General features: G+C 46.3%; 1 protein-coding gene and 1 long non-coding RNA gene across 2 annotated transcripts; both read right to left on the bottom strand.

Moving 5' to 3' along the window:
* Positions 1-16,511: 16,511 nt before the first annotated feature.
* On the bottom strand, positions 16,512-51,216 carry LOC140395258 (scavenger receptor cysteine-rich domain-containing protein DMBT1-like). Its single transcript, XM_072482824.1, has 14 exons — positions 50,546-51,216; positions 50,126-50,383; positions 47,275-47,589; positions 39,674-39,985; positions 35,387-35,698; positions 33,498-33,803; positions 33,358-33,414; positions 32,954-33,271; positions 32,492-32,608; positions 30,774-30,881; positions 24,563-24,673; positions 18,780-18,908; positions 17,692-17,849; positions 16,512-16,704 (listed from the first exon to the last, which is right to left on the bottom strand). The coding sequence occupies exons 2-14, from the start codon at positions 50,244-50,246 to the stop codon at positions 16,675-16,677; spliced, it is 2,394 nt and encodes a 797-aa protein (XP_072338925.1). The 5' UTR covers positions 50,247-50,383; positions 50,546-51,216; the 3' UTR covers positions 16,512-16,674.
* A 559-nt stretch (positions 51,217-51,775) lies between these two features.
* On the bottom strand, positions 51,776-60,343 carry LOC140395262 (uncharacterized). Its single transcript, XR_011936144.1, has 3 exons — positions 60,232-60,343; positions 53,675-53,707; positions 51,776-52,048 (listed from the first exon to the last, which is right to left on the bottom strand). It is a non-coding gene; the product is annotated as an uncharacterized lncRNA (long non-coding RNA).
* Between the last annotated feature and the right edge of the window lie 11,746 nt (positions 60,344-72,089).

Raw genomic sequence — 72,089 nt, 5'->3', positions numbered from 1 at the left:
TTGTTTGTATTGTTTTGAAGATCTACAATTTATAATAATTCCAAGTTTCATGTCATCTGCAAACTTTGAAATTTTCCCATACACACCAAGGTTTAGCTCATTTATGTATCAGGAAAGCAAATGCCCAATACAGGCTCTACAACAAACCTTCCTCCAATCCAACAAATATCCAGTGACCATTACTCTCTGCTGTGTTTTAGGTGGTTTGATAATGTCTTATTGCTCTTGTTGTTTCTTTATTTTTAACTGGGTATCTCTATAACTGAATGGTTTCATTCAGTTTTTAAATGTGTCTTCAACATTTGAGGAGCTGACAACAAACTGTTCCTGATCTCTGGAGCTTATTTCCATATTGAACACAGCTGGCCGCACACAACCCAATCCATTTGCTGGTTGTGCCTTGGTTCTTAATTGTCCCATTATTATATTCGGATAGGTTATCCAGAAATATCACTCGCTTCTGTGTCAAACTGAATGCAGCCTCAGAATCATATCTAACTAATAATTTGAGACAGAAAATGTATTCCAGATTTTGTACCAGTATGGACTATAGATTTATTTTTTATTTTATCGAAAACATGAAGATGTTAAAGAAACCCAAATACCTTCACAATCCATGCATACTTTATTACTATCCATTAGCATTAACAAATTAAATTATTTGATTACTATAAGATGTTGCAACATCGGTTTACATCCTCTTCACCAAGATTTTCCCTTTAGATTCGTTGTTTATTTAAAAAATCTATTGGAATAAAGTCTAAAAGGACAAGACATCAAACAGGTGCAATTTTTGTGTTTTTTCTTACTGAATTAATACAAGTTATTATTGGGCAGGTAATGCAGAAAAGAGGAAAAGTTTGTGCAAATTCCCAAAATATGGTCATTGAAGAATGAAGGATTATTAACCAATTGTCTGAATCCTGGGTTTATAAAATCCAAGAACTGCATCACTTCTCCACTGTTTCTCCACTCAGAACTACATTTCAATATTTCAATACCATTTTTAAGATGGAACGTTTCAAAGGTATAATTTCTCCACTGTTAACCTTCAAACGAGGATGAATATTAAGATTGTATTTCATCTCTGCAATCTTTTAAAAGGCAATACTGGAACATTGAAGCACTTTTTTTCAGAAACATGGCAAATGGTGATGTGAAGCACGAAGCAAATTACATGCATATTATAGATGTGGCAATGAAACATCTATTCAAACGTCGAAGAAGAATTTGTAATCTGAGGAACTACTTCAGTTACATGGGCAGTCTGTCAAAACTAAAGAATAAACAAAGGGAATAAGATCGAGCAAGCAGCCTGAAACACAGCCGTGATGATTTGAGCAGCTCCATCTTTGTTCCTGGCCATTGCCGACTCAGACTGGAACAGCAAAACGGTTCAACTCTTAAACATTATATTATATCACTTCCAGATAATTCAAAATATATTATTGCAGCTAATTTTGTATTTTGGGAACGATAATAGTTTGTGATATTTATTACGCTGACTTATGAGCAAAGAAAATACAATATCCTAATGTTTCTACAACAGTTGATTTCATTTCCAATTGCCGGCCAGGATTGGATTTGTCCTTTGATGGTGGATGTCAAGATGAACCACATTTGACTGGGATGAAGTTGTCTTTATTAGAATTAGAAACTGGTGAGATTCCTCAAGGGGTGGAGGGAGTGGCCATTGGGAATTCTGATTCTCAGAACTGGAGCCCAGTGTTTGTCCCTCTGAATTGTTGCTGAAGTTGCAGCTGGTCAGCGCGCCGCCATCTGGCTGCACAAAGTCCTTTCTCCAGAATCAAACATGGGAAATAGTTTTAATCGGACACATAGAACATAGAACATAGAAAAATACAGCACAGAACAGGCCCTTTGGCCCACGATGTTGTGCCGAACCTTTGTCCTAGATTAATCATAGATTATCATAGAATTTACAGTGTAGAAGGAGGCCATTCGGTCCATTGAGTCTGCACCGGCTCTTGGAAAGAGCACCCCACCCAAGGTCAACACCTCAACCCAACACTAAGGGCAATTTTGGACACTAAGGGCAATTTATCATGGCCAATATACCTAACCTGCACATCTTTGGACTGTGGGAGGAAACCAGAGCACCCGGTGGAAACCCACGAACACACGGGGAGGATGTGCAGACTCCGCACAGACAGTGACCAAAGCCAGAATCGAACCTGGGACCCTGGAGCAGTGAAGCAATTGTGCTATCCACAATGCTACCGTGCTGCCCGTAAGAACAAATTAATCTACACTATATCATTCTACCGTAATCCATGTACCCATCCAATAGCTGCTTGAAGGTCCCTAATGTTTCCGACTCAACTACTTCCACAGGCAGTGCATTCCATGCCCCCACTACTCTCTGGGTAAAGAACCTACCTCTGACATCCCCCCTATATCTTAAATTCACCTTAAATGTATGTCCCCTTGTAATGGTTTGTTCCACCTGGGGAAAAAGTCTCTGACTGTCTACTCTATCTATTCCCCTGATCATCTTATAAACCTCTATCAAGTCGCCCCTCATCCTCTCCGTTCTAATGAGAAAAGGCCGAGCACCCTCACCCTTTCCTCGTAAGACCTACTCTCCATTCCAGGCAACATCCTGGTAAATCTCCTTTGCACCTTTTCCAAAGCTTCCACATCCTTTCTAAAATGAGGCGACCAGAACTGATCACAGTACTCCAACTGTGTCCTTACCAAAGTTATGTACAGCTGCATCATCACCTCACGGCTCTTAAATTCAATCCCTCTGTTAATGAATGTTAGCACACAATAAGCTTTCTTCACAGCTCTGTCAACTTGAATGGCAACTTTCAAAGATGTATGAACATAGACCCCAAGATCTCTCTGCTCCTCCACATTGCCAAGAACTCTACCGTTAACCCTGTATTCCGCATTTATATTTGTCCTTCCAAAATGGACAACCTCACACTTTTCAGGGTTAAACTCCATCTGCCACTTCTCAGCCCAGCTCTGCATCCTATCTATGTCTCTTTGCAGCCGACAACAGCCCTCCTCACTATCCACAACTCCACCAATCTTCGTATCGTCTGCAAATTTACTGACCCACCCTTCAACTCCCTCATCCAAGTCATTCATGAAAATCACAAACAGCAGAGGACCCAGAACTGATCCCTGCGGTACACCACCGGTAACTGGGCTCCAGGCTGAATATTTGCCATCCACCACCACTCTCTGACTTCTATCGGTTAGCCAGTTCGTTATCCAACTGGCCAAATTTCCCACTATCCCATGCCTCCTTACTTTCTGCATGAGCCTACAATGGGGAACCTCATCAAATGCCTTACTAAAATCCATGTACACTACATCCACTGCTTTACCTTCATCCACATGCTTGGTGACCTCCTCAAAGAATTCAATAAGACTTGTAACCAAGACCTACCCCTCACAAATCCGTGCTGACTATCCCTAATCAAGCAGTGTCTTTCCAGATGCTCAGAAATCCTATCCTTCAGTACCCTTTCCATTACTTTGCCTACCACCGAAGTAAGACTAACTGGCCTGTAATTCCCAGGGTTATCCCTAGTCCCTTTTTTGAACAGGGCCATGACATTCGCCACTCTCCAATCCCCTGGTACCACCCCTGTTGACAGTGAGGACGAAAAGATCATTGCCAATGGCCCTGCAATTTCATCTCTTGCTTCCAATAGAATCCTTGGATATATCCCGTAAGGGCCGGGGGACTTGTCTATCCTCAAGTTTTTCAAAATGCCCAACACATCTTCCTTCCTAACAAGTATTTCCTCGAGCTTACCAGTCTGTTTCACACTGTCCTCTCCAACAATATGGCCCCTCTCATTTGTAAATACTGAAGAAAAGTACTCGTTCAAGACCTCTCCTATCTCTTCAGACTCAATACACAATCTCCCGCTACTGTCCTTGATCGGACCTAGCCTCGCTCTAGTCATTCTCATATTTCTCACATATGTGTAAAAGGCCTTGGGGTTTTCCTTGATCCTACCCGCCAAAGATTGTTCATGCCCTCTCTTAGCTCTCCTAATCCCTTTCTTCAGTTCCCTCCTGGCTATCTTGTATCCCTCCAGTGCCCTGTCTGAACCTTGTTTCCTCAGCCTTACATAAGTCTCTTTTTTCCTCTTAACAAGACATTCAACCTCTCTTGTCAACCATGGTCCCCTCACTCGACACGGTTGAAGTTTTCTTTTTGCTGGAACTTGAAACTCTATTTCCTTTGTGATTTTAGTTGTGATAAATCAGATGAGCAAATTAGAAATGATCACTGGATGCAATAAAAAACAAAATATCAAATGCTAGTACTTTGTCTCTTGCAAGGAATTCAACCACATTAAAACAATCAGAATTTTGTTGATAAAAATAAGGTGAAACGGCAAAATTCTGTTGATAAATATGCGGTGCAGCTTGTAAATGTAGTGTGCATTAATGAGAAAATTACACTTGAGTCTTTAAGTTTTGGCTATGGCTCTAATTTAAACCTGATTGAGAATGATGAGAATGTATCAATCTGGTTGCTGACAATTGTCTGTCTCTCTCTCCAATCAGCAATGGTGTGGGGATGGTGATGTCAGTGCCGCATACGCAGAGGTACTGGCGGACTGGGCTCTGGGGAGTGAGGTCAGTCAATGTCCACGGCAACGCATGCGCTGACCTTCCTGCTGACCTCTGTCCCACGATCTTGTGTTGGCGGGAGACACGTGATGAAATTGAATTACACAGAGACAGAAATTTACACTTAATCATTGAATAAATGGGCTTTTATTAACGAACATTGTCCATCATCACTGATACTATTTTTAAAAATATATATTTTATTACAAACATGTATCAAAACAGGGTAGAGCGAATAAACACTCCGGGAAACATACTTCCCGGCAATCAACTATACTGTCTGGCCAGAATTTTCCCCTTTTTCACCCTCCTCCCCTTTCCCCCCCGCCCCACTCCCCCCCCCCCCCTCCGCCCCGCCCCCCCACCCCTTCAACGAACTGTCCCTCAAACACGGTCACAAACATCCCCCATCTTTCCTCAAACCCCACTGAAGAGCCCCTTACCTCATACTTGATCTTCTCTAACCACAGGAAGTCGTACAGGTCACCCAACTTAGCCACTGCCCCTGGTGGCGATGCCGACCACCACTCCAGCAAAATCCACCGGCGTGCAATCAGAGAGGCCACGACATCGGCCTTCCTCCTCTTCATGTGCTCAGGCTTCTCTGAAACCCCAAATATCGCCACCAAAGGGTCCTGGTCCACCTCCTCCTCCACGATCCTGGCGTAGACCATAAACACTACCGCCCAGAATCTTCCCAATTTTCCGCACCCCAAAAACATGTGTGCGTAATTCACTGGCCCACGCCCACACCTCTCACATTCATCTGCTACCCCTTAAAAGAACGCACTCATTCTTGCCCGAGTCATATGCACCTTGTACCCCACCTTAAACTGCATCAGGCTCAACCTGTTTATCCTACGCAGTGCCTCACTCCATATTCCCCAATTGATCTCCATTCCCAACACGGCTTCCCATTTCTGCTTGATCTTCACCACCAGCTCGCCTCCCTGCTCCCCCAGCCACTTGTATATATCCCCAATTCTTCCCTCCCCTTCCACATATGAAAGCAGCAGAAGCTCCAGCAGGGTGTATCCCACCAACCTCGGGAACCCCTTCCAGACCTTCCGCGCAAAGTCCCTCACCTGCAGATTTCTGAACTCACTCCCCCTCAACCGCTCTACCCTCTCCCTCAGCTCCTCCAGACTGGCGAACCCTTCCTCCAAATACAGTTCTCTCACCTTGAACAGCCCCACTTCCCTCCACCTCCTGATAAACTATCCATCCCTCCCCCACCCCCGGCTCAAACCCATGATTCTCACACAGCGGCGTTAGCACCAACATTCCTTCCACCCTAAAATGCCTCCTCAACTGTTTCTATATCTTCACCGTGGACTGCACCACCGGGCTCCCTGAATACTTATTCGGAGTCATTGGCAATGCTGCTGTCACCATAGCCCTCAAACTAGACCCCTTACAAGATTCCTCCTCCATCCTAACCCACTCTACCCCCTCTCCTTGCCACGATCACCGCACCTTGTCCACATTTGCCGCCTAATAATAATGAAGCAACTTCGGCAACACCAACCCCCCCCTGCTGCCTCTGCCTCTGGAGCAGAGTCCTCCCCACCCTCTGCACCTTCCCCGCCCATACAAAGTTCGAAATGATTATGTCCACTTTCTGAAAAAAGGACTTTGGTATAAACAACGGCAGAGCCTGAAAGATAAACAAGTACCTCGGCAGAATATTTGTTTCCACCACTTGGACCCTCCGCGCCAACACTAATTGCAGTGCATCCCACCTCTAAGATCCTCCCTGGCCTCCTCCACCAGCTTTGTTAAGTTCCAATTATGGAGTCCTATCCATTCCCTCGCTTCCTGAATGCCTCTATGTCCAGCGCAAACAGCAGAGGCGACAGCGGGCACTCCTGCCTCGTACCCCTCTTTAAGTCAAAGCTTCATGAGCTCATATCATTCATCCCCACACTCGCCCTTGGTGCCACATACAGCAACCGCATCCATGCCACAAATCTCAGCCCAAACCTTCCCAAAACCTTGAACAAGTATCGCCACTCCACCCGATCAAATGTCTTCTCCGCATCCATGGACACCACCACCAGAGCCCCCGACGGATTCATCACTACATTCAACAGCCGTCTTATATTACTCACGAGCTGCCTGCCCTTCATGAAACCTGTTTGATCTTCTGCAACCACCCCCGGGAAATAATCTTCCATCCTCCCCACCAACAACTTAGCCAATACTTTCACGTCCGTGTTCAATAGTGATGTGGGCCTATATGACCCACATTCCAGCGGGTCATTCTCCTTTTTTGGGATTAGTGTGAATACTGCCTGCTTCATCGTCTCCGGCAACTCCCCCTTCTCCAGTGCTTCATTAAACGCCCCCAACAGATGTGGTGCCAGGTCCGCCGCAAATTTCTTATAACATTCTGCCAGGTACGCATCCGGCCCAGGGGCCTTCCCCGACTTCATACCCCTGATACTATCCAGCACCTCCCTCAGCCCCAGGGGCTCCTCCAACGCCTGACTCTTTGCTTCCTCCACCTGGGGAAATTCCAGCTCATCCAGAAACCACCCCATGTCCCCCTCCTCTCCTTCTGGGTCTGCCTCGTAAAGTCCCTGGTAGTACTCACTGAGTGCCTTGTTTATCTTCCCTGGGTCTGACACCACATCCTCAGCCCTAGTCCGTATCTTCAATATTTCCATGGACGCAGCCTGCATCTGTAACTGCTCGCTTTCTCCCCATATTCATAATGCCCCCTCTTGCCCTACACAGTTGCCCTGCCGCCCTCCCCATTGTCAGCCTGTCAAACTGCCCCTGCAACTTTGTCCTCCTCGCCAATCTCTCCACGGTGGGCACCCTCGAATATTCCCTGTCCACCTCCACTATCTCTCTCACGAGATGGTCATGTTCCTCCCTCCTTTCCCTATCCGCATGATCCTTAAACAAAATAATTTCCACCCGGACCACTGCCTTCAGTGCTTCCCAAAAAATGGCCATGGACACCTCCACATTCTGATTCAACTCCACATACTCCTTGCCATTCATACCCTATCCATCGACCTGAAGCTCGACCTATCCACCCTCAACTCTCGGACACAGTGAAAATCTCTTCCCATGACCAACTGGTGCAGGGCCAAATCCAGGATCGCTGCCAGCAACCCCCTCATAAAACCCACATCATCTCAATTTGGAGCATACATATTTACCAACACCACCAGTGCCCCTTCCAATACCCCACTCACAATCACATATCTCCCACCCGGATCCCTCACCTCCTTCACATTCGCAAATCCCATGTTTTTGCTCATTAAAATCACCACTCCCCTTGATTTTGAACCAAACCCTGAGTGATAAACCTGCCCAACCCACTGCTTCCTTAACCTAACCTGGAACTTCACATGGAGGTGCGTCTCCTGCAGAAAGACCACCCCCGCTTTCAAACTCCTGAGGTGCACAAACACCCGCGACCTTTAAACCGGCCCATTCAGTCTCCGGACATTCCATGTTACCAGCCGTACTGGAGGCTTATGCCTCCAAACCCCTCTACCATCCGTCATCTTCCCCACTTAACTGCCGCTCCTTTAATTCCACCCTATACCTAGCACATCCCAGATGGCCCCTTTCTCCAGCGCTGACTGTGTCATCTCTCACCCCCTGCCACGTCGCAACAACCTTGATAAGGTGCCTCACGGGAGACTGCTGAGTAAAATAAGGGCCCATGGTATTCGAGGCAAGGTACTAACATGGATTGACGATTGGCTGTCAGGCAGAAGGCAGAGAGTTGAGATAAAAGGTTGTTTTTTGGAATGGCAACCGGTGACGAGTGGTGTCCCGCAGGGTTCAGTGTTGGGGCCACAGCTGTTCTCTTTATATATTAACGATCTAGATGACGGGACTGGGGACATTCTGGCTAAGTTTGCCGATGATACAAAGATAGGTGGAGGGGCAGGTAGTATGGATGAGGTGGGGAGGCTGCAAACAGATTCAGACAGTTTAGGAGAGTGGTCCAAGAAATAGCTGATGAAATTCAACGTGGGCAAGTGCGAGGTCTTGCACTTTGGTTAAATGAATAGAGGCATGGACTATTTTCTAAACGGTGACAAAATTCATAATGCTGAAGTGCAAAGGGACTTGGGAGTCCTAGTCCAGGATTCTCTAAAGGTAAACTTGCAGGTTGAGTCCGTAATTAAGAAAGCAAATGCAATGTTGTCATTTATCTCAAGAGGCTTGGAATATAAAAGCAGGGATGTACTTCTGAAGCTTTATAAAACATTAGTTAGGCCCCATTTAGAATACTGTGAGCAATTTTGGGCCCCACACCTCAGGAAGGACATACTGGCACTGGAGCGGGTCCAGCGGAGATTCACACGGATGATCCCAGGAATGGTAGGCCTAACATACGATGAACGTCTGAGGATCCTGTGATTATATTCATTGGAGTTTAGGAGGTTGAGGGGAGATCTAATAGAAACTTACAAGATAATGAATGGCTTAGATAGGGTGGACATAGGGAAGTTGTTTCTATTAGCAGGGGAGACTAGGACCCGGGAGCACAGCCTTAGAATAAAAGGGAGTCACTTTAGAACAGAGATGAGGAGAAATTTCTTCAGCCAGAGAGAGGTGGGTCTGTGGAATTCGTTGCCACAGAGGGTGGTGGAGGCTGGGACGTTGAGTGTCTTTAAGACAGAAGTTGATAAATTAATGATTTTTCGAGGAATTAAGGGCTATGGAGAGAGAGCAGGTAAATGGAGTTGAAATCAGCCATGATTGAATGGTGGAGTGGACTCGATGGGCCGAATAGCCTTACTTCCGCTCCTATGTCTTATGGTCTAACAACCTCCCCCCCACCCCGCCCACGGCCACCCCTCTCGGCCTTCTCCTTCATCACCTCAGTTCCGTTCACCAGCATTAGCTGCTAGCATGGCAGCCCCTGCCCAAAGACACCTCCCAATGACCTCCTCTATCCCCCCCCCCCACTCTTCAGCTCAAGACGGAAGGCTCCCTTTTGACCTTCCCTCCCCCACCCAAACAAGGACTTCTCCTGAACTCCAGGCAGCCTTGTCCAAAAGCAAACAGACAAATGTTATACATAAAGTTTCCACCCCTTACAATCCCAACAGTAAACAGCGAAACCCTCCCCCCCCAAAAAAAGCAAATATCTCCCAATCCCTACCCCCACTTAAAACATGCTCCCAACCAGTACATAGTGCCAGCACCCCGGTTCCCAAGCATTGTCCACTCAGTTCTTCCACAGTTTATGCTCCTTAATGAAGTCTTCGGCCCTTTCTATGGTCTCCAAATAAAACTCCCGGCATCCGAAAGTCACCCATAATTATGCCGGTAGAGCACCCCAAACCTGATTTGCCGCTGGTACAGCACCGCCTTGACCTTGTTGAAGCTGCCCGGCGCTTTGCCAACTCGGCTCCGATGTCCTGCTAAATTCGGACCATATTCCCGTCCCAGACACAGGTATGCTTCTCCCTGGTCCATCGCAGAATCTGCTATTTCTCCACCAATTTGTGGGGTCTCACGATCACCACCCACAGCAGCTCCCCAGCTCTAGGCTTCTCCCTCAGGGACCTATGTGCTCGGTCCACTTCAGGCACCTTATCTAGCACCCCTTCTGCCACCAGCCCCGCCAGCATCTTCGACACGTACCTCGTGGCGCTCACACCTTCCACTCCTTCAGGCAGGCCCACTATTCGCAGGTTCTGCCTTCTCGAGGTATTCTCCTTTGCCTTGAATGTTTTACAGAGGTCTCCGAGGAGCCCCACCACCGCCTCCAGAGTCACTATACGATCACTGTGGTCCAAGATCACTCCTTTGATCTCCTGAATCTGTGAACCCTGCACCTCCAAACACTTCTCAACCTGTTCCAAAGAACTGTTCAGGGATGCCACCGCTCCTTCGATGGTCTTTGCGATCCTCCCGCATTTCATTCCTCTGCTGCCAGAAGTCCGCCTTAATAAAAGCAATCAGTTGCTCCATGTGGGGCCTTCTAGCTTACATCAGCCCTGCCCCCTCCTGTATGTTTACAGTAGCTGCTGCAGCAGCACAAACCTGCTCCAACTCTTCAGCCAAATCTCTCACTGTATTCCGCCGGGTTTCATAACCAGCAGACATACCACTCTGAGGGAAACTACTCCTCCAACATTCACCTACCCCTTTTCATTAAAATTCCACCCAGTATCGGGTAAAAAGAGCTCTTTTGTGCCTACAAGTAGGAGACGCCCTGAGTGTGGCCACACACTCCATGGCCAACACCGGAAGTCATCACTGACATTATTAATGAGCAGCAATGTCTGCACATTGAGTAGAGGGAAGGAGCTGTTATAACAAATCACGATAGGACAAGCAGACAAATGGATTGATTGCAAAAGGAGGCCATTTGTCCCATCGAGTCTGTACCGATCTTCTGAAAGAGCGCTCTACCTGTGCCCAATCCCCGACCCTATCCCTGCAATCTCATAACGTGACCTACTGCACATCTTTTGGGAGCCAAGGGGAAATTTAGCATGGCTAATCCACCTAACCTGCACACCTTTGGACTGTGGGAGGAATCCGAAGCACCAGGAGGAAACCCACGCAGACACGGGGAGAACGTGCAGACTCCACACAGTCATCAAAGCCAAAATTGAATCTGTGTCCCTGGCTCTGTGAAGTAAGCACTACTATGCCACTGTGGGGTTTGTTTTGGTAGTTGTGAAGGCTTGTGGCTGAGCATCTGTGTGTGAAGATAATTTAATGTAGCTTGGGACAGCGGGCCTTTAGCGTTAAAGAATTTAAGGGGGTCTAGGTGTGAAAGGCAGGAAATTGGAGTAAATATAACCAAGTTTGAATCTTCTATAAGTGAATAAAACAGGAGTAGAAATTAGCATCAGGAGATAAAGAAGATTTGCTTTGTTCAGTTGTTGAATTACAAAGGAGGGCAATGGGGTTTACAGCTTGGAGAATGGCATAAATAAAGAAGGCAAATTTATTAACGTTTATTTTCCCTAACGTGGTGGCAATCTGGAAAACAAAAGTATTTTAGATTCTGGGAAAGGTATATTTCAAGGAAGGAGAAGAACAATGGAATCAATATGAAAGAAGGTGCAAAGTAATGAAGGAGAGTGACTTTGAGTTTACAGGCTGGCTTGAAGGATGTCCTGAGGTGTGATCAGTGCTCGAAGAGAACTGCGAGAAAGCAAATTGAAACAGCTTCAGCCAACTCCGAAAAATGTTTGCTATTTCAGAAAGTAAGGATTTGTTTTAAAGTTTCTTGAACTGCCACAGCAGGGATGGAGGGAGATAGAAGCCCGGTGACATACCTCTCTGAGGGCAATAAATGTTTGACTTGTGTTAATATTTCTGATAGGGTCTGTTGCCTCAAGTGATATATATATGTGTGTCTAAATAGATAAGAAATTATTTTGGGGGATTGTTCTGCACTGGGCAGAGTCGGGGCACAGTGGTATCACAGTGCCAGGGACTCCGGTACACTTCCAGCCTTGGGTGACTGTCTCTGGAGATTGCACATTCTCCTCATGTCTGTGTGGGTTTCCTCTGGGTTCTCTAGTTGCTTCCCACAGTCCAAAGATGTGCAGGTTAGATGGATGCTACGATTGCCCCTTAGTGTCGAGGGATTTGCAGGTTAGTTGCAGTTGAGGGGATAGGGTCGGGGAATGGGCCAATCTAGGGTGCTTTTTCAGAGGGTCAGTGCAGACTCAATGGGCTGAATGGGTTCCTTCTGCACTGTAGGGATACTATGGTCTTACGACCAATGTTAACTGTAAATGTAATCTTGTATGTTTAACATTTCTTTTGTTGATAAATGTTTGAGTTTAATATTTACAGTCTCCAAAGTGTTGCTACACTATGTGGATTCTGACTTTATTACACATAACTTCTTGTAGTCAATATACAAAGGAAAGGTGTTGTGATAGCTTGCCAGGTGTTACTTTGTGATTTGGTTCGCCCGGTATTAATACAGGCACTGAAATGATCTGAAATAAATACTGTTTTCAATTAAGGTTGCAGGAGTCGCACCTTAGAGTAACGGACCAGGTTAGACTGAGGAAAGGCTGGGTCAGTCAGGTCTTTCACTCGGGACTACATTCAAAGACGAGAGGGGTTGCGATCCTGATCAATAAGCGGGTGGTGTTTGAGGTGGGTAGAATAGTCTCACGACGTGGGAGGTTGGGACATTATGGTCAGTGGGAAGCTAGAGGAGGTGCAAGTGGTATTAGTAAATGTGTATGTGCCAAATTGGGATGATGTGGAGTTTATAAAGAGGATGCTGGGGGAGATACCGGACGTGGACTCGCACAGGTTGGTCATGGGAGGGGACTTCAACACAGTTATGAACCCTAGTTTGGACCGGTCAAGCTCGAAAATAGTCGGGTGCCAGCAATGCCAAAGGAACTGAAAGGGTTCATGGAGCTGTTGGGGGGGTGGGGGTGGATCCATGGAGATTTGGGCAGCCGCGGGTGAAGGAGTTCCCCTTCTACTCACACGTGCATAAAGTGTACTCGCGGATCGATTCCTTCATTTTGAGCAGGGCCTTACTGATGGGGGTGGTGGACATGGGGTACTCGGCGATCACAATCTCAGACCATGCTCCGCACTGTGTTGACCTGCAGGTTAGTAAAGACAGTAACCAGCGCCCGCACTGGAGGTTGGATGTGGGACTTTTGACGGATGAAGGGGTGTGCGAGCGGCTGAGGAAATGTATTCAAAGCTACCTGCAGGTCAATGACACGGGGGAAATTTCAGCAGCGATGGTGTGGGAAGCACTGAAGGCGGTGGTCAGGGGGAGCTGATCTCAATCCGGGCCCATTGGGAGAAGGGGGACAGGGCAGAGACGGACCGACTGTTACAGGAGATACTACAGATCGACAGGAGGTATGCAGAGAACCCAGAGGCAGGGCTTTTAAGGGAACGGCAGAGGTTAAAGGCGGAGTTTAGCTTGCTGACCACAGGGAGGGCGGTGGAGCAGCTGAGAAAGGCGAGGGGGACGATCTATGAACATGGAGAGAAGGTCAGCAGAATGCTTGCACAGCAGCTTAGGAAGAGGGAGGCAGCTAGGGAGATAGGGAAAGTAAAGGGTGGAGATGGGAACGTGGTTGGTGATTCAGTAGGGGTGAATAAGGCGTTTAGGGATTTCTACAGCAGGGTGTACAGGTCGGAACCCCCTACGGGGCCGGAGGGGATGAGGCCCTTCTTGGAGGGGCTGAATTTCCCAAAGGTGGATGGGGAGCGGGTAGAAGGGCTGGGGGCTCCGATCGGGTTGGAAGAGACAGTGGAGGGTCTGAAGGCCATGCAGTCGGGTAAAGCCTCGGGGCAGGACGGGTACCCAGTGGAGTTCTATAAAAGGTTCTCTGGGATATTGGGGCCGGTGTTCATGAGAATGTTCAATGAGGCAAGGGAAAGAGGGGTGTTGCCCCCGACGATGTCACAGGCAATGATTTAGCTGATTCTTAAGCCGGACAAGAACCTGGAGCTGTGTGGGTCCTACAGGCCGATCTCCCTGTTGAATGTAGATGCCAAGCTGCTGGCCAAAATCTTGTCCTCCAGGATGGAGGATTGTGTTCCGGACGTTACTGGGAGGACTAGACGGGGTTTGTTAAGGGCACGCAGTTGGTGGCCAATGTAAGCAGGCTGTTAAATGTGATCATGATGCCCCCGGAAGGTAGGGAGGTGGAGGTAGTGATTGCAATGGATGCAGAAAAAGCTTTTGATTGGGTAGAATGGGACTATCTGTGGGAGATACTGGGACGGTTCGGATTTGGGCGGGGCTTTATTGACTGGGTCAGGATACTGTATCATGCTCCTGTGGCAAGCGTACGGATGAATAACACAACATCGGACTATTTTAGACTGCACCGGGGTACGAGACAGGGATGCCCCCTGTCCCCACTGTTGTTTGCACTGGCTAGAGAGCCATTGGCAATTGCTCTGAGAGCCTCGAGGGGCTGGAGAGAACTGGTCTGGGGGGGGGGGGGGGGGGGGGGAAGGGGGGGGTCGTGTGGAACACAGGGTTTCGCTCTATGTGGATGACCTGCTTCTGTACGTTTCGGACCCAATAGAGGGGATGGAAGAAATCATGAGGGTTCTCAGGGAACTTGGCCTGTTTTCAGGGTATAAGCTTAATATGGGAAAGAGTGAGATGTTTGTGGTCCAGGCGAGGGGATGGGTGAGGCAACTGGGAGAGCTGCGGTTTAGGTTAGTAGAGGGAAGCTTTTGGTACCTAGGCATTCAAGTGGCGTGGGAATGGGACCAGCTGCATAAATTAAATCTGGCCCGGCTGGCGGACAAAATGAAGGATGATTTTCGGAGATGGGACGCGCTTCCGTTGTCTCTGGCTGGGAGGGTGCAAACGGTCAAGATGATGGTCTTCCCGAGATTCCTATTTGTATTTCAGTGTCTCCCCATCTTTATTCTGCAGTCCTTTTTTAAGCGGGTCAATAGAGTGATCACGGGCTTCGCTTGGGTGGGCAACACCCTGCGAGTAAGGAAGGTAATGCTTGAGCAGAGTCGGGGAGAGGACGGGCTGCCGCTGCCAAATTTTAGCAACTATTACTGGGCGGCTAATATAGCCATGATCAGGAAGTGGGTGGTGGGGCAGGGGTCAGCATGGAAGGGCACCAATTTGGGGGCATTGGTAACTGCCGTATCTGCCATTCCCGCCAGCACGGTACTCCACCAGTCCAGTGGTGGTGGCAGCCCTAAGAGTCTGGGGCCAGTGGAGGCGGCATGTGGGAGCAGTGGGAGCATCGGTCTGGGCCCAAATCTGTGATAATCACCGGTTTGCCCTGGGGAGTATGGACCGGGGGCGGGGCGGAGGGGGAGTTCCGGTTATGGCAGAGAGCGGGGATTGAGAGGATGGGGGATATGTTCATAGAGGGGAGCTTTCCGAGTATGAGGGCATTGGAGGAAAAGTTTGGTTGGCGAGGGGAAACAAATTCAGGTATCTGCTGGTGCGGGACTTCCTTCGTAAACAGGAAGTCCTTCCCGCTCCTACCACTAAGGGGGATTCAGGACAGGGTAGTTTCCAGAGGGTGGATAGGGGAAGGGAGCATCTCGGACATTTATAAGGAGCTTATGAGGTCGGAGGAGACGCAGACCGAAGAGCTGAAGCATAAGTGGGAGGAGGTGCTAGGAGGTGAGATCGAGGATGGTCTATGGGCAGACGCGTTGAGTAGAGTCAACGCATCCCCACCATGTGCCAGGCTCAGCCTGATACAATTTAAGGTTGTTCACCGGGCTCACATGACAGTGGCCCGGATGAGCAGATTCTTTCGGGTGGAGGACAGGTGCGCAAAATGTGCGGGAGGACCGGCGAACCATGTCCACATGTTTTGGACATGTCCAAAGCTTAGGGGATTTTGGCAGGGGTTTGCAGATGTCATGTCCACGGTGTTATAAACAAGGGTGGCGCTGAGTCCAGAGGTGGCGATTTTCGGGGTGTCAGAAGACCCGGGAATCCAGGAGGAGAAAGAGGCAGAGATTCTGGCCTTTGCTTCCCTGGTGGCCTGGAGACGGATACTATTAGCATGGAGGGACTCAAAGTCCCCGAAGTCGGAGACCTGGCTAACTGACATGGCTAGCTTTCTCTGTTTGGAGAAAATCAAGTTCGCCTTGAGAGGGTCACTGTTAGGGTTCACCCGGCAACCGTTCTTTGACTTCTTTGCGGGAAATTAATCGTCAGCAGACTGGGGGGGGGGGGGGGGGTGGTTTAGATTAGAGTAGGGGGTCAATAAGGGACGGACCTGTATGAGAGGTAAATGGCTTTTGCATGATGTTCATGGTTTATGTATATTGTGTATTTTGTTGTTGCTCCTATACCAAAAATACCTCAATAAAATGTTTATTAAAAAAAATACTATTTTCAATGTTTTATTCAATAGATCAATGAAATATTTTCATATAAATGGTGGAGTAAATGACTGTCTAGTTATTTCAACACAAATAAACATGGTGATTAATGTAAATAAATTGAAGTTTATATCGAGAAACACATATTCAGCTTGTCCACACAGGAGATTTTAATGGATATTTTCTCAGAATATTTCCTGCAGATCTGTGGCACTCCTCAGGGTATCACATTGTGGTTTTGGGGCTGAATTTTACCTGAAAAGAAAATATATGAATTGTGAGTGTGAGGGAAATGTTCGCTGTGGCTCAGATTGTAGCACAATCCCCTCTCATTATCGAGGTTCAACTCCCAGCCCGAGAACTGAGTAAAATGATCAAGACTGGCACTCCAGTGTAGTACTGATGAAGTGCTACATTGCCAAAAGTGCCGAATGAGTCAAACTCTCACTGCTAGGCTGTAAATTTCCCCATGGGACTATTTAGAAAAACAAATAAGGTCTCAGAGAGCTCCTCCCGGTGTTTTAGACGATAGAGCGATTGTACTCAAACACCCTTCACTCAAGCATCCTGTAAACGGCACGTGGCACAATGGTTAGCGCGACTGCCTCACAGCGCCAGGGACTCGGGACAATTGCGGCCGTGGCTGACTCTTTGGAGTTCGTACTCCCTGTGTCTGTGTGAGTTTCCTCCAGGGTTCCGATTTCCTCCCAAAGTCCAAAAATGTGCAGATCAGGTGGGGTGACTGGAATAGGCTGGGCGAGTGGTCCAAGTAGGGTGCTTTTTCCGAAGGTCGTTACAGACTCGGTGGACCGAATGGCCTCCTTCTGCACTGTAGGAATCCTATGTTAAGCGAAAAATCTATTCAATTAGCACCTCCCTGCTCAGCGATTTGCTCTGAAAATATCGGATGGCCCGTGTCCTTAATGGGAACAGTGACCTCATTACAAACAGTAAGTTAATGTTTACAAGGTGTCTTCAGGCGTAAGAGTCGTAAATTGCAGCAAAATACAAGTCTTTGTTGTGTTTCCTTTTGGTTAAAACAATTCTAATAGTCACACAGACAAATCAAAGGGAATCCTATTTCCATTACCCATAATGTTCCCATCTCAAATAACCATTTAACTCAAGAGTAAAAAGCACATGTTTTCTGTGTTAAACTTCACAAACTGTAAAACACGTGTACTGCTCACTCTAATCCCGGCATCACAAACATTGCAAAGGTGAATAAAACATTGCTCTTACCGGGTTGCCGTGAATGTTGTCAGAGTTTGAGCCATAATCACTGCCCATCGGTAGCAGAAGCTCAGAGGCTGTGAATGTGTCTCGGTGAACTTCCTCATTGTTCCCCGGCTCGGAAGGTAAAGGTAAACTGGGATCAGTGCGAGTCTGGGAGCTGTATTCTGCCGGGGGTAACAGATTATAGTTTAATGTTGGGAATGAAATAATAACAAAATTTGCATTTCCTTAGAACTTTGCAAGTAATAAAAATGTTCCAAGTTTTCACGAGAGGGCTTTGCAGCAAACTTTGACATGGAGCCATATGAGGTGATATTCGGGCAGCTCACCGGCAGCTTGGTCAAAAAGACAAGTTTGAAACTATGTGATAAAGGTGGAAAGGAATTAGGGAAGGAATTCCAGAGTTAGGACCTTGACAGCTGAAGTCACAGCCATCAATCATGGAGCAATACAACTCAGGATGTTGAATAGGGCAGAATTAGAGAGAATGTGGGACTGATTGACCAGCCGGAAGCACGTTGGGAAAATCACATTTACAACTTTCAGAGGAACAGTTGAGTTCCAGCATCGGATGAGCTCAGCCAGGCTGGGAGACAGGTAATGTTACAGGAAAGTCCCCAATGATCCACTGAACTGTTCATCGTCTTCCCAGCAACAATAAAACCACAAGAGCTCAAACTTCTGGTCCTCAGACATCAGCTCGGTTATTCTCGCTCTGGGAGGTGTGTGATCCTGTGAAACAGCAGATTGGCAAATCCTCTGTAATCACTCAGTTCACCGATTTTATTTGCTCCCTAAAATGTCGATAATCGTTCCAGTTGCTGATGCCTTTTGTTTAAATAAGTGACAAGAGTCAAGGTGCAATTGACATGAGTGTGTTTCAAATCAAACTTCTTTCTCCAAACTCCTGGAATGAAACTCCTGCAGTGCGGATCCTGCGCAGTGTGATTTTGTGCCGGGAAAACTCAGATATATTTGATCGTGCTGTTCGATTTTCAGTAAATCCGCCATTAACCAGCAATCGACATAGAATTCAAAACTGCTCCAGTACACAGAGGGCTGGGGACTGCGGGAGTGTCAGTAATTTAACTCACCCAGACTGGACAGATCACCGGAACTTGTCCCTGTGAAGGGATCATCAGAACCACTGCCCAGCAGCAAGTGACCGCCCTGAGTCTCAATGGCTTCAGTCTCAACATCATCATAATCTCCCGGGACTGGACCTGGGAGCAAATCGTAATTTTCACAAAAAGCAAATTCAAACACTGAGCGCTTAGAAATGATATAATTAATGTGGTATTATTAGGTATTGCAGTACCCGAGAGGCTGAAGACCATTGGTTTAACCTAGGAGTTTACCATTGGCTGTTTGGTCTGTAGCTCCACCCTGACAGGCGGGGTATAAGAACCGGTGCCATCCCAGCAGCCCTCATTCTGTACCGAAGCTGCTGGGGAACTGTTCTAGTCTATTAAAGCCTTCAGTTAGGTAACTACCTCATCTTTAATTGTAATTGATCGTGCATCAATTTAATCGACTACACTTAAACTGAAAGGATGGATCTCCGAATCAAGCCGGAGTGTCTATAACTCAGCCCCCACGCGGAGAACTCGGCGGCGATATTTAAGCACTGGCTGGCATGCTTTAAAGGCTACCTCGAGACGGCCAGAGGCGCACCCTCAGGAGAACAGAAACTGCATCTCCTGCACTCAAGGGTAAGCCCTGGGATCTACACCCTCATCGAGGAGGTGGAGGACTTCGATGCTGCGATCGAACTGTTAAAAGGACATTATATCCACCCTGTAAATCAGGTCTACGCACGTCACCTGCTTGCAACTAGACGGCAAAGCCCCAGGGAATCATTGGAGGAGTTCTACAGTGAGCTACTGATGCTGGGCAGAAACTGTGGCTGCCTGCAAGTTTCGGGGAGCGAGCACATGGAACTCCTAATCCGGGATGCCTTCGTAGCAGGTATGAGCTCCTCAGAGATCCGCCAAAGACTCTTAGGAAAAGCCACCCTGGGACTTAGAGAGGCACGCGCCCTGGCAGGGTCCATGGACGTTGCCTCCAGAAACGCACAATCCTATGCGCCCGACCACGCGGCGGCAGCCCCACAGACTTTCCCCGTGTCCCCGCAGTCCTGCGCTGTAAGACGGCCCACTAACTCCGTCGGGCCCTGCTGTTTCTTCTGCGGGCAGGCGAAGCACCCCCGCCACTTTGTCGGCCCGCACCTCCACCTGCAAAGGGTGCAGCAAGAAGGGCCATTTTGTGGGGGTGTGCCAGGCACGAGCCGTGGTCGCAGTCTCCAGCGACTCCGGACCGCCGCGGCAACCTTCCCTTCGGGCCCCAGGTGTCCAGCACTCACCGCCACCCCCCTATCCTAGGGCCACATGCGACCCACGGCTGCGGCCATCTTGCCCCTCGGACACGATGCTGGACGGATGGGTGTCGCCATTTTGTCCATCCCCGCCGCCATTTTGTCCATCCCCGACCACCATGTGCGAACCATGGGAGACACCATCTTGGATGGGGCCCCAGGCCCCCAGCACGGCCGACTACACGCTGCCCGATCAAAACCCGCAACTACTTCATCTGGCCTCGGTGACTCTGGACCACACTTGCAACAGCAACGATGATGGTCTTCATCAACGGCCACGAGACGTCCTGCCTGATTGACTCTGGGAACACGGAAAGCTTTATACACCCCGACACGGTAAGGCGCTGTTCATTTGTTACCCACCCTGGAAACCAAAGAATCTCCCTGGCCTACGGGTCACACTCGGTGGAGATAAAGGGGTTCGGCCTAGCAAACCTCACTGTCCAAGGCAGGAAATTCAACAAGTTCCGCCTTTATGTCCTGCCGCACCTCTGCACGGCTACACTCCTGGAGTTGGACTTCCAATGTAACTTGCAAAGTCTGACCTTCAAATTTGGTGGCCCTATACCTCCCCTTACTGTCTGTGGCCTCGCAACCCTTAATGTCGACCCGCCTTCCCTGTTTGCGAACCTCACCCCGGATTGCAAACCCGTCGCCACCAGGAGCAGACGGTACACTGCCCAGGACTGGACCTTCATCAGGTCAGAGGTCCAAAGGCTACTGAGGGAAGGGGTCATTGAAGCTAGCAACAGTTCCTGGAGAGCTCAGGTAGTGGTGGTAAAGACCGGGGAGAAACATAGGATGGTCATTGACTTCAGGCAGACCATCAACAGGTTTATGCAGCTGGATGCGTATCCTCTCCCCCGCATATCCGACCTGGTAAACCGGATCGTGCAATATAAGGTCTTCTCCACGGTGGATCTCAAGTCCGCCTACCATCAGCTACCCCTCCGTACTAGTGACCACAAATACACTGCCTTCGAAGCAGATGGGCGGCTCTATCATTTTTTAAGGGTTCCCTTTGGTGTCACTAACGGGGTCTCGGTCTTCCAATGCGAGATGGACCGAATGGTTGACCGGTACGGCTTACGCGCAACGTTCCCGTGTCTTGGTAACGTCACCATCTGCGGCCTTGACCAGCAGGACCACAACACCAACCTCCGAAAATGTCTCCAGACCGCGAAAATCCTTAACCTAACGTATAATAAGGATAAATGCGTATTTAACACCGACCGTCTAGCCATTCTAGGCTACGTAGTGCGAAATAGAGTTATAGGCCCCGACCCTGAACGCATGCGTCCCCTTATGGAGTTCCCCCTCCCTCACTGCCCCAAGGCCCTGAAGCGCTGCCTCGGGTTTTTCAGTTATTACGCCCAGTGGGTCCCTAACTACGCAGACAAAGCCCGACCCCTAATCCAGTCTACAACCTTCACCCTGTCGACGGAGGCCCGCCAGGCCTTCAGCCGCATCAAAGCAGGGGCAGCACGGTAGCCTTGTGGATAGCACAATTGCTTCACAGCTCCAGGGTCCCAGGTTCGATTCCGGCTTGGGTCACTGTCTGTGTGGAGTCTGCACATCCTCCCCGTGTGTGCGTGGGTTTCCTCCGGGTGCTCCGGTTTCCTCCCACAGTCCAAAGATGTGCAGGGTTAGGTGGATTGGCCATGCTAAATTGCCCTTAGTGTCCAAAATTGCCCTTAGTGTTGGGTGGGGTTACTGGGTTACAGGGATAGGGTGGCGGTGTTGACCTTGGGTAGGGTGCTCTTTCCAAGAGCCGGTGCAGACCCGATGGGCCGAATGGCCTCCTTCTGCACTGTAAATTCTATGATAATTCTATGATAAAGCAGACATTGCAAAGGCCATGATGTGCGCCATTGACGAGTCCCTCCCCTTCCAGGTCGAGAGCGATGCGTCCGACGTAGCTCTGGCCGCCACCCTCAACCAAACGGGCAGACCCGTGGCCTTCACCCATACCCTCCATGCTTCCGAAATTCGGCATTCCTCAGTCGAAAAAGAGGCACAAGCCATAGAAGAAGCTGTGCGACATTGGAGGCATTACCTGGCCGGCAGGAGATTCACTCTCCTCACTGACCAATGGTCGGTGGCGTTCATGTTCGATAATGCACAGCGGGGCAAGATAAAAAAACGACAAGATCTTGTGGTGGAGGATAGAACTCTCCACCTATAACTACGAGATCTTGTATCGTCCCGGGAAGCTAAACGAGCCTCCTGATGCCCTGTCCCGCGGCACATGTGCCATTGCACAAGTGGACCGCCTCCGAGCCCTCCACGAACCTCTGCCACCCGGGGGTCACTCGTTTTTTCCACTTCATTAAGACCGGCAACATGCCTTACTCCATCGAGGAGGTCAGGACAGCCACCAGGGACTGTCAAGTCTGCGCGGAGTGCAAACCGTACTTCTACCGGCCAGAGAGGGCACACCTGATAAAGGCTTCCCGTCGCTTTGAACGCCTCAGCATGGACTTCAAAGGCCCCCTCCCCTCCACCGACCGCAACACGTACTTCCTGAACGTGATTGACAAGTACTCCCGGTTCCCATTCGCCATCCCCTGCCCAGACATGACCGCAACCACCGTCATCAAGGCCCTCCAGGGTATCTTCCCACTGTTCGGTTTCCTCGCGTACATACACAGTGATAGGGGGTCCTCCTTTATGAGCGAAGAACTGTGTCAATTCCTGCTCAACAGGGGCATTGCCTCAAGCAGGACGACCAGTTACAACCCCCGGGGAAATGGGCAGGTAGAGAGGGAGAACGGAACGGCCTGGAAGACCGTTCTACTGGCCCTACGATCTAGGAATCTCCCAGTCTCCCGCTGGCAAGAAGTCCTCCCGGAGGCCCTCCATGCCATCCGGTCATTGCTCTGTACAACTACCAACCAGACACCTCATGAACGTCTCCTTGCCTTCCCCAGGAAGTCCTCCTCCGGGACCTCACTCCCAACCTGGCTAGCAACACCAGGACCCATCCTGCTCCGGAAGCATGTGCGGGCGCACAAGTCGGACCCATTGGTCGAGAGGGTCCACCTGCTGCACGCTAACCCCCAGTACGCCCAACTGGCGTTCTCTGATGGCCGGCAAGATACAGTCTCCCTCCGGGGCCTGGCGCCCGCTGGAACCCCACGCACACCCGAACCATTACCCCCCCCCCCACCCCTCCACTGCACCTCACAGGAGGGTCAGTCCTCCCGCCGCTCCTGCCTAGGCCCTCCCACCCACGGACGCCCCCTAAAGGCAAACTCGTGTCAACCGTTTGCCCCACCAGCGCCGTCTATGGGTGACGAAGCTGCCATGGAGGCCGAAGCCACGCTCCTGGAGTCGCAGATGCCCGGATCCCCACCAGAATCACCACCGAAGCTCAGACGATCCAGGAGGATGACCAGGCCACCCGGCCGACTGATTGCTTCAGTGTAACTGTGACTATAACTGAACACTGAATGTATATACCTTCCGCGCTTGTACATATTCTCAACAACCCTGTAAGGAGGTATCACCTCCACATCTGATCATACCATGTTAGATGCAATTGTAACCACTGGCCACCACTCCCGTCGGACTCTTTTTTAACAGGGGGTGAATGTGGTATTATCAGGTATTGCAGTACCCGAGAGGCTGAAGACCATTGGTTAAACCTAGGAGTTTACCATTGGCTGTTTGGTATGTAGCTCCGCCCTGACAGGCAGGGTATAAGAACCGGTGCCGTCCCAGCAGCCCTCATTCTGTACCGAAGCTGCTGGGGAACAGTTTTAGTCTATTAAAGCCTTCAGTTATGTTACTACCTCGTCTTTAATTGTAATTGATTGTGCATCAATTAATCAATGTTCCCGGATTTTGTCGGTTGGAACACAGATGTATTTTGATGTTTAGGTATAGTGAGATGAGAGGGCGGTTACTGATTGGACCGTTCCGTGTCCCTGGTAGGTCACCCTCAGTTTTATAGTCACAAGCATCTCAGTGAATCTTCCTCCCAAACTGCACCCACATTTCCATTATCCCTGCCACACAGCCCACAGGCATTTCATTGTTTTACACAACTAGTTAAAAAAAATAATCGTTACTATTGTCACAAGTAGGCTTACATTAACACTGCAATGAAGTTATTATGAAAAGCCCCTAGTCGCCACATTCCAGTGCCTGTTGGGGTACACCGAGGGAGAATTCAGAATGTCCAATTCACCTAACCCAGGCAGAACGTGCAGATGCCGCACAGACAGTAACCCAATCCGGGAATCGACGCTGGGACCTTGGCGCTGTGAAGCAACAGTGCTAGCTACTGTGCTGCCTTGCTTTCGCTGTGCAGTCGGTGTGATGTTTGTGTCTGCTTCGAAGTATCCCTGATTCTTTTTGAAAACTAAAATCACTCACCAATACTCCCTCTCAGTTACAGCGTAATTCTACTCTCTCTCAGTTACAGCGTAATTCTACTCTGTGATATTTTTACTTGTTGATGTACAAAACCGAGAGAGGAACGGATAAAAATGTACCCACCCTGAACACTGCAGGAGTTTCCATCAGGATCATCTGATCCAGGATCCATGTCACCCAAACTGTGACTGGTGTAATATTCAATCTGATTCAGCGAGTCGATGGAAGCAGAAACTGTGAAATGAAAACGTTTTTGGAGAGAATGTTTGGAATGTGGACGCAGAGAACATAATAGTTATATTGTGTCTGTGACAATGTCCTGGAAATTGACACTGAGCTAATACTATTGTGTAACCATAAAACCATAAGACCTGGGAGCAAATGTAACCCATTCGATCCATGGAGTCTGCTCGCATATTTATTGAGGACATGAATTGTCTGATGTCATTATCCTCAACTCCATCTTCCCGCCTTATTCCCCATAACACTTAGATACATAGACCACAGAGTGCAGAAGGAGGCCATTCGGCCCATCGAGTCTGCACCAACCCACTTAAGCCCTCACTTCCACACTATCCCCATAACTCAATAACCCCTCCTAACCTTTTTGGACACTAAGGGCAATTTATCATGGCCAATCCACCTAACCTGCACGTCTTTGGACTGTGGGAGGAAACCGGAGCACCCGGAGGAAACCCACGCAGACAAAGGGGAGAACATGCAGTCTCCGCACAGAAAGTCACTCAGCGGAGAATCGAACCTGGGACCCTGGCGCTGTGAAGCCACTGTGCTAGCCACGTGTGGTATCGTACTTGCCTCCAATGTTTTCCCTGAAATGACGGAAGTTGCGTGGCGATGTTATAGACATTGGACCGAGTGGATAGTCAGAAGCTTTTTCCCAGATGACCATCGGCTGCTTTCCAATTTGAGCTGACTGGTTGTGATTTAACCATACCTCAGACGAGGGGCAAGATTGAGAAGACAGGCCTTCATGAACAACCTCAGCCAGGAATTGAACCCACGTTAGTGGGAGCGGTCGAATTGTGCTCTGGGAATGTGAGTGAACTGATATATTTGGGCAGCGGCTGAACCCGAGGCACTACACGTGTAGTGTCTCCCGCCCGCCCTGCTCCTCTAAGCAAAAAAAAAATACTGTGGTGTGTTGATAAGGTAAGATTTTTCTATTTCTATTTCTTTTTATCGTGTGATTGGTCACAATTTTTCTTTTTTTTTTCCTTTTTCATTTATCTATTATTTGATATTATAGTTGGACTAAGTTAAGCTTATGATTAAAAATGGCAGGAGATCTCAGACCCGTGTTATGTTCCTCTTGCTCAATGTGGAAGCTCAGGGTCGTGGCTGATGTCCCTGACTCCTTCAAGTGCGGGAAGTGTGTCCAGCTGCAGCTCTTGTTAGACTGCATGACGGCTCTGGAGCTGCGGATGGACTCACTTTGGAGCATCCGCGATGCTGAGGAGGTCGTGGATAGCATGTTTAGCGAACTGGTCACACCGCAGATTAGGATTGCTGAGGGACAAAGGGAAAGGGTGACCAAAAGGCAGAGAAAAAGCAGGAAGGCAGTGCAGGTGTCCCCTGCGGTCATCTCCCTCCAAAACAGGTGAACCGTTTTGGATACTGTTGGGGGAGATGGCTCACCAGGGGAAGGCAGCAGTAGCCAGGTTCATGGCACCGTGGCTGGCTCTGCTGTACAGAAGGGCAGGAAAAAGAGTGGAAGGGCTATAGTCATAGGGGATTCAATTTTAAGGGGAGTAAATAGGTGGTTCTGTGGTCGAAAATGTGACTCCCGAATGGTATGTTGCCTCCCAGGTGCGTGGGTCAGGAATGTCTCAGACAGGCTGCAGAACATTCTGAAGAGGGAGGGTGAACAGCCAGTTGTCGTGGTGCATATAGGCACCAATGATCTTGGTGAAAAACGGGATGAGGTCCTACAAGCAGAATTTAGGGAGTTAGGAGCCAAGTTAAAAAGTCGGACCTCAGAGTAGTAATCTCAGGGTTTCTACCAGTGCCACGTGGGATTCAGAGTAGAAATGAAAGACAAGGCAGGATGAATGCATGGCTTGACAGATGATGCAGGAGGGACGGGTTCAGATTTTTGGGACATTGGGACCGGTTCTGGGGGAGGTGGGACTACTACAAATTGGACGGTCTACACCTGGGCCGGACTGGAACCAATGTCCTTGGGGGTGCTTTCGCTAATGCTGTTGGGGAGGGTTTAAACTAATGTGGCAGGGGGATGGGAACCAAATGAGGAGGTTGGTGGACAGTAAGGAGGTAGTAACTAAAGCCTGTAAGGAACTAGATCATGAGGTCAGCGTGACTAAGGGGAAGAGTAGGCAGGGAGCAGATGATCAACGCAAAGGGACTGGTGGTCTGAGGTGCATTTGTTTTAATGCAAGAAGTGTAGTAGGTAAGGCAGATGAACTTAGGGTTTGGATTAGTATCTGGGAGTATGATGTTATTGCTATTACTGAGACTTGGTTGAGGGAAGGGCATGATTGGCAACTAAATATCCCAGGATAGCGATGCTTCAGGCGGGATAGAGAGGGAGGTAAAAGGGGTGGAGGAGTTGCATTACTGGTCAGAGAGGACATCACAGCTGTGCTGAAGGATGGCACTATGGAGGACTCGAGCAGTGAGGCGATATGGGCAGAGCTCAGAAATAGGAAATGTGCAGCAACAATGTTGGGGCTGACTTACAGACCTCCCAACAGCGAGCATGAGATAGAGGCACAAATATGTAACAGATTATGGAAAGATGTAGGAGCAATAGGATGGTGGTGATAGGAGATTTTAATTTTCTCAACATTGACTGGAATACACATAGTGTTCGAGGTCTAGATGGAGCAGAATTTGTAAGGAGCATCCAGGAGGGTTTTCTAGAGCAGTATGTAAATAGTCCAACTCAGGAATGGGCCATACTGGACCTGGTGTTGGGGAATGAGCCCAGCCAGGTGGTTGAAGTTTCAGTAGGGGAATACTTTGGGAATAGTGATCACAATTCTGTAAGTTTTAGAATACTCATGGACAAAGACAACAGTGGTCCAAAAGGAAGAGTGCTAAATTGGGGGAAGGCCAACTATACCAAAATTCGGCAGGAGCTGGGGAATGTGGATTGGGAGCAGCTGTTTGAAGGTAAATCCACATTTGATATGTGGGAGGCTTTTAAAGAGAGGTTGATTAGAGTGCAGGACAGACATGTCCCTGTCAAAATGAGGGATAGAAATGGCAAGATTAGGGAACCATGGATGACAGGTGAAATTGTGAGACTAGCTAAGAGGAAAAAGAAAGCATACATAAGGTCTAGGCGACTGAAGATAGACAAAGCTTTGGAAGAATATCGGGAATGTAGGACCAATTTGAAACGAGGAATCAAGAGGGCTAAAAGGGGTCATGAAATATTTTTAGCAAACAGGGTTAAGGAAAATCCCAAAGCCTTTTATTCATAGAAAAGGAGTAAGAGGGTAACTAGGGAAAAGGTTGGCCCACTCAAGGACAAAGGAGGAAAGTTATGCGTGGAGTCAGAAAAAATGGGTGAGATTCTTAATGAGCACTTTGCATCGATATTCACCGAGGACTGTACCGGAGGACTGTAGAATTGCTAATGTTGTCCCCTTGTTTAAGAAGGGTAGCAGGGATAATCCAGGTAATATTAGACCGGTGAGCCTGACGTCAGTGGTAGGGAAGCTGCTGGAGAAGATACTGAGGGATAGGATCTATTCCCATTTGGAAGAAAATGGGTTTATCAGTGATAGGCAACATGGTTTTGTGCAGTGAAGGTCATGTCTTACCAACTTAATAGAATTCTTTGAGGAAGTGACAAAGTTGATTGATGAGGGAAGGGCTGTAGATGTCATATACATGGACTTCAGTAAGGCGTTTGATAAGGTTCACCATGGTAAGCTGATGGAGAAAATGAAGTCTCATGGGGTCCAGGGTGTACTAGCTAGATGGATAAAGAACTGCTGGGCAACAGGAGTCAGAGAGTAGTAGTGGAAGGGTGTTTCTCAAAATGGAGAACTGTGACCAGTGGTGTTCCACAGGGATCCGTGCTGGGACCACTGTTGTTTGTGATATACATAAATGATCTGGAGGATGGTATAGCTGGTCTGATTAGCAAGTTTGCAGATGACACTAAGATTGGTGGAGTAGCAGATAGTGAAGGGGGCTGCCAGAGAATACAGCAGAATATAGATAGATTGGAGAGTTGGGCGGAAAAATGGCAGATGGAGTTCAATCCGGGCAAATGCGAGGTGATGCATTTTGGAAGATCCAATTCAGGAGTGAACTATACAGTAAATGAAAAAGCACTGGGGAAAATTGATGTACAGAGAAATCTGGGTGTTCAGGTCCATTGTACCCTGAAGGTGGCTGCGCAGGTCGATAGAGTGGTCAAGAAGGCATACGGCATGCTTTCCTTCATCGGAAGGGGGATTGAGTGCAAAGGTTGGCAGGTCATGTTACAGTTGTATAAGACTTTGGTTCGGCCACATTTGGAATACTGCGTGCAGTTCTGGTCGCCACATTACCAAAATGATGTGGATGCTTTGGAGAGGGTGCAGAGGAGGTTCACCAGGATGTTGTCTGGTATGGAGGGTGCTAGCTATGAAGAGAGGTTGAGTAGATTAGAATTATTTTCATTAGAAAGATGGAGGTTGAGGGGGGACCTTATTGCGGTCTACAAAATCACGAGAGGTATAGACAGGGTGGATATCAAGTAGCTTTTTCCCAGAGTGGGGGACTCAATTACTAGGGGTCACGAGTTCAAGGTGAGAGGGGAAAAGTTTCAGGGAGATATACGTGGAAAGTTCTTTACGCAGAGGGTGGTGGGTGCCTGGAATGCATTGCCAGCGAAGGTGGTAGAGGCGGGCACGATAGCGGCATTTAAGATGTACCTAGACAGATACATGAATAGGCAGGGAGCAGAGGGATACCAATTCTTAGAAAATAGGTGACAGTTTTAGATAGAGGATCTGGATCGGCGCAGACTTGGAAGGCCGAAGGGCCTGTTCCTGTGCTGTAATTTTTGTTCGTTCTTTGTTCTTTGTTATTGGCTTTACTCTGCATTACAAAATAGCTGTCCAGTCAACTGAGCTGTTTACTGATTCTATCATTGCTGTAGATCTAAAATTGTCAAACATGATTTGCAGATTAAAATTAAATAACAGATTATCGACTATTCGAATATCCAGTTGGGGAAGACCAATCACAGGTCATGAGTTTTGGAAGGTCTTCCAGACGCGCCAATCAAATCGGCATAAGAAATACAATTTGGGATAATGTAGCCATCGCCTCAGGATAGTTTCATTGGATGAAACAAAATGTTATTGACAGAAATCCACAGGTCACCAAACAAAAAGTAATAGAATGGAAGTTAGAAAATGATAGAATTGAAGATAATTTCAACTGATTTATTACTTCGGTTGAGGCTTGAATGAATATTGGAATTATTTGGAATGCGCAATACATTGGTTGCTTTCCTTTGCTTCAATTTTTCCTGATTTTTTTTTCCATTCTGTTGTTTTATTCTCTTATTTATTTGCCATAATGATTATTTCCTGAGCTCAGCTAAACATTTCCACCCTTCTAATTATTGATATACATCATTCTTTGCCAATGTTGTTATGTTTTCCAAGTTGTATACTCAGTCCCAGAAATTGTCTTCTTCACTCCAATCTATTTCCATGGTGCCTAGTCTTCTTAATTCCTATTTTAAAATCTATTATTATATTAAGCTCACAATGTTCCAGATAATGTTGTGTTTTTGTTCTTGTCCATTCCCCATTACTCAATCCAGCAGGGAATCTCCACCGATTAGGATTCTGTCATCCTGGTTCGAAAGGATTCCTGAACACAGTAAATCTTCATTCCATTCCGCTTTTTTCCTTCCTCATTAGCCAATTAATTTCCCGGTTTGTGAAATTCTCACCTGATTCTTTTTCAATGCATTACTCTAAATTATTGATGTATTTATTGCTCAATATGTCCTCAACTATTGTATAGCCTGTAGGCTCCACCATCAGTGTAATTACATTATTTTACAGTCAATCAATCGATGTGTTTATTATTTACAGGCTCAGATATCTGAAGGAGTCGGTGTGCAGCCGGTGGGAAATGAAAATGGAAACAACCAAACGGTACAAAGAACATTATTTTGGCAACAAAGAGCTGTGGGAATGTTGCCAAACCCATCGTTCCTCTCACTACAAACAGACAGACAAATTCAGTGCAACATGAATCATCACCATGAGGGGGATCTGATCCTGTCCATTCAGTTCACAATGATCAATAACGCCATCAAACGTAAAATATATACCTGAGCCATGTGTCTGGGCGGAATATTTGCCAGGTGGAATATTCTCAATCTCTTCATAAATTGCTTGGTACAAACCAGCAGCTGAACCGCGACCGCCCCTGACAGCAGCTGTTGAAACGAGGACGGAGAGATTAACATTTTGTTGCGTTAACAGTGAGGCAGTGTGTATTTGAGCTGCAGCGTGAAGGAGCACATCCTGTACCTGCCCAAATACAGTGTCAATGTCAGCCTGTGAATCATTGAAGTGAGAGATGTTTTTGAGCAGCTCTGCTTTCTGTCTCTGAATGATGCTTTTTATGCATCTGGCATCTTTTATCTCTCTCCCGTACAATAAGATGGATATTATTTTGCAGCTCGATTTACGATGGAGAATTTTACCTAAGGGAAAGTCTGCAAATTATGAAGTAACTCAATTGAGTTTTTCAAAGTTTTTCCGGGATTGAATAAAATATTCCTGATAGTGGCACGTAGACATAGCTTCCCGGTAATCTGAGAAAAACAAACAGTTAAGAAAGAAAACATCACCCAAAGTGGGGCTGAGAGAGTCTCACTATCCACCAACTGACACAGGCGGCCTTCGGAGGATCTGTGTATGTGTGTGTGTGTGCGTGTATGTTTGTGTGCGTGTGTGCATATACACATGCTCATCTCCATTTGACAGGATACTATTGAATTAATGTTGAAAAATATGGAATGATGTGATATCAGGAGAAATGAATTCCAATTGATTTTCTGGTTACACGGACAGACGGGGAATTGAGTTAAGGAGGAGTGGGCTCAGGGACTGATCTCTCTGGACAGCAGCAGTTTGGAAGCTCCGGGGCGAGAGGGTCTTTATTGAATCTGGTCAGACTGAGAAGTGACGTATTGAATACATAAACCATGCTTGTTGGGATATGAATGGAAAAGTTGTGTTCAAAAATAGATTAATTCATTAGGACCGAAAGAGTGAACGAGGGTAACGATATCCAGTGGATAAAGGAAGAGGAAATGATCAATAAATCAGTGAATCCAGAGGCCAAATAGTTCAATTACATTTTCTGACCCATTGTGATAACCAATAACTTCTCCAGGCGCCTCGTGTGCCAGGTGAACAGGGAATGTGATTGTCGACATTTTAAATAACTCTCTGGTGCCACCATCAATTCACATGAGACAGACAATAGGCGTGAACTGTGGCTTTAATCAACTAGAACAGTGCCTGCCTGTGACTGCGCTGCAATGAGAGCCGCCTACAGGGCAGCTGCTCTGATATCTCCCCTCAAGGGGCCAGAGCCCACAAGTGCACCAACATGATACAATCAGTGTAGTACAATACAATGGTCCATAGGTGGAGCCCACATGGGCAACAGCGTGGTACAATGTAGTACAGTGGTGAATGGTTACCATAATAAATTCACCACACTCTCCATTTCAAATGCCACCTTTCACTGATTCAAGAAGAACCTCGAACAAAAACAAAATAGAGAAACACGGGGTAACATTTATTTCCAACAAGGCAAAGTGACCCTGCCTGGAAAAGTGCAACAAACGTGCAGCCTCATCACCATCTAGAACTAGGTGCGAGAGCCAGTTCGGAAAAAAAGTCAGAATGGACCTGAAACATTGACTCGGTTTCTCTCTCCAATGATGCTGCGAGACCTGTTGAGTCTTTCCAGCTGTTACTGTTTCTCTGTCAGAGACTCAATGTTAGTTCAGCGGTAAGATTTGAGACTCACCTTTTCTTTTTAATTTGAATCGCATTACCGCCATTAGAGCGATCAGCTCGCAGATTAATAGAAATCCGGCCGTTATGCAGAAGGCAACAGGAATGGGAATGGTTTCAATTTCCGGCCCTGAATGATGGAAAGACAGAAAAATGGAACATAGAGGCAGGAAATATTTTTATTTAAATGTTTCCATCAATCGGAAACGAGTCACTCAGAAATTCACAAATCCGGGGTAATATCAATAATGTCAGTTACACCAGCAAGAACACTGAGACTAAGAGGGATATTAATCAAGATATTCATTCAGAGTTGCTGCAGGTGTGAACGGAGAAACATCGGCGGCAAATCGAGCCGTGTGGAATATATTGTACAAACATTCATGCACTTCACAAATTGGCATTTTACTTTGCCGGAATCACCGAGTCAGCTTCACTGATCAGGATCATTCCGACCCTCCTGCGCGACCCTTACCGGAACAAATCACAGCGGCATCTTCCTTGTGATCACAGTCAGGTCGCGCTGATGATGAGGAAGGACAATCAGAGAGAAAGGATTCGTTCCCGGTGCACTTCACCTCATCCAGCCAGATAACCCCTTCACCCTGGCCAAAAGCGGCCCCTCCGGAGGCGGATAGCGCGGAGCCGCACCACCGCTGTCTGCAGACAACATTGGCATCGACCAGATCCCAGGAGTCATCGCATACCGTCCCCCAGCGGTTATTGGATAATATCTCCACTCTCCCGGAACAGCTGGTGTCACCGCCAACCAGGCGCAAACTTTGTCCCGAGTCTGTCAAAGAGGATCAATTATTGTTATTGACATAGTTTAAGGCAGGAACAAATCCATTTGATGGGATGTTTAAGATGAGGAAGCACCTGATTGAGGAACGCAGTCCATTGAACTGTGAGGCTGCTCCTTTGTCACCCTGACTTCTGTTAAGAAGAGAAACATGTTTATTTAATCAGACCCTAATTTTCCAAATTACACCCCCGCAATAAGTGATTCCCTCAGTTACCTGAACAAACTACACCTGCATCTTCCCAGTGTCCACAGTTGTGTTGACCCCACGGGTTTGACTGACACTGCCAAAGTGTCTGCTCATTTAAATTACACTCAATCTCATCGAGCCATATCTGTCCGGAGCCCGGTCCGAAACGCTCAGTGCGATTGAGGCGGCCGCACTGTAGCTGTTTACAGATCACTGTTGCATCATGGTCATCCAGCGTGGCCGAGCACACTGTTCCCCAGGTCCCATTGTAGAAGACTTCCACTCTCCCCTCACAGCGATGCTTTCCATTCACCAGCCGCATCTCTTTGTGTTCTGTCAATGGAATAACAAATATCCAGATGTTTCCATTGATAAACCGCTGTCTGACCACATTGCGGGGGAATGGGGCAGAGGGGGTGTGGGGAAGGGGGGTGGAATTATTGTTGCACTGGTTGTGCCATCTGATTAATAGTCGTCTTTCAGAAAAATCAAGGAGCAACAACAGTCCAACAATGTGCAGGTTAGGTGGGGTTACGGGAGCACAGGGATTGGGCGGGGTAGTGGGTGCTCTTTTGTAGGATCGATGGGCCGAATGGCATCCTTCTGCACTGCAGCGGTTCTATGGATTCAATGGAACACCGACAACTAAATTATAATAAAGCATAATCATTAAATTTCAAAAGACGGGTCATATTTCTCAAGCCTTATTGATTATTCGAACAAGTCACAGGAAGTGAAGACAGGAATAATGTAATGGAGGTACTTTGTTTCTATTTCCAAAAGTCCTTCGAGAAGGTATCACGAAGTTGAAACCTCCCTGAGGACAAGGGATGTGTTGAAAATGATTAGAAGACTGGTTGTAGAACAGTCCGTGCACAAAGTCATTTCCCAGAATAGCAGAAGCTGAGGAGTTAGTTCCCGAGGCATTGCTGGCGGGACAATTCTATTTCACAATTACATTGACCATTTCACTGGGGAACGCGAAATATTTTTAAAAATTTGCCGCTGTGAGTAAACTGAGGAGAATACATACAAGACAGACTCCTTAAATATACAAGCAGGTGTTAATCCACATCAGAATGGGCTTGCCTTTCGCAATTTTATTTTAATATAGGTAGATTTGAGGTGGCGGCGTTTGATCGGCTGTCGAAAGAGGCCACTTCATTCTTGGATAATAAGAGATTAAATATTGTGTCCGAGCAAAAAGACCTCGGGGTACAGAGGTACAAATTTCTTATAAAGTGGACAGTTCACAAATTAGGGATCAGAATTATGAAAATCATGAATAAATCCAATAGGAAATTCAGGAGAATGTTGAATCTGGAAAACAAATCGGGGAACAGTAGCGATGCATTTAATGTGAAGCTAAATAAGTTGATGAGGGAGAAATGAAAGTAGGATAGGGTTGAATGAAGTAAGGGCAGCACGGTAGCATTGTGGATAGCACAATTGCTTCACAGCTCCAGGGTCCCAGGTTCGATTCCGGCTTGGGTCACTGTCTGTGCGGAGTCTGCACATCCTCCCCGTGTGTGCGTGGGTTTCCTCCGGGTGCTCCGGTTTCCTCCCACAGTCCAAAGATGTGCAGGTTAGGTGGATTGGCCATGATAAATTGCCCTTAGTGTCCAAAATTGCCCTGAGTGTTGGGTGGGGTTACTGGGTTATGGGGATAGGGTGGAGGTGTTGACCTTGGGTAGGGTGCTCTTTCCAAGAGCCGGTGCAGACTCGATGGGCCGAATGGCCTCCTTCTGCACTGTAAATTCTATGAATGCAGAGTGACGCCCATGTGCAGCAGAAGGACCAAACAGCGCATTGTATCAATATAAATTGTTGCACATTCTATATAATGCAGTGTAATATCTTCCATGTGACACCTCGTGACGCCTGAGGGAAAACGAACCCATTGAAATGATCTTTACCTGAACACATGATGTTGACATTCTTCCGAGCGCAGTCGTGGTTATTCCAAGATGCTGAAGGACAATCCCAGAGAAAGGATTCATTACCGAAACAGTTTAGTTCTTGCAACCAAACTGGGCCTGAGGCTGGTCCACAAGAAGCAGGAAGTGCTCGGTCCAATGCATGTCCACAATCCAGCTGTCTGCAAACCACAGCAGCGTCCAGCAGCTCCCAGGAATCAGCACAGATACTACCCCAGATCCCATTGTGATAAACCTCCACTCGGCCAGCGCATCTGGTCCCACCGTCTGATAGCCTTATCTGCTCATGTCCTGTTAGAGAATAATGTAGGAGGATTATACTTTCAATACGGATTCCCTTCGTCTCACAATCCAATCATTGTACATCACATAATCGAAAAATATTTCAGGCATTCCCACTACATTTGGCTGTGGCAATTTATTGTCTCCAGTATTTATCTAGCGCCGCTAAATTAATGAACCATCTCAGTGTGCCTTACAGCAGTGATGTCTAACCACAGAAGGATATATTAACTCAGGTAATCAAAAGCCTGGTCAGACTGGAAGGTTTTGTGTGACGTGTCAAATGAAGAAAGAGACGTTTAGAGGCTGACAGGTTCAGGAGGAAATTCGAGATATTGTCGCCTTGGCAACTGGAGGCACCAGTACAAGATGCCCGAATTGGCAGAGCACGGAGCACATTGGGAATTGTCGAGCCGGGGGAAATTGCCGAGATAGAGCGGTGAGGGCATAAAAGGATTTGAAAACAAGGAGATAATTTTATCACTGAGGGGTTACTTAACTGAAACTAATGTAGGTCAGTGAGCTCACCGGCAATGGGTGAGTTGCTCTTGGTAGCAGGTAAGCCATGGGCAGCAGGGTCTCCTACTGAACTCAATGGTTAAAAAGGCAAAAATGAGGTAAACCAGCTCGGAATTGGAATCATCAATACTACACGTAACGGAGCGAATGATCGGGAGTTCAGCAGCAGATTGGATAAATGTGAGGTCAGGCAATGTTATGGAGGTGGAAACAGCGAGTCTTAAGGATGGGATGGATATGTGGAAGGAAATTCCCCTGGGAGTGAAATATAACATCAATGTTACAAGATGTCTGCTTCAAGCTTGGAGAGACATTCAGCAGGGAGAGGAATGGAGTCAGAGACGAGGGAATGAACGTGATGGGGAGAATGGCCAAAGGGTTTGGTCCCCACAATTATAGGTTGTAGCAATTTTCTGCTCAGACATTATTGAATGTCGGATTGAAATTCTGACAGTTTGTAGAGATTAGAGAGGACAAGAGAGGTAGAGTTGAGGGAATATTCGATTCCGTGAGCGCACAGGTAGGAAGTGAGGCGGTGCTTTCGGATGATGTCACTGGAAGGCATCATGTAAATAGGAGGAGGTGAGGGATGGATCCTTGAGATACCAGAATGAACAGTGAGCCAGCGGAATGGGAAAGCATTTAATTCGCTGAAGCCATAATTCCCTTGCTATGATTGGATAGATGAGAATGAAACTAGATGAGCTCAGTCCCAACCAGCCAGACTGTGATGGACAGCAGCCGGGCCAGCATTCAATGCTGATCTTTGTCAAAGACTACAATATTTCTGGAAGGGAGTGTTTACCTTTGTCACAGTCACCCGGATTCCCCATTTCCCACTTCAATAAGAGCTGCTTTCATGTTGTGGTCAGGTTGGAAATATGATGCAAGCGATTCTAACATACATCTCCCACAAAGATGAGCATTACTTGGGAAACGCCAGCACTATTCAAGCACTTTGGAGAGGAGATGCAACTTGATGATGGGTTAGTAACTTGTGAGGAGGGAGGGCGTCAATTTGTATTTGAGGAGAGGGGGGCAATCAAGCAGATCTGAAGGAGAGAAGGCAGAGACTGGAAAGATCATCGTTGATATTATCAGCTAACTGAGAAGGCAAGAAGCGAAGTCGGATGCCGATAGTTCAGAGAAAATAGGGTCCAGAGCAAACAAGATCGATCCCATCGACCACATAGAGGTCCACGAGTGCCGGAGTAAGACTCGGCAGAAACTGGAAAGGAAACTGAGAGGATTTGCTTACGAGGAGAGACTGAGTCGAGTGAGACTATACACATTGGAATTTAGAAGAGTGAGGGGAGATCTTATAAAAACATAGAAAATTATGCAGGGAATAGATAACATAGAAGCAGGGAGGTTGTTTCCACTGGTGGGTGAGACTAGAACTAACGGTGATAGCCTCAAAATAAGGGGGAGCAGATTTAGGATTGAGTTGAGGAGGAACTTCTCCACCCGAAGGGGTGTGAATCTGTGGAATTAGCTGCCCAGTGAAGCAGTTGAGGCTATCTCGTTGAACGTTTTAAGGGAAAGATACGTTTTTGAACAGTAAAGGAATTAAGGATTATGGGAGCAGATGGGAAAGTGGAGCTGAGTCCATAAAACGATCAGCCGTGATTCTGAATGGCGTAGCAGGTTTGAGGGGCTAGATAGCCTACTCCTGCTCCGAGTTCTTATGAAATACGAATTTCGGGTAATCTCCACAGAGTAGATGAAGCCAAGTGAGTTATAGTTAGGGAGGGAGGAAGCATGGGAGGCTGAACTTGATATTAAAAACGGTGTCAAGAGTTTATGTTACGTTTTGTTGGGCGTGAGGTCGTATGAAGCTGGAGAGAGCAGTTTCCTGGGATGTTTTGTGGTGGAGACCTCCTCTGATCCCATGTAACTTCGCCTTTTGTACCAATCTACCATAAGGTACCTTGTCAAAGGCTTTTCTGAAGTACTGCCTTTCCCTCATCTGTCATCTTTGTCACTTCCTCGAAAAACTCGATGAAATTAGTGAGGCACGACCTCCCCTTCACAAAACCATGCTGTCCATCACTAAGAAGTGCATTTGTTTCCAAATGTGAGTAAATCCTATCTCTAAGAATCTTTTGCAATACTTTCCCTGCCACTGACATAAGGCTCACCAGTCTATAATTTCCTGGATTATCTCTGCTGCCGTTCTGAAACAATGGAACAACATTGGCTACTCTCCAGTCCTCCAGAACTTCACCTGTAGGCAATGAGGATAAAAAGATTACTGTCAAGGCCCCAGCAATTTCCTCCCTGGATAGGATTTGAATGGTGGGCAGCTTCAGCAATGGACAAAAAATCCTGATGATGCTTTGGCAGCACAGTAGCACAGCTCCAGAGTGTCAGGGTTCGATTCCCGGCTTGTGTCACTGTCTGTGTGCAGTCTGCACATTCTCCCTGTGTCTGCATGGGTTTCCTCTGGGTGCTCCGGTTTCCTCCCACAAGTCCCGAAAGATGTGTTGTTAGCTAATTTGGACATTCTGAATTCTCCCTCTATGTACCCGAAAAGGGGCCGGAATGTGGCGACTCAGGGCTTTTCACAGTACCTTCAGTGCAGTGTTAATGTAAGCCTACAGGTGACAGTAAAAATATTATTATGTGACCTAGTCTCAGGTTTATATTACTAGAGATTTCACAAGCTGGCACTGCTCCTTTCGAGTTTCAATTCCTCTCCACCTTATGTCTTACTTCTGCTTCATAAAGCAGACTGTAGACTTACAGGTATTATCCCTGTTCATCTGTATTCCAAAATGCTGTATGTAAATATAGAGCAGTGGTCTGGGGTTATATTGACCAAAGGATTATAATGGATTAAACTAATGTTCATTGTTTCACTGATCCATTTCCTGTTGTAAGGACTAAATCTGCCTTTGCGGTAATTTGAGTAAATCTGGAAATGTAAGTGGCATACCTGAACAGGAACCATTCATACCACACTGTGCAAACAGGCTGGTGGGATGAGGAAATTACTGATGTTTAATTAGTCACCAAACTGCCAGTCACGTTAGTAATTGGTGTTTGTGTGAAAAGAAAGATGAAATAAACTATTCCGTGGCTGTTGGTCCAGCCGAAAGAAGGCAGTAAACCAGGATATCTCAGCAAGATGTTGGATGGAGCAGCAGGTGTCGATATACAATTGATCTCAAAATGGGAGATTCACAGGTTAAACAGAAAACCAGTCTATAATCTGCTGTGAACAAGAATATTTGGGGGCCCTGTGTCCAGTTTCCTTTTAGATTCTGCCCCTGTGAAGCTCCTTGTGATTTGTGTCTTCATTAAATGTGCGATAAAAAGTCGCTGTTGCCCCAATCTACCTTTCTCTGCACTCACTCCCGAGTTAAAAAAAACAGTCTGAGGAACCAGTGACCAAGATTTTACCGTTTCCCAGCAGATTAGCAATTTCTGTTATGTTTCTGTAAAAGTGAAATGTTTAATCACCTGAACACAAAACCCCCACGGCGGTGCTGTCAGTGAGAGTCGAGTTGAATGTGAATGAGCTGCAGTTGTGGAGATGCGATTCATTTCCTTTACACTGGACTTCATTCACCCACACTGGCCCTTCACCCTCTCCGTACTTTGAGGAGTTAGACGCTGCGATCGCGGAGCCGCAGTCCAGCTGTCTGCAGACGACGTCAGCATCATTCTGGTCCCACAGGCTGTCCTGCACTCTGCCCCAGCTGCCCTTGTGAATCTCCACTCGCCCATCACACCGACTTTCCCCATTCGTCAATCTTAGCGGCCAACTTCCATCTGCAAAAAGAAACGAATTGAAAACAATTGTGAATTTGAAGTAAAACAGGAAACTTTACAATTCAATAACTCCCGGACAATGATGATTAATTTCAATGATGAAAGATTCTGTGATAGTTGGCAAAAAGTCTCTGGGAGATTCTCTCCAGCATTTATTTTTCAATAAGTTACATTTTTGAAAGATATTTGCGGACCTGTGTTATAAATATTGGGCAGAGTAAAATCTGTAGGGAAATACATAAACCCGTATCCATCACTGACCCATATCCGTCATTTACGCAAATCACCCCTTCATAGAACATACAGTGCAGAAGGAGGCCATTCAGCCCATCGAGTCTGCACCGACCCACTTAAGCCTTCACTTCCACCCTATCCCCATAACCCAATAATCCCTCCAAACCTTTTTGGACACTAAGGGCAATTTAGTATAGTCAAACCACCTAACCTGCACGTCTTTGGACTGGGAGGAAACCGGAGCACCCGGAGGAAACGCACGCAGACACGCGGAGAACGTGCAGACTCCACACAGACAGTGACCCAGCGGGGAATCAAACCAGGGACCCTGGCACTGTGAAACCACAATGCTATCCACTGTGCTACCGTGCTGCCCTTCAAAATAGTTTTAAAATAATCAGGCTCAATGATGAAGTTGTCTGATAACACAAACAAGACAATGTATATTGTTTTACATTTCTTTACAAACTTGCAATTTAAAACTGTTGTGTATTTTGTACAAAGAACCTCAGAGATGAATCAGCGACCTTGAAGAAACGATATCCCAGATTGACCTGAATGGTTCATAGAATCTCTACAGGGCTCTACCTTAATGATCTTTATTGCTACACGTTTCATTAACACTGCAATGAAGTTACTGTGAAAAGCTACCTAGTCGCCACATTCCGGCGCCTGTTTGGGGACACAGAGGGAGAATTTGGAATGTCCACTTAATCTAACAGCACATCTTTAGGGACTTCGGGAGGAATCAGAGTGCCCAGAGGAAACCCATGCAGACACGGGGAGAACATGCAGAGTCCGCACAGACAGTGGCCCAAGCCAGGAATCGAACCTGGGACCCTGGAGCTGTGAAGCAACTGTGCTACTGTGCCATAACCCCACCTAACCTGCTCATCTTTCGAAACTAAGGGGTTATTTAGCAAGGTCAATCCACCTGACCTAACATGTTTGGACTGTGGGAAGAAACCGGAGCACCCGGAGGAAACCCAGGCAGACACGGAAAGAAAGGGAGAAACTGCAAATACAATGAGCGAAAGCCGAAATTGAACCCGAGTCTCTGCCGCCTGTCACTGAAAGAGGTAAATTACAGGAGAATTTGCCTTACAAGACAGAATCACAAAATCATAGAAAAATACGTTGCAAAAAAGGCCCTTCAGCCCACTGAATCTGCACTGCCCAAGAAAGGCACCTGGCCTGCCTACCTAATCCCATTTGCCAGCACTTGTTCCATAGCCTCGAATTGCCACATGCTCATCCGGGTACTTTTTAAAATGTGAGGGGACCTGCCTCTACCACCCTTCCAGGCAGTGTGTTCCAGACCATCACTACCCTCTGGATAAAAAGGTTTCCCTCAAATCCCCAAAACTTTGTGCCCCTCACCTTGAACTTGTGTCCCCTCCTAACCGACCCTTCAGCTAAGGGGAACAGGTGTTCCCTATTCACCCTGTCCATGCCCCTCAAACTTGTAGACATTTGAGTTAAAATTTATTCAAGAAAGGGGTTTAAAATGTTAAAAACAATTACTAATGCAAACATAGGAAATATACTCGGAGAATTTCATAACAAGGAGACGGTAATTTATTATTTCTATAGGTGTGACATTGCTGTTGGGTTGCAATGTATTTTCCTCCCCATTTTCCTTTGAGAATTTGGGTGTGGGTCGTCCTCACCAATTGCACCGAGTGACTTCCTTGAAGCATGTTCTCCTCCAATGCTGTTCGAGTAGGATTTCCAGAGTTTGGAACCATTGTAAATAACAGGCAGACATATCTACTGCCAACTGTACAACTACAGGATGGAGAGGATTCCAACGGATTGTCTTGTCCTGAGTCAAAATGAAATTGTTAAGTATTGTTTGCAGCTGCATCTATCGAGGCAAATGGGGATCATTGCAAAATCAGTAGCATCTGACCTGCTCTGTTGGCCAAGGCATTGATGCAACTTGTTAATGTTAAATTTCTGGTCAATAATGACACATGCTTTGATAGTGAACAGAACAAAGACCAATTCCTGTCAAGAGAAGGTGCTTAGATGTCTTAATTTTTATGATGGTGATTGTTTCATTCTTATTTAGCGTGAATCTAATTAACACAGTGGGCTTGTAATGCAGAACAGTGCCAGCAGCGCGGGTTCAATTCCCATACCCGCCTCCCCGAACAGGCGCCGGAATGTGGTGACTAGGGGCTTTTCACAGCGACTTCATTGAAGCCTACTTGTGACAATAAGCGATTATTACAATTTGCGATCTATCAGTTTTAAGTCAAGATGATGTTCAGATCTTGCTGCAAGTGGGGATGGATTGTCTTCTTATCTGAAGAATGGTGAATGGAGCTGAACATTATGCAATCACCAGCAAATATCACCACCATATTATGATGGAGGTAGGGCAGATTACGAAACAGCTGAAATACTTGAATTTAGAGCTGTATTTAAGAAGCATCTTGTAACAAAAAGGAAAATGGAAATCTGGAATCTCTACACTTGTTCCCCAAGATAACTGTTGTTTAACGAGGTGGAGCGAACAAAATTTGGTTAATAGATTTTGTTAGATAAAGTTTTCAAATGACATGGTTCAAAGACAGGCAAACTGAGTTAAGTCTCGATCAAGCCGATTCAGATTAATAGCTGAATCTTCAATAGCTGTTGGGTGCCATATTCTTGTCAATGTGGACATATTCCACATCATGTCAGATATAAGGAGTACACTGCAGGGATTCAAAATACAGAATTCCAATCTTCTCCTTGGCTGATTGCACAAAAAAGTGCTGGATTACAGCCATCCCAGAATACACTGGAATCCAGTACTTGTCCTTGGGCAGAAAGAGTCAAAGTCTGTGACATTGTCCAGGGATGTCAACTTCCCCGGTTATGATTAAACAATCCTAAATGTAAAAAAAACGTCTCTACAGATTCTGTATTTGCATTTTCTACTCTATCTCAATGCAATCATAATCTTTCATGTGTTTGGAAACTTTCATTACCTGAAAGTAAGCACGCAGGAAAAGCAGGCAGTAAAGAAGGCAAGTTATATGTTGGCCTTCATAGCGAGCGGATTTGAGTATAGGAACAGAGATATTTTATTGCGATTGTGTACAGCATTGAGGAGGCTGCTCCTGGGGTATTGTGTGCAGTTTTGGTGTCCTTATCTGAGGAAGGATGTTCTTGCTATGGAAGCAGGTCAGTGAAGGTTTACCAGGCGGATTCCTTGGACAGCAGGACTGTCATATGAGGAGAGACTCAGTTGAATAGGATTATATTCATTGGAGTTTAGAAGAGTGAGAGGGGATCTCATAGAAACATATAAAATTCTAACAGGATTAGACAGGGTCGATTCAGAAAGAATGTTCCCGAATGTGGGGGAATCCAGAATTAGAGGTTAGAATTTGAGGATAAGGTGAAAAACCTTTAGGACTGAGGTGACGAGAAGTTTCTTCACCCAGAGAGTGGGGAATCTATGGAATTCGCTACTACAGAAAGTACTTGAAGCCAAAATGTTTTGTAACTTCAAGAAGAAATTACATATAGCTTGTGGGGCTAACGGGACCCACGGATATGGGAGGGGGGGAAGGGTGATTGGAGTATTGAACTTGATGATCAGCCATGATCATAATAAATGGCTGAGCAGACTCGAAGGGTAGAATGGATTTCTCATTCTTCTATTTTCTATGTTGCTATGTGTCTGCCTGAAAGTTGAAGGTAAACGTCACTGCTGGCTCACAGTGCTAAAGACGCTGGTTCGATTCTGGCCTTGGGTGACTGTCTGTGTGGTGTTTGCACATTCTCCTCGTGACTGCAGGGGTTTCCTATGGATGCTCTGGTTTCCTCCTGTGCAGGTTAGGTGGATTGGCCATGCTAAATTGCCCCTTAGTCTCCAAAGATGTTCAGGCTAGGTGGGGTTGTGGGATAGGGCTGAGGTAGCGTGCTTGTTCAAAGTGTCGACTTGATGGGCCGAATGGTCTCCTTGTGCACTGTTGAAATTCTATGTTTCGGTGTATCAAAGGCTTTCAATTGGCCAATTATACCAATATTTGTTTAATCAACATAACCAATTGTTAATGAGTTGGTGGTGAATAAATGAATCTTCTGTCCATGAACCGTGGATTGGATTGGATTTGTTTATTGTCACGTGTACCGACGTACAGTAAAAAGTATTTTTCTGCGAGCAACTCAACAGATCATTAAGTACATGGGAAGAAAGGGGAATAAAGGAAAATACATAGTAGGGCAACACAAAGTATACAATGTAATGACATAAGCACCGGCATCAGATGAAGCATACAGGGTGCAGTTTTAATGAGGTCAGTCCATAAGAGGGTCATTTAGGAATCTGGTAACAATGGGGATGAAGCTGTTTTTGAGTCTGTTCGTGCATGTTCTCAAACTTCTGTATGTCCTGCCCGATGGAAGAAGTTGGAGGAGTGAGTAAGCTGGGTGGAAGGGGTCTTTGATTATGCTCCCCGCTTTCCCCAGGCAGCTGGAGGTGTAAATGGAGTCAATGGAAGGGAGGCAGATTCGTGTGATGGACTGGGTGGTGTTCACGACTCTCTGAAGTTTCTTGCGGTCCTGGGCCAAGCAGTTGCCATACCAGGCTGTGATGCAGCCAGATAGGATGCTTTCTATGGTGCATGTGTAAAAGTTGGTAAGAGTTAATGTGGACATGCCGAATTTCCTTAGTTTCCTGAGGAAGTATAGGCGCTGTTGTGCTTTCTTGGTGGTAGCGATGACGTGAGTGGACCAGGACAGAGTTTTGGAGATGTGCACCCCTAGGAATTTGAAACTGCTAAGCATCTCCACCTCGGCCCCGTTGATGCTGACAGGGGTGTGTACAGTACATTGCTTGCTGAAGTTAATTTTTAGTTTTGCTGGCATTGAGGGCAAGATTGTTGTCGCTGCACCACTCCACTAGGTTCTTTATCTCCCTCCTGTATTCTGACTCATCGTTATTCGAGATCCGGCCCACTATGGTCATATCGTCAGCAAACTTGTAGATGGAGTTGGAACCAAATTTTGCCACGCAGTCGTGAATGTACAGGGAGTAGAGTAGGGGGCTAAGTAAGCAGCCTTGCGGGACCCCGGTATTGAGGACTATTGTGGAGGAGCTGTTATTGTTCATTCTTACTGATTGTAGAATTCATAGCATTTACAGTGCAGAAGGAGGCCATTCGGCCCATCGAATCTGCAATGGCTCATGGAAAGAGCACCCTACCCAACCGCACACCTCCACCATATCCCATAACTCTGTTACCCCACCCAACACTAAGGGGAATTTTGGACACTAAGGGAAATTTAGCATGGCCAATCCACCTAACCTGCACATCATTGGACTGTAGGAGGAAACCAGAGCACCCGGAGGAAACCCATGCAGACACAGGGAGAATGTGCAGATTGCTTCATGATCAACCTCTCGAAGCAGTTCATTACGACTGAAGTCAGGGCCATCGGACGGTCGTCATTGAAGCACGTTGCCTGGTTCTTCTTTGGCACCGGTGTGATGGTTGTCTTCTTGAAGCAGGTGGGGACCTCGGAGTGGAGTAGGGACAGGTTAAAGATGTCCGCGAACACCTCTGCCAGCTTGTCTGTGCAGGCTCTGAGTGCACGACCAGGGATCTCGCCCAGGCCCGTCGCCTTCTGAGGTTTCACTTTCAGAAAGGCCGGTCTGACTTCAGAAACTGTGATGGTGGGTATGGGTGAGTTATGGTCTGCTGGGGCAGTCGACAGCTGATTGTTGGTTACCTGCTCGAACCGAGCATAGAATGCATTGAGTTTGTGGGGGAGGGGTGCGCCACTGCCGGGGATACTGCTCGGCTTGGCTTTGTCACTCGTTATGTTCTTTAATCCTTGCCACAATCGCCGGGAGTCTGTCTGTGACTCTAGCTTGGTTTGATATACTCTCTTGGCATCTCGGATGGCTTTGCGGAGGTCGTACCTGGATTTCTTGTATAGGTCAGAGTCGTTTGACTTGAGTGCCTCAGATCTGTCCTTCAGTAGGGAGCCAATCTTGTGATTGAGCCATGGTTTCCGGTTGGGGAACGTACATATTGCTTTCTTTGGCATGCAGTCGTCCACACATTTGCTGATGAAGTCTGTGACGGTGGTGGCATACTCATTTAAGTTGGTCACTAAGTTCTTAAATATGGACCAGTCCACTCTCTCTAGGCAGTCACGTAAGAGCTCTTCTGTTTCCTCGGACCAGCACTGCACAACCTTCTTAGCTGGATTGTCCCGTTTGAGTTTCTGCTTGTATGCCGGGAGAAGGTGCACCGTCTTCTGGTCTGATTTCCCAATGTGCGGTCAGGGGATGGAACGGTAGGCGCCCTTGATTTTTGAGTCGCAGTGGTCGAGAGTGTTGTGAATTGGCAGTGAGACAGTGCAGGATTATTGAGTTGAGGAAAGGTTGGAGAGTTTAAGGTTGTAGTCACTGGAGATCCCAAGAATCAGAGGCGACCTGATCAAAACGTTTAAGATCCTGAGGGGTATTGACAGGATGGATGTGGAGAGGATGTTTCCTCTTCTGGGAGAATCTAGAAACAGCGGTCATTATTTAAAAATAGGGGTTCACTCACTTAATTCAGAGATTAGGAGATTTTCTTCTCTAAGAAGGTTGGGTCTTCTTCAAAAGGCAGTTGAAGTAGCAGCTTTGATTTTTGTTAAACTGGGCAAGATAGATTCTTGATTAACAAGGAGATGAAATGTTATGTGACAGGCAATAATGTGGGGTTGAGTTTACAATCTGATCAGCCAGGATCTTGTTAAATGGCAGAGCAGGCTCGATGGGCTGCTTGGCCTACTACTGCTTCTAACTATTATGTGTGTATGTATGTTACATAAATGTTCCAGTGAAACTCGTATCCGCTACATTTCTGCTTGTTCTACAAGAACATTTTAAAATCAAAACTCATGAATTTACAAATAGCTGTGGATAATCTGTGCCATTAGACCAGATGTAGAAGAAGAATAGTGAAACAGGAGAAATTTAGATCTGGTCATTTTAGAGAAGCACAATGCTAATATTTTTGCGGAAGAAGTAGGTTTCTTTTCAGTAAGTTTTTACTCACTGGAGCAAATCACCCTGACATCGCTCCTGTGGGTACACTCGTGTTGAGTTGCTGCAGAAAGAGGACAATCCATCAGACTTGTCTCATTGCCATTACATTCAAACCGATTCCTCCATATAGGCCCAGTGCCCTCTCCAAACCAAACCCCTCGGGGCACGGGCACTGCGACCCCACAGTCAAGCTGGGCACAGACCACGTTGGCGTTATTCAAATCCCAATGACGGTCACACACTGTTTCCCAGTTTTCAGCATACAGAATCTCCAGTCTGCCTGAGCATCGGGACACACCACCTTCTAGCCGAGCATTTCTGCGGCCTGAAGAAGAATAAATCATAAAATGCAAATTATTTATGAATTAATATGCATCTGCTCATTCATACTTTTCCACGATTAGTCCCAAGTTTCACTCGTTTCGAGTCAAATAACGATCATCCACTCCCCACACTACTCCCATTTCTCGGTAATTAAGTGACTAAATGCTCCTTGGTAATATCACTTATTTAAATCACATTTTCTCGTGGCCGTCAGTGTGATCTAGCAAACACAGTTTTTGACATGTCCCCTAAGCGACACATTGATTCTTCTAAAAAGACCAGGGATCTCATGAACGGACAGATCGTTCACATCAGATCCAAGCAGTTTTCCATATTCACTTCCTGATGTGAGCGAGCCCTGTGCAATGTGACTTCACAACACGATGACCAAAGTAACAATGATATTGAGATGGCGAAGACCAGCAGGTTGCCCCTCTGTTCACTCTCATTCCCAGTCCTCATCGTGTCATGGCCCAAGTAATCCCAAAGCATTTCCACCTCCCCAGAACCATAAACACTTTATCCCTCAGGAGTCCTCTGCCCTTGAAAAGTGGTATTGGAGATGCTCCATTTGAACATTGCTACCCTCCAACTCCAGGGATGGTTACCCATTAACAGTGCTGTCCTGAATATTGCTTTTGTGATGATAAAAAGTCATCAACTTCACGTTTACTCTTTCTCTCCACAGCTGCGGCTTGACCAAATGCATATTCTGTTTGCATGATCAGTAGATTCCATTTGCTTTCAAATGTCCCAAATATCCTGGTTTTCCTGAAACATTGAACCTTAGATTCATCAAATCCTGGTGCTAAACGTTGGGTGTTGCTGCCTTAGATCCAATTGTCCATAACATACTCCGCAGAATGTTCTTAATTTCTCACTCAATTCCAGGATTTATATGTTTCAGGCAGTATAGAGGGGGATGTTAAAGGGGTGGTGGAGTTGTGCTACTGGTTAGGGAGAATATCAGAACTGTACTATGGGAGAACACCTCAGAGGGCAGCGAAGCTATATGGGTAGAGATCAGGAATAAGAAGGGTGCAGTCACAATGTTGGGGGTTTACTACAGGCCTCCTAGGAGGGGCATAGACAGAGTGGATAGTCAAATATATGAATAGGATGGGAAGAGAGAGATACGGACCCAGGAAGTGTGGAAGTTTTTAGTTTAGATGGGCAGCATGGTCGGCACAGGCTTGGAGGGCCGAAGGGCCTGTTCCTGTGCTGTACTTTTCTTTGTTCTTTGTATCGCCCAATGTAAAATAAAGATATGGAAATTATCCAACTGTCTTTCCCCCATTAAAGCTGCGCTTTGAATTCTCCCATTCCATTCGCGGGATGGAATTGCTAATGGTCCGCAGGATGTCCTGTGGTGACTATGTAGAACGGTTCAAATATAATCATGTTCATAGTTATATGTTTCTATGCTGCAGGGATATTGGGTTTTTAATTTATATCCTGAAAATGTATTGTTCACTGTCCTTGTCATTGAAAGACGCTTTTGGGCCTTTTGCTACCTTGTTATCCTTGAGCTTTAGTTGAGGCCGGTTCACTGTCCCGATGTGTTAGATTTCGGAGGGAATGAAGAGTTCTGATGCAATTACATTGTGGTGGAAATTATATTAAAGGAGGGAATGGTTAGAACACAGAAGAAGGCCATTCGGCCATTGTGCCCTCTCTACAGAAACCAGTTAACTAGTCGCCAATCAGCAGCCTTTTTTTATCCATGCAACGGGACGTTAGGGAGAATATCTTCAATTCCCTATTTTATTGTATTTTGAAGGCCATGAACTCTCGAGCATTCTCAGGTCTTGGTTGTGAATATAAAGAGAGTAAATTTAATGAACAGTAAACATGATGTGTTGGTGTGGAGTAATTGGTTAGATTAGAAAACATTGATCGGGTGTATAATAAATTCCAGTAAACAGTGATAGCTTCATCAATTGGAGATAATATTAGAGATCATTAAACAGGATATAGGTTATTCAGGGATTTATTGAGATCTCTCGGCACCGGGAGCCATTGCAACCCAAACAAAAGATCCCTCAGGGCAGATGCAGCCAATGCCAGCCTAGTCAGTGTGTGAAACTGACTCTGCTCTGGTCAAACAATTTCACTTTGAGAGGAAAGTGAACATTGCGTCTGTCAGTCCTGTTTGGCGATTCTGTCTGCAATGTAATAGAACTGAAAGGAATTTCCGAATGGGCATTTCAGCCAATGTCCCTCTGCTCTGGGAAAATGCTTCTGACTATCCTCTCTGTCTATGCCCCTCATAATTTTGTAGACCTCTATCAGGTCACCCCTCAACCTCCGTCGTTCCAGTGAGAACAAACCGAGTTTATTCAATGTACCGAATGGATCACTCACGGAAAATTCTGTATTTTCATCCTGAAAGAGATCGAAATATTCCCAAAAACTGTTAGAGCGCCTCCTCTCTTTGAAGATGGGAGTTATTCTAATCTGCCGCTATCTTGAGCTGCCGCTATCTTGAGCCGGTTTTGTCGGTAACCCGTTCGTTTCCAGAATTATTGGATTCTTACCTGAACAGATTACTGCAACGTCCCGCTGGTGTCCGCAGTCCTTTGGACCAATAACAGGTCCCGATCCTTGTCCAAAGTGAGAGTGAAGCGGCGTTTCCACCGCAAAGCCACAGTCCAGCATCTTACAAACCACTTCCGCATTCGCTGACGACCAGAACAAGCGATAATCGCAAACTGTGCCGCAGGTTCCACTCCAGCAAATCTCCAGTCTCCCCGCACAGGGACTACTTCCATTCACCAGTTTGGGTTTGGTACGTCCTGGAATATTTCAATAAACAGTGAGGACTTGTCAGTTTCTGTAATGTCACCAGGAATCCAAGTTCCCTCACCTTTTAAGATCAGATGTCACACGTTAAACAATGAATCATATTGTGGTCCACATATGTTGGAAATTGTTGTTTTGATCAACATCAGTCTTACCGTCATGTCTCTTGTGTGGACAGTTCCGTTCATTTTCTGGCTTTCAAAGTTGAACATTTAATCGAGAAACGACAACATGATGGACACTGAGATGGTCAAATGCTGATGAATTTAAATCAAATTGTCACAAGGAGAGGTCGTGTCTATTTGCTATGAACAAATTATTTGTTTATCTCACGCAATCCACGAATTCCCAGGGGCGTTTGAAGAGAATCAGGAAATGTGTAGAAATCCGATTTTACCAAACTCAATGGGAAGATGGATAAAAATCGGAAAACATGCGATGGAGGATATGAGATATCCAACAGATATCCAACTTTTCCGGGTCCGAGATATCTGTGTATTTCCTGGAAGAGGTTTGTTGTAAATTAGAGAACCGGGAAATTAACCTCCATTCACAAGACCCATGGGAATTTTTTTTCATCAAACATCAATGTTGCTGCAGCAATGTCCCACTTTAAACAATCTGAGTGAAACACCATTTAATCCGTTGTCATGGTAACTGGGAAGAACTATGGACCAGGATGGCAGATGAATTAATTTCGCTCTTCCCAGGGATAATGCGCATTTACTGAAACAGTTTGATGTTTTTCTCCCCGGGATTCAGGCCTTCTTTAGATGTGATAGGAATCAAATTATAAAACGAATGGATGATTCAGACAGTGGTTGGAGGTTACTCTGCACCACCCCGCCCCCCTGCTGCCCACAGTAACGGCGGGGCCCCGGTTGGAGGTTACTCTGCACACCCCCGCCCCCCGCTAACGGCGGGGCCATTCCCCGGGCCCGCCTGGGGCTCAGAAAGCTCCGCTCCCCCAGTCTCACATTCACAATCTGTCCAAATGGCAATGCTCAGGGCCGGCGCTGGGCTGGGGTGAGCACAGTAAGAAGTCTTACAACACCAGGTTAAAGTCCAACCGGTATGTTTCAAACACTAGCTTTCGGAGCACTGCTCCTTCCTCAGGTGAACCTGAATGGCAATGCTCAGGGCAGGCGCTGGGCGCAGGCGCACAGCCGGCAGGATGGCGCATGCCCGGTAGCGGCCGCTGGCTTTGTGAATGGAGGTTTGGAATGGTGACGGGGACATTTCCCGCGCTTCAGCTCATTCACTGCGGCTTCAGGAGAAATCACAAAGGAAACTTGTTCTGTCCGTATTGGAAATGTAAAGCGGATGAGAAGAAAATGCAAGATTTTTACCGGAACAGATGACGCCGGAATTATAGGCCTGTGAGACAGAATTATATGAGTACGAAGTACATTCCCGCAGAGCGCTCTCCTTCCCGGTACACCGAAAATCTCCTCTCATCTTGTCTCCGGTGCCTTCTCCAAAATGAGCCCAGCCCGGTGCAGCGATCGCGGTCCCGCAGCCCAGCTTCCGACAAACAACATCGGCGTCCCGCAGGTCCCAGCCATACTGATACACAGTCTGCCATTGGCTTCTGACCCGAATCTCCACTCTCCCAGCGCACCGACTGCCCCCATTCACCAGCCTCAGCGACACCGTCTCTGTAAAATATCAGAAACACCATCAGGAGTTCCACTGGATGAAACCGGCAGTCTGTCAGCACCTGTCCCAGTTCACAATGCAGGACAGGACTCAGTGCCAACATTGGACAGTGTCCAGTCTCCCAATAAAATCCACAGGGAACATGAAACATGCTCAAAGTGAGTGATCAATAAATGGTGTCAAGGAGCAGGGACCTGGATCAGAGAGGAGTCTCCACTATCACAGCTGCTCCAACTGCATCCAGGTAATTCAGCTCAGAATATATTTGCACTTCCAGAGGTCGGGAGATGAGCTCGGGAACAATGACAAAAGAGAAAATGCTGGGAAATGATCTGGGGAGCACGGTGGCACAGTGGTAAGCACCGCTGTCTCACAGCTCCAGGAACCTGGGTCAATTCTGACCTCGGATGACTGTGTAGTTTGCATATTCTTCCCGTCTCTGTGCGAGTTTCCTCCGAATGCTCCCGTTTCCTCCCAACAGTCCAAAAATGTGCAGATTAGGTGGATTGCCTTGCTAAATTGCCCCTTAGTTTTCAGTTAAGTAGCATTACGGAGGTAGGGTGGGAGATTGGGCCTAGATAGGGTGCCCTTTCAGAGGGTCGGTGCAGACTGGATAGGCCGAATGGCCTCCTTCTTCCCTGGAGGGTTTCTATGATTCAAGACAGAGTTAATCTCTCAAAGAACAAAGAAAGAACAAAGAAAGGTCCAGCACAGGAACAGGCCCTTCGGCCCTCCACGCCCGTACCGACCATGCTGCCCGTCTAAACTAAAATCTTCTGCACTTCCGGGGTCCATATCCCTCTATTCCCATCCTATTCATGTATTTGTCAAGATGCCCCTTAAACGTCACTATCGTCCCTGCTTCCACCATCTCCTCCGGCAGCGAGTTCCAGGCACCCACTACCCTCTGTGTAAAAAACTTGCCTCGTACATCTCCTCTAAACGTTGCCCCTCGCACCTTAAACCTATGCCCCCTGGTAATTGACCCCTCTACCCTGGGGAAACGTTTCTGACTATCCACTCTGTCTATGCCCCTCATAATTTTATAGACCTCTATCAGGTCGCCCCTCAACCTCCTTCGTTCCAGTGAGAACAAACCAAGTTTATTCAACCTCTCCTCATAGCTAATGCCCTCCATACCAGGCAACATCCTGGCAAATCTCTTCTGCACCCTCTCCAAAGCCCCCACATCCTTCTGGTAGTGTGGCGACCAGAACTGAACAATATACTCCAAGTGTGGCCTAACTAAGGTTCTGTACAGCTGCAACATTACTTGCCAATTTTTATACTCAATGCCCCGGCCAATGAAAACAAGCATGCCGTATGCTTTCTTGACTACCTTCCATCTGTGTTGCCCCTTTCAGTGACCTGTGGACCTGTACACCTAGATGTCTCTGACTGTCAATACTCTTGAGGGTTCTACCATTCACTGTATATTCCCTACCTGTATTAGACCTTCCAAAATGCATTACCTCTCAGCTGCATTTAAAGGTCTTCAAAAACATTCCAGTCGTAATTGGTAAACCGTAATCAAAAACATACTGAGGTTCTCGACCAATCACCATATTTAATGGCTGGAGCAGAGCAGAGAGATAGGAGTCAATATGAAAATGAAGGGTGATTACCTGATGCTGGATTCTGACTGTTCCCAGCTCTGCCTGAAAAGATACATTGAGAATTAGAGTTCGCCTGAAAAGATACGTTGAGAATTAGAGTTCGCCGAGAATAAAAATGAATTAAACTGTCAGAAAAAACGATAATATCGGAAAGGTGCCAGAATGTATCCAAATTGATTTCACAAACACACACTGACAACTGGGTAAAGTGTACCGGGGAAATGATGGTCTTCAGACCCTATGTACTACCTCGGTGAAGTGGCCTGAGAAGGATTTGGTTATTTTCTCCTTCTTTGAATCGAGCAGCAAATTGTTACCATCCTGCTAGAAACCGATAAATTATAAAAACAATAAACATTTCCAAGTGGCCAACGCAAAGGAATCGCATGAGAAGCTTTAATGCTTTAAGAAGTTTACTGTAACACTGGGTTATGGGGATAGGGTGGGGTGTGGGCTTGGGTAGGGTGCTCTTTCCAAGAGCCGGTGCAGACTCGATGGGCCGAATGGCCTCCTTCTACATTGTAAATTCTATGATTCTGTGATGAAACCAAAATTAACTACGACCACCAACACCGAGTCTCCAACCAATACTCTGCGGTACAGAAACAAAATCTTATTAACGTCTTAAAACGCGTGAAAAGCCCACATCACGGTTACAGGACATGACCCGTTATTAGTACACCAGGAGCCTTGTATTAAAAGTCCCCAATGTCTCCAATCGATTCAATAGACTTCTTTCTTTCCAGCCACGGCGAATGTTGCAGTGAGCGTCACGACAAAATCCCTTCATCCAATTTTCTGGGCAGATTTGAAAGGGATTCCCAGCAGCAAATGACCCACTGCAGATTATTTAGTATTGAACTGTCCACACTATGGTTAATTTCTTACAACAGGGGCTCGTCCACACCAGCATTACATTAGTGATTAATCCAGCAGCAGATATTTTATTCTCCATGGTATATTGGAATCTGTTTTCGGCTTTCCTCTGACAGTCTCGGTGTCTGGAATCAGCAATAACACCTGCCTTCTCCTTTATGGTCACATTTCACACCTGAAATTACAACATAGATTTTTACCCGGGCTCCTTTCCCAACGGCAACCAAATCAAATATGCGTGTTGCCGGCAGAGTCCAGTCCAACTTCACACCCGCCTCCTTCCCCATTCCAGTTCTGTTTTATCCTAAATCACAGTAGAGTTTACTTCATAACCGCGTTATAAAGTCTAACGGTGATATTAGCAGAATGAAGCCATTCAGCCCAATATCCCCATGCTACCTCTTTGAATGAGCAATCTGATTCCTCCCTTTCCCCGATCTGCCCAATTTGGGCTGGGAGTGCTCCGAATATTTATTCCCCGCCTGTTCTGCCCAATGAAGTGTTAAAGACTCTGTTTTTAATCCCGCTGCCGTGTTTATGCTGAGGGAACTCTCAGTGACGCTGATTGGTCAATTCCTGCTTTCCAATCCCGGTTTCAGGAATGAATGGAAGCCGGGTTTTAACTAATTGAAAGATTATCAGATTATCTGCTCAATTCTGACGTGTTTTAATTTACTGCAAAGTCTAAGACGCGGAACTCTCAACACTTCGAAAAGGAGAATTGACATTTCCGGGACTCATTTTGTTTCCAATTTCCGTAAACGGAAGAAGACGCGTCGCCAGTCAGATGGATTCGTTGCTGCTCCCTCAGCGCTGGCTGGAGCTCAATATGTTCCTGTTGTGTGGATTCTCTTGTAACCTGTCCTCACCGACTTCCCCATCCTTTTATCAGTTTTGATGTTCGATCAATTGTTCTCTCATTGAAGGGAATAGCTCTGTTGTTTTTGTCCAAATACATTTAGTATGTTGAACTGCTCCCAATCCACCTGATGCTGCTGTGTTCCAGAAATCTCCTGGTCTCTTTCTATCCACGACATTATACAATATACACAATAGTGTGTTTAATTGTTGTCGCTCTCCCAGGTGATAATGTTCCTCCCAGTTAACACTGTCTAGTTCTCTTTTTAACTAATTCATTGTTCGGTCATTATTCTGTCTCTGCCTTTACTGTTTTCCCATTGCTCTGCTCGATTCCTCGTATTTCCACATTCCTCGTATTTCCATATTCTCCCAATCCCTTCCTCATATTTCCTAACCGGTTCTCATTGTTGATTTGGACACATTTTCAATCCATTACTTAGTGGACCCTTGTCCAAATCACCACTCTATGTGTGGATATTAAATTTACTGTTGTCACTCTCTCGTAGTCTGTTGTTAACCTCATTAAACTTCAGCTGCTCTCATTGAGCTACAGCTGCTCCCGATGCCCAATGCCTTAAATTTTCTGCTGCTTGGAGTTTGGGTTTGGTGCCAAGATTTAACGTTACTTTTAAAAAGTTAGACACCAGCCGAATTGGTTTTGCATTTTCCTGCAACAAAGAGCGAAAGAATAAATAGCGACAAAACTAAAATTAGTTGAAATAAAATGGAATAAATTAGGGATATTGTAGCCAGAAATTTAGCTTCTGAACGAGGAAGAGAAACACAAACAATGGAAGTTAACGCGGCGGTGATTTAGGGATGGCAACATTTTGTCATTCTTACTGTTTGATTAAACTTTTCAAATCCGATTTGAATAACAGACCAGGGAAATTGCTTTGATCACAATCTGTCAAGACACATCTGCAAGGGAATTTTAGATTTGTTGCAAAACATGACCAGAATCTGAAACATGAGAAAGGAGAAAATAGAAAACAAGACAGACCAGCAGGAACAGACCATCCGGCCCATCTAGTCTACTGATATCATTGATATCAATGGTAATATCATAGCTGTTCACTGCACCAACTCCACACTCATACCGACCTCCTTTTCCTGAAGATTGACAAAACATTCCCATGTTTTTTTAGAACGATATAAAGAAAAGTTCAGGATATGTCGAATGAGATTCAGAAACATGTCCGGAAATTAAATATTGCATGAAACGAGTGGATCTTTTGCAAGAGTCTGGGGAAAGATTAATTATCTAAAAACACTGCACATTTAAATGTATAAATAAACCGTTTAATTTAACGGAACAGGTCAGAACCAGTGACTGACCCAAAAAGCTGATGAAACAAATCCTCCGCAATCAACAGTTTCATCATTTCCCCCCGATTCATGCATGAGATGTGGGTGTCGCTGGCTGGGTCAGCATTGTTGCCCATCCCTAATTACCCTTCAACTTTGCTCACTATTCTCGGCCATTTCAGAGGTTCAGAGGGCGGACAGTTACGAACCAACCACATTGATGTGGATCTGGAGTCAGGTAAGGAAGGCAGACTTCCTTTCTTAAAGGGATATTAGTGACTTATAATTCCAGACGTTTATTCAATATAAATTGCTACACCTGCCGCGGTGGGATTTGAACCGAGGTTCCCGGGACATTAATCTGGGTCTCAGGATTATTAGTGCAGTGATAATTCCACTTCGCCACCACCCCAGGAAACCTGCTTTTGAAATATGTTGATTGATCTGAACGTTATTAATATTTAACACTCATGAAGCAATGTTGGTTTATCCTGTAGTTTGGACAATGTTGAATATTGTGGCTTTTTTCGAATATTAAACCATTAATCTAATTTAGTTAATTCTCTGTCTCGCACCGCATTTTAGCGGGAAATTGCGGGGACGGGATTGTGGATCTGGGGGGAGTGGGGCAGTCGGTGCGGCTATTTTGTTCTCCAGTTGTGACTCGGTACATTGCGTGTAACATTGACCTTTCTCTCCTGCCAGCAGGCTCAGTGCAAATCACAAGGTAGGAATTTCACCTCCAGTCTGCTTCGTCTGGACTGAGAGGATTTGAATTTGCAGCAGCTAAAATCAGATAACACCAAATATGGATTAAATAATGAATTTACAAATTAAACAAACTCTTTCAAGACCTCTTTTACAGGATTATATACTTGAATAAAATATGTACTTTTCCTGTAAGTTATTTTTGATCTGAGTTCTATTTATAGAAACGATTCCGGGAGTAATAAACATTTCGGATCACAGAAATCAGAAACGGTGAGTTGCAAATTATAGCAAATTACGGCAAATCCCAATCGATTTCTCGCTGCTCAAATTGAGCTGATCAAAAACCGAGAATGTTGTAGAAAAATATTATTCTTTACTTCGCTGTGAAGTGAACATTGAAATAATTTGTAGGATTCATAAAAAAGACATCACTCGAAATGTTTTATTTTCATTTTCATCCAAGAAGGGAGTCATTATCCATTACTGTGGCGGTCAGTGAACTTTTTAAATGGAATATCTTACACCTGATTAACTCATGTTCTTATTTATCCGGTGCGAAATTTTGAATTAAACCAAAATTGAACGTAAATATGGCGGTGGTTTTATTTTGTCCTACGCGGGTCTTGAAAAGACTTCGCAGACATGAACTGAAAGTCTAAACACATATCTAAACTCAGCCTGCTGCAGATAAAACGCACTCGCAGCCACAATCAAAGGCACTTGAGTATGGACTGATAGTTAACAGACTGTGTGTCGAACGCCAGTCAAATCTGCACTTACTGCCAATTGAATACACCCGGGAATTTCTCAATGACACTGCACCCTCAACCTGTGTGGATACACAGAATGGGATTTGAAGACACCTTTAAATGACTCAAATAAACCTGATTTTAGCATCAGAATAGTTCAAGTTCACGGATATGCGATTCGGTAAAAGCATAAACGCAGTGACGGTGATTTCCCCCGTCAGTAAAACAGTATATTTATCCTGACAGGCGAATAAATCTAATCAAACACACATTGGAAGTAAGAAGGAAGCAAATGGATTCATCGACCGAGAAATTCACCAAGAATTTCAAGCCAGTAGATGGATAATGAGGAATAAGTCTCCATATCTCAGTAAACACATTACACTGTGTGAATATATGGATAATGTGAAACGAGATTGAGAAAAAGATCATTATCACAAATCATCGTTATATATAAATGCACGAGAAAGAATAATGAACCAATATTAAAGGTTTTAATTCTGAAGGTGACGGCTAACTAATCAAAAATTCAGAGCAATTCTCCCTAAATTCAGGAAATTTCACAAGTGACTACTTGATAAAAATATTTTAATAATTCACAATGTAAAAGCAAAATGCTGCGGATGCTGAAAATCTGAAATAAAAACAGAAAATGCTGGAAAAACTCAGCAGGTCTGGCAGCATCCGAGAGAGAAACAGAGTTAATGTTTCAAACGCACATCACCCTGCTCCTGTCACACCTGCTGAATGTTTCCAGCATTTTCTCCTTTTATGAGTAATAATTCAAACCCATTGGAAAATGTTGGTCTGAACTCCAGTCACCAAGCTATCACACAGCACTGTAACTCTGAACAGAATGGTTCAGGTATTTCAGTTCTGTGAATTCCAGCCAGCGGTTACCTGTACTCAGAAATGTGAGTGTGGACCTGGTGTCCTGCACAAAGAGAAATAACAAACCCCCACCACCCCAATGCACTCTAATCTAACAAGGATCACTTTCTAATACTGACAGGTTCGGTTATATAAAGCGATTAGAATTTCATTTCTAGTCTGTTGTGCCCGGAAAAGAGCCGCAGGGACAAACTCTCTAAACAGCCGCGCCATTTGTGTCCGATTCGTTTTTAAGCCGAAGTTTGACACATCTGCCAATTGGGAAGATAAAACTTTTTTAATTCGATGCAACACTTTCTAAACTCTAACACCGCCACGGAAATGCTGCTTCTGTCAGCGCTCGCTCACTTTCAGCACACTCGCCTTTGAGTCAACCATTCTAGAGGACTGAGCAGAATATTTAGGCTGACAGCCCAGTGCCGCACTGAAGCTGTGCTGCATTTCACAGATGCTCTCTGTTGGATGAGACGCTGCTCCGAGTATCGCCTGTTCTCGCAGGCGCCCGATTACCTGGCTGGCAGGGTATTGATCCTCGCTGCCTTGGCCAATATCTAACCCGCAAATCACATCACAATTTCTGATTGCTCTGATCATTATCACTATTATTTGTCGAACCTGCTGTGCGTTTCCCACATTGGAGAATTTCATTCAAACATTTCAAAATGTATCTCATTAGCTGCAAAGCTCCGAGGGCGGGAAAGGGGCGCTATAAATGCAAGCGCTCTTTTCTCTAGAAACTGAATTATTCCCTGTTTACAATTGACAGAAAGTAAACATTAAACAATTAATCCAAAATATGAATCAAATGAAACTGCTGCAATTTATTTCAGTATCCATTTCATACGATCCCACGCAATGTCATATTTGAATAAAATAAATCCGGTCTGTATAAATTGCTCCCAGGCATGTCCACACCCTGGTCTGTGACCGCGCTCTATTTTAACAGGCTCCGTTCAAATATTCCGATGAGACTTTTAACTCCGGACAGCGCTCTGTCCAATCACCGCGGGGGGAATGTGACAAGCACCGAAATCTCCACAATAGAATTAATTTCTAATCAATCAAAGTTTTCCGTAGCAAAAACTGCTAATTCCACTAATCCTGCACGCATTTCAGTGAGGATGAGTGTATCAGTAAATAACCAAACCCGCTCAATAATCCCAAACTCACAGTTCAGAAGCTGCAGTAGAATCAGAGTGGGGAAGGATCGCATCATGTTCTGAGCAGCAGTTCCAGCGAGGAGCCGAGAACATTCAGAGGACGCTGTTCGCGACACTGAGAACTTCCTTCAGCCCCTTCTGACACACCGACTCTTGGAGAAGTCAATTCTTTGACAACAGTTTGTACAGAAAACAGGGTTTCCTTCCGAATAACCAATAGATGTTGACATGTGTGAACCGTGAAGTGCAGTCTGGTCAAATGCACCAATTGGAAGCAATGTGACCATTAATGGATACAATAAACCCAGCTTCCAACCAGCAGCCAATCCCCAGAGGCCAATGGCGTTTAAAGTCTGAAATGGAAATCTGTAATCCAAATCATAGAATCAGACAAGCACAGCAAGTGGCCATTTGCTCAGTTTCTTTGAAAGAAATGTGTAATCTAGTCTTGTATAAAAACAGTTTCCCCAATAACCGTGCAAATCTACCCTTTTAAAACTCATATTCTTCAAAGCGTTCCTGTAAAATTTGTTTTCATTGTTCTTTCGGGGAGAAAGTACACGCTCCACACAGACTCACCCAAGGCCGTTAGCCAATGCAAACCCGGAGTCAAGCGATTGGCTCCCAATTGGGCAATGGACAGCACGGTAGCAAAGTGGTTAGCACTGTGGCTTCATAACGCCAGGGACTCGGGTTCGATTCCCAGCTTGGGTCACTGTCTGTGCGGAGTCTGCACGTTCTCCGAGGAGGTGCTCCGGTTTCCTCCCCCAAGTCCCGAAAGACGTGCTTGTTAGGTGAATTGCACATTCTGAATTCTCCCTCCATGTACCCAAACAGGCGCCGGAATGTGGGGACTAGTGGATTTTCACAGTAATTTAATTGCAGTGTTGATGTATGCCTACTTGTGACAATAAAGATTATTAATGACTTGAATTTAAGGTGATTATTCCGCCTCTTAGTCTGCAGGGGGATGCTCCTCGATAACGTGCAGAATTGCTCCTGACTCTCCACAAGTGCAGGAGGGGTTTGTACTGAGGACCACCGGTGGAGTTTGGCTGCACAGGGACCCTGAATTTTCTTGAATCAATTTAGCAAGGATCAACCCCGCCACGGTGGTCCAATGTCTGCCATTTGTCTTGGCAGGTGGTGGGAGGGGGTCTTCACAAGCAGCTTATTAGTGACTCCCCATATTTCCCACTCGCAGCATCTGCATGGTCTCACCAATGTACCACACTTCGGGACATCCTTTCCTGCAGCGTATGAGGTAGGCAACATTGGCCGTGTCACATGAGTATGTACCGCGTACCTGGTGGGTGGTGTTCTCATGTGTAATGGTGGTACCCATGTCGATGGTCTAGCACGTCTTGCAGAGATTGCCATGGCAGGGTTGCCATGGTGTCGTGGTCGCTGTTCTGAAGGCTGGGTAGTTTGCTGCGAACAATGGTTTGTTTGAGGTTGCACGGTTGTTTGAAGGCAAGTAGTGGGGGGGTGGGGATGACCTCGGCAAGATGTTCATCTTCATCAATGACGTGTTGAAGGCTGGGAAGAAGATGTCATAGTTTCTACGCTCTGGGGAAGTACTGGAAGTACTGGTTCTTTGTTGGTTGTGTCCCGTGTGTGTCTTCTGAGGAGGTTGGTGCGTTTTTTTGCTGTGGCACGTTGAAACTGTCGATCGATGTGTCGAGCGCCATATCCCGTTTGTACGAGGGCATCTTTCAGCATCTGTAGACGTCTTTAACGCTTTTCCTCGTCTGAGCAGATCCTGTGTATACGGATGGCTTGGCCTTAGGAGATGGCTTCCTTAATGTGTTTAGGGTGCAAGCTGGAGAAGTGGAGCATCGTGAGGTTATCCGTGGGCTTGCGGTAAAGCAAAGTGCTGAGGTGACCGTCCTTGATGGAGATGAGTGTGTCCAAGAATGCAACTGATTTTGGAGAGTAGTCCATGTTGAGTCTGAAGGTGGGATGGAACTTATCGATGTCATCGTGTCGTCGTTTCAGAGATTCTTCAACGTGGGTCCAAAGAAAAAAAATGTAATCGATGTATCTGGTATATAATGTCTGTTGAAGGTCCTGTGCGGTGAGGAGGACTTGTTCAAACTTGTGCATTAAGATGTTGGCACATTGAGGTGCGAATTTGGTCCCCATGGCTGTTCCGTGTGTCTGGATGAAGAACTTGTTGTCAAAGGTGAAGACATTGTGATTCAGAATGAAGCGGATGAGTTGCAGAATTGCGTCTGGAGATTGGCAGTTGTCAGTGTTGAGTACTGAGGCTGTTGCAGCCATGCCGCCATCATGGGGGATGCTGGTTATAGAGTGCTGAGACGTCCATTGTGATGAGGAATGTTCCTGGTTCAACTGGTCCATGGGTGCTGAGTTTCTGTAAGAAGTCCGTCAGATCGCGACAGAAGCTGGGCGTTCCTTGTACGATGGGTTTCAAGATGCCCTTGATGGAGCCACCGACAACTGCCAATCTCAAGATGCAATTCTACAACTCATCCGCTTCATTCTGGATTACAACGTCTTCACCTTCGTCAACAAGGTCTTCATCCAGACACACGGAACAGCCATGGGGACCAAATTCGCACCTCAATATGCCAACATCTTCTTGCACAAGTTTGAACAAGACCTCCTCACTGCACAGGAGCTTTAAACGACGTTATACACCGGATACATCAATGACATTTTTTTCCATTGGACCCATCGCGAAGAATCACTGAAACGACTACACAATGACATCAATAAGTTCCATCTCACCATCAGACTCACCATGGACTACTGTCCAAAATCAGTTGCATTCTTGGACACACTCATCTCCATCAAGGACGGTCACCTCAGCACTTCACTTTACCGCAAGCCCACGGATAACCTCACGCTGCTCCACTTCTCCAGCTTCCACCCTAAACACATTAAAGAAGCCATCCCCTCTGGACAAGCCCTCCGTATACACAGGATCTGGTCAGACAAGGAGGAGTGGAACAGACATGTACAGACGCTGAAAGGTGCCCTTGTACGAATGGGATATGGCACTCGACTCATCAATCGACAGTTCCAATGCGTCATAGCAAAAAACGCACCAAGTTCCTGAGAAGACAAACACGGGACACAACCGACAGAGTACCCTTCGTCATCCAGTACTTCCCCAGAGCGGAGAAACTACGGCATCATCTTCACAGCCTTCAACACGTCATCAATGAAGATGAACATCTTGCCAAGGTCATCCCCACACCCCCACTACTTGCCTTCAAACAACCGCGCAACCTCAAACAAACCATTGTTTGCAGCAAACTACCCAGCCTTCAGAACAGTGACCACGACACCACACATCTCTGCCATGGCAATCTCTGCAAGACGTGCCAGATCATCGACATGGGTACCACCATTACACATGAGAACACCACCAACCAGGTACGCGGTACATCCTCGTCCGATTCGGCCAACGTTGTCTACCTCATACGCTGCAGGAAAGGAAGTCATGAAGTGTGGTACTTGGCGAGACCACGCAGATGCTGCGAAAAGGGATGAGCGGACATCGCGCGACAATTGCGAGGCAGGAATGTTCCCTTCCAGTCAGGGAACACTTCAGCAGTCGAGGGCATTCAGCCTCTGATCTTCGGATAAGCATTCTCCAAGGCGCCCTTCCAGACGTGCGACAACGCAGAATGGCAGAGCAGAAACCTATAGCCAAGTTCTGCACACGAGCACGGCCTCAACCAGGACCTTGGATTCATGTCGCATTATATTCACCCCCCCCCCCCCCCCCCCACCATTTGGCCCGGGCTTGCGAAATCCTACCAACTGTCCTGGCTTGAGACAAAGAGGTTAACCTCTTTAACCTGGTGTTACCCCTCTCTCTGGCTCTGTAAAGACTTAATGACCAGCAAATGCTCGCATTCAAAGTATTGTCTTGCATCTTTGACTTTGTCTATATAAATGTTTCTGGAACCTACCTCTCCATTCACCCGAGGAAGGAGCTGGGCTCCGAAAGCTGTGATTTGAAACAAACCTGTTGGACTTTAACCTGATGTTGGAAGACTTCTTACTGTACTCACCCCAGTCCAACGCCGGTATCTCCTCATCATGGCTTTCATTATCAATATGAGCATCAATACAGGGAGCACCACCTGTCGAGCGCAGTTTTGCTTTCTTGTCCCGCTGTAGAGCGGCAGACTGTTTCTGAGCCGGGCTGTTCTCCATATATGGCCTGTGGAGCGACTGTATTGGGCAACCTGCCAGATTTTTGAGGAAATGTGGTCGCTCAGTGTGATGCTTGGGGAGAAGTAGACACATTGACACATTCACTGGAGATTAGAAGTTGTGAATTTTCACATTCCTATTATTGAACCCGAGAGAAGTGATGTATTCCTTGGAAACAGAGGAATGTCTTTTATAGAACGTGATCACTTGGAATCAACACTTTCCTTAACGCCCAATGTATCTAAAGCAGCTCATAGTCTGCAGAACCCAAAGAAGTCAGTTTGTTTTTCTGTTTCTGTTGAACAGGAAGCACCTGGCGTGGTGGAGATATCAATGTTCTTGTTTTATTGGCGGCTCCGCTGCAACATTAACATTCTGCCGCTTGTGACTGCATAAAATCCAGCAGGGCCGCCTCTCAGGGAAAAGGAGATCTAGGGAAAGTCACTGGAAATACATCACAGCTGAGTGCCGTAAATATATTTGTCCCTTATCACAGATACTGAATCACAGAACGAAAGTGCGGCAATCTGTGAGACCTTGTCCAAATGTGTAATACAAGGACAATAAGACCATCAGACCATAAAACGGAGGGGTACGCCACTCGGCCCATCTAGACTATTCTGCCATTCAATGAGATCATGGCGATCTGATAATCCTCAACTCCACTTTCCTGCCTTGTCCCCTTAACCCTGAATTTCCCTGCTGATTAAACATCTGCCCATCTCAGTCTTGAACATCCTTAAGGACCCAACCTCTATGGCCCTTTGCTGTAAGGAAACCCATAGATTCAGTACCCTCTGAGAGAATAAAGTCTTCATCATCTCTGTCTTAAAAGGGCGACCCCTTACTCTGTGATTATGCCCTCTGGTCTGAGGCTCTCCCATAAGAGGAAATATCCTCTCGGCATCTACCCTGTCAAACACCCTGAGAATCTTGTATGTCTCAATAAGGTCATCTGCCATTCTTCTAAATTCCAATGGGCACAGGCCCAACCGACTCAACCGCTCCACATAACAAAATCCCTCCATACGGAATCAACCTTCTCTGGACTGCCTCCAATGCCAGTGTGTCTTTCCTCAGACAAGGGGTCCAAACTCTTCACTGTATTCTAGCTGTGGTCTAACTAGTGCCCGAAATGGCTTGGGCAGGACCTCCCTATTTTTATCTTCCATTTCCTTTGAAATAAAGGTCAACATTTCAATTGCCTTCCCAATTACCTGCTGAATTTGAATGCTGAATCTGTGTCGGTGCCATGGTCGCTGGTTGTGGTTGGGGCTGGAGGACACCAGAAGAGCTCACCCCCATCACCAGAAGCTCCTTTAGGACAAGATACATGATTATACTGTGGGCGGGGGGAGGGAGGGCGGGAGGGGGGAGCCACGTTAGGTGTGCATTTGAGAGGTGGGAGTAGGGGTGGTGTTGGTGGTGGTGGAGCGAGGGGTGGAAGTGTATGTGGGTGGTGTGAGGATGGTGTGGGGAGGTGGTGGTGGTGGGGATGGGGGGATGGCACACGTGCAATGGTGAACCGCAATTCAGTGGGCCTTCACCCCGATGACTGCCCTTTCCTCCATCCCGCTGACCATGCCCAGGGCCCGCTGCTCTGCTGGGGTGAGGGGCTGCAGGTCCGGCGGTCCTCCTCCAGTCTTCTCTCACTCCCAGCAGTTTTGGGTGGCCTTATCCTGTGGGGGCGGAGGGGGGCAGAAAATGCACAATGTTGGACAGTCCGATGCATGCAGCCCATGGGGTTGGTAGCTGGTGGCTTCGGTGACCAGGGCACCTGGCCATGGCGGCTGGTATGGATGCGGCATGTGGTGCAGGGCAGGGGTTCTGCCCCCTCCTTGTGGGGGTGGTGGGGTAACGGGTGTGTGGGACAGGGTTGGTGCCAGCGGCACGGTGCTGCCTACTCACCCTGGCCGCCCTGAGGAGGTTGTGCAGTTTCCTCTGCACTGCTGGCCGGTCCAGACAGTGTTGCTCATGGTACTGATGGCCTCTGCTACCTGAACAGTGAACGGCGGTGGCTGGCAGCCTCTTTTCCAGGCCCGGTTACATGGTAGCTCGCCTTTCCTCCATGGCGTCCAACACGGTCTCAAGTTTGGTGTTCGCAAAACAGTGTGTTGCTCTCTTTGCTGCCGTCTTGTTGGCAGATTAGGTGTGGGTGGGGAGTGAAGTGTGTACATGCAGCTGCAGCTTGTTGGCCTCTTGAGTGTCAATCGCAAATACGGCAAATCCCACACCATTTGCCATTGGAATCAAATTGCTTCATCCTAATGGTCATTAAATCGGTCCAGGTGTGGTTCCAGTTTTGCTGATGTAGATGTCCATGAATCTTGCCCTGGCGTCAACACTTAGAGCGGGATTCTCCGATTGCCGACGCCAAAATCACATTCGCTGATTGGCTGCCGAATCCATTTTTACGCTGAAATCATCGTTTTTCGAATTGTCCGCCGTCTCACAATCGGCGTAATCACCCTCCCCTGATGCTCCACCCCTGATGGGCTGACTTTCCGACGGCGTCGGTCGCGGTTGCAGACTGCGTCCAGCGCCGCCACAGTCGGGGGGGGGGGGAGCCGTTCCTCTGGCAGGGAGTGCTTCAGCGGGGGCTGGGAGGACTGGTGGGGGGTGGTCCCTGGGTGGCGACGGGGGTTACAGGGGTGGGGCACTATCTGGCAGTCAGGGCCACGTGTGGCCGGTGCCATATTATACGCCAGGTCGCCGCTGTGCGCATGCGCCGCCACGGACTCAGCCATTCTCTGTCCGTTTATGCAGGTAACGTGGCGTGGCTGCTAGCCCCCCCACTGGTAGAAGATCGGTGCGGGTCGCCACCAACTTTTGATTGTAAGTCAGACACTTCCTCCGCACATATCCGCAAAATCGGAGAATCCAGCCCTTAGTCTTGGGAATGGAGAATTTGCCACTGATATTTTTTTGATTTATGTTTATGGAATCACTGCAGTGCAGAAAAAAGCCATTCAGTCCATCGAGTCTGCACCAACATTCCCAAAAAGCTCCCTACCCAGGCCCACGCCTCAACTTTAACACATTTCTTGAAATAAGATATATTTTCTCACTTAAACAGAATGGTAAATAAAATACATTCTTCCACATAAAGACAATGTTTCTGTCTATTTGTAAAGAGGAGGGAGGGAGAGAAGGCGGGGCAAGGGGAGAGTTTTGACATATCAATTGTTAATGTTACAAGGTCAACGTCCAAAAGCAGCAGCTGCTGAAGTGCAGGGTCCTGACACACATCTCCTCTGACATCATTTTGGGATGTTCTTTGGCAGTACACTCTTAGGGATGGTTGATTGATTTGCTGCAATACCTGTCAGAGACATAGTTCACATCAGTTTATAGGAGGCTTGCATGTATTAACAAAGACAGTATTCTTTGTAAAAGCATTGGAAGTAATCGCAGAGGCTTGTAAGGATAACAACCCATCAGGGAGGCTCATTAAGCCACTCAGTTTAAGATCTGTTGCAAAATCTAAATGCAATTTACCTCTGAATCAGCTGGACGGGCAAGGGTGATAACATTAGTGTCCTTGAAAGAGTCATGAGGTGGCTGGACAGAGTAGATAGGGATACGTTGTTCAAACTTGTAATAGGATTAAGAATGAGAGGGAACAGTTTAAAGTGATTGCAAAAAAAGGAAATATGACGTGAGGAAAATAAAATTCACACAAGGGGTTAAGGTCTGGAATGCGCTGCCTGGAAATGTGGTGGAGATAGGTTCAATCAAGGCATTCAAGAGGGCATTGGATGATTTTTTTGAATAGAAACAATGTACAGGGGTACAGGTAAAAGGGAGGCGAATGGCACTAAGTTGTGATGTTTATTTCGAGACCCATGCAGATGCGGTGGGTAAGCCTCCTTCTGCACCATAATAATTCAGTTATAATGAATATCGATAAAACAGGCAAATCAATTATTTGATGTTCCATGGTTCTAATTCCCCTTAAATGGGATATAAAAAATGAAACTGTTACAAAATAAAATTCCTAAAAACTGTTCATTGCTCAACATAGGATTCTGGTGCCTTTCACTGAGTTAATTGGTTTATGCAGGACAGTGTATTGTAATATTGATATATGTAGAGAAATTAGATTAAATAAATTTGTTTTCAACTTAAATTCATGCAACATACATTTTCAAACAAAATATAGAGAAAATACAAATCTAGTTATTTCAGTACTGAGTAAAGAAACTGAAGTCCACATTGAGAAATCTTATCCAGGATGTTTACACAATTGGAAATGTTAATGGCCATTTATGGGAACAGTGAAACCTGTACAAGGCGGACGGTTTCATACCTGAACTGAAATGGAACCAGAGTCCTTGCAGCGATATTTGCTAGTGCTGTTGGGGAGCATTTAAATCAACTAGGCAGGGGGCTAGGGTCCTGGAAGAAGGTTCAGCAGAGATAGATGCAGAGCCAAAATTAGAAGAGACATCAATTGAGTCAGGAAGGCAAAGAATGTCTTGACTAGTTGAGTCACAAGGGAGTTTGGCAAGACTGGATGGTACTTATTTGAATCCTGATGAACAAGGCTGATGAACTGAGGTCACAAGTAAAACATGGGGCATGATTGTGAGATCTACCATGCAGATTTAGTGGCACTTTGAGTTAAAGCTTCTCAGGTGCAAATAAGAATCTGTTTTATTTGTCTCTATTAATTACAATTGAGAATCATTTAAAGTCTTATTCTCTAATAATTCCAGTTTACAAAGGACTCAATAGAAGCAATCTTGCAGACAATTCAACTTTCAATACAGAAATGATTTTCTTGCTTACGGCAAACAGCTTGCAATAACTTCAAAAAGTCAAAGTTGGAAAGTGAAACTTTGAAAGATAGAGAGACAGCGAGCAAGTTCAGTCAAAGTATAGATGATTCATGAAGTAAGAAAATGGCTGTATGGCCAACACGGTTATACTAAATCATATCAGACTGTAGCCATCTAGCTATACCCTGATGTAATCCTAATTGGTTTGGATTAGAATCAAATAAGTTTGATTCGATGCTCAGCCGTCTGTCATTAATAGGCAACATTAACTTAAAATGTATTCTTGTATGAGCTTTGGAATGCGATTCGGCTTCCTTATTGAAAGCTGCTTGAACCAGTTTCTTGCTGACTTGCTTGTTAGGACAATGCTCTATGCTGTTGCCATGGAGCTTGCCTTGTCCTTGGGTTACTTTATCTTGTTCGCTGCATAGGAATGTTGTTTTTAATCTATAATGCTGTGTTCTGTTGAAGCTATGTTTTGAAATGCTGAATGTGTGTTTTGAAATGACCTGAGGTTATGAGTGAGTTTTAAAATGGTATTTAATAGACTAGGGGCTTAATGCTAAATAGATATCTTTTACCTATCACGTTTAGAAAATAGCTGGCTTCTACAATGATGTCATTACTGTCAATGTAATTACTGTCACTGAGACATGTTTGAGAGAGGGGCAGTATCGGCAGCTCAATATGCCACGATACAGAGATAGGCTAGGAGGTAAACAAGGAGAGCATGTCGTAATTTTTATCAGGGAAGCAATTTCAGCAATCAGGATGGAGGACATCTGCAACCGAAGCCATATGGGGGGAATGTAAAAATCAAAAAGGAGCAATCACATTGCTGGAGTGTTCTACAGGCCCCCAAACCGTTCAAGAGAAATGGAAGAGCAGATATGTAGGCAAATTTCAGAGATGTGTAAAAGTAATAGGATAGTGATAGTGGGGGATTTCAACTTCCCCAGCACACCATGCTGTCTCATCACAATGGTCATGTGACAAGGCATTCCAATATAAGTGGGGGCACATCCGGCCATTGGCAGAGGGTTATAAGATGAACAAGAGGACAGACGTGCACGAGGGGTAGTTCCAGTGGAGCACAAAGAAACCCCATGATAACTTGCTCTGTAACAGGTCATCATCTTATCACGTGTGATTTAATAAAGATCATGGTTTGGACAAGTCACAAGTCATTTGGTAGATTGCTTGCTAGACATCGAACACCAAACACAACATGGTAGCAAGAGTGTTGAAGATTTGAAGGTAACGACAGCAGTGACAAAGTTTAAATTCGACGGACAGACCAAACTGGTGAACTGCAGCTTGTGGCAACTTAATGCACTCGAAGACGCTGAAGCGCGAGATGGAAGGACTGAAAGCTCCCCCACCAGTTTCAGATTTCCGGTAATGTAGGGGAAAGCTGCCGGTTCTTCAAGCAATAATTTAACCTCTATGTTTCTGCCCTTGGCCTCCAGGCACAGCTGATGAAAGGTGAATAACGTTGCTGCTGTGGCAGGTTCACAAGCAATTGAACTATACAATGGGCCGAATGGCCTCCTTCTGCACTGTAAATTCTATGTAATACATTTGCATTCGAGAATGAGGAGCATAACAAGGGATATGATGAAATCATTCGGTATTTTGACCGGCATTGCCCCCCAAAAAGAATAAGACGTTTGAGAGATACATGTTCCATAAGCATACCCAAAAAACCCGGTGAATCATTCGACAGTTTTGTCACAGAGTTGAGGCTGGAGACCCAGTCATGCAACTTCGGCAGTCTGAAATCTTCGCTCAACCATGACTAAATTGTTTTTGGTGTAGCTAATGATAAGCTTCCTAGGAGGTTGCTGCGGGAGGCAGTTATGGTGCTGGAACAAGCAATAAAGATTTGCCAGGCAAGCAAGGTAGCTGCATAGCAAATCAGCACACTCTGCTCGAAACATTTTGGCGCCAACTCAGGGGCAGATGTCAGTGCCATTAGTGCTGTGACGCACGTCATGAAGAAACGTGGTCTCAGTGCGAGTGGCCATTTTAAGTGGCTGACGGGAACCGCTGCCGCCACCTTGTGGCACTCGACATGGCCCACGGCAATGTCTGGCCTTTGGAAAAGTCTGTTCCAGGTGTGGCTGTATTGGGCACTTTGCAAAACAGTGTTTTGCGCGTCCTACAGTGGACCACATGAGATCAGCAAGTGTGGTTGATGAGATAAGTTCATCGATCTCATTGCAACAAAGGACCAGAAGACTCCGATCAAAAAAGATGAAAAAACAATTTCAAATAAGAAAAAAGCTGGTAAGAACTCTCCAGAAACCATTAAAACCAGATGCAAATTAATGGTGTTCCTGAATAACTCATTATAAGATGTGACCTCAAAGTCCTCAAGGATCTCCTCAGTCAATCTCAGTCAGTCTGCTTTGCACAACCTGAACGTGCAGCTAAAAGTCGATGATCGGCCGGGACTGCCGATATACTCTGGTACAAAGAAGATGGAGATTTTTGATGAATGTGAACTTAAGCTCCCCGTGGATGACATGACGTATATGTTACGGTTTCATATTGTGGACATGAAAATTGAGTCCATCATAGGAACGGAAGCATGTGAATCCCTGAACTTACTTGAGCGCCTGCAGGTCCGAGAATTAGAAGATATCAGGGTGTGCACGGTTTATGAGGATTCAGAAGAATTCAAGGCGGAGGCCGACAAATCAGACAAAGAGATGGAACAGCCAGCGAACATTCCGCAATTCTGGTTAAGTCTTCAAGAACATGCATGTGCTCAGTGGCATGATACAGGATCATGACGAGCCTGTATTAAAGCATCTGCAAGTTAAATGAACAGAGCATGAGAAAGCGTGGAACTTCACTCTGGAGTTTAAGTTCGAGCCCAATGAGTATT

This window comes from Scyliorhinus torazame, chromosome 18, assembly GCF_047496885.1.
Source record: "Scyliorhinus torazame isolate Kashiwa2021f chromosome 18, sScyTor2.1, whole genome shotgun sequence".
Taxonomy (NCBI): Eukaryota; Metazoa; Chordata; class Chondrichthyes; order Carcharhiniformes; family Scyliorhinidae; genus Scyliorhinus; species Scyliorhinus torazame.
Note: the sequence above shows the minus strand (reverse complement) of the source record. Positions and strands in the feature narration are given on the sequence as shown.

Coding starts and splice junctions, on each gene's coding strand:
- LOC140395258 (XM_072482824.1), bottom strand. CDS start 50,246: ATGCTGGACTGTGGCTTTGCGGTGGAAACGCCGCTTCACTCTCACTTT. Junction 32,609..32,953: donor TGCCGCTGTGATTTGTTCCG/GTAAGGGTCGCG, acceptor TCCATCATTCAG/GGCCGGAAATTGAAACCATT. Junction 16,705..17,691: donor ACAACATTCACGGCAACCCG/GTAAGAGCAATG, acceptor TTTTCTTTTCAG/GTAAAATTCAGCCCCAAAAC.